Source organism: Sceloporus occidentalis, unplaced genomic scaffold, assembly GCF_023333645.1.
Source record: "Sceloporus occidentalis isolate IW3139 unplaced genomic scaffold, rSceOcc1.0.p SCAF_33, whole genome shotgun sequence".
Classification (NCBI taxonomy): Eukaryota; Metazoa; Chordata; class Lepidosauria; order Squamata; family Phrynosomatidae; genus Sceloporus; species Sceloporus occidentalis.
In genome coordinates, this window is record NW_028317013.1 from 2,729,456 (window position 1) to 2,801,544 (window position 72,089).

Below are 72,089 nucleotides of genomic sequence, written 5' to 3' on the forward strand. Positions count from 1 at the left end.
GCTTTTTTTTGTAGGCTAAAATAGCATGCCTGGCTCATTTAACCCCTTAAGGACAACCGGTTGTCCTTAAACCCATTAATGACAACGCATTGTGAGCCCGTACATGTCGTACATAGGCTTTGTCGTGAAGGGGTTAATATGACCTGCAATCAGAAGTTGTGCTGGTGAAATCTCTGCTTGAGCACAGGTGACTCTGCAAAAATAATAATGTATCGGTTTGAGCCTTGAATTTATGCACAGCAAGACATTGTAGGTGTTACACAAATAAAAAATTTGTGATGGACTGTTGAAGGTCTAGCTTATTCACAAAGGTCTTGTGTGAGTATAATGCCTCGCATACGGAAAAAAATACACGTTTTCATTTGAGCAGGGCCCTCCTCACCTGTTGTCTCTGTATGTCAATTTGTTATGTTACATACTACTTGTTATGTCCTGTCTACCCATTGTACAGCGCTACAGAATTTGATGGCGCTATATAAAACAATAAATAATAATAACATGCAGTTGGTTCCGGTGAATATGTATTGTACGGGGATGACTAACGTGGCTTCTGATGGCCTAGGTTGAATATTGGGTGGTCAGGCTCCCTGTGGCTCCGAAGCTGAGTGAGTCGATCATTGATCTTCCCGGCCCATTAACACCATGGAGGGCTATGAAAAGTCATGCCCTGACGGCCAGCAGTAAGGACAGCGGCACGGAGGGTGCAGTTGGGTTAGACCTAGGGCAAAGCCAAAAAGGTAAAGGCCGCTGCTTTATAGGCCACACCAAGTACATTTTTGCCGTTATTAGGGATACATCCACAAATTTGAGCTTAAGTTTCTTCTAATATGAAATTTCATCTTTGACAACCTAGATGAATTCCAAAATATTAGCAAACAGAAAAAGTTTTAATGCACGCTTTTAAAATGGCAAAAATATTTGCACAAAATTAAATTTAGTATTAAAATATATGCACTATTTTTGTGAAACTGTGAGCTCAGAGGCAGTTGAAACTATTTACAAAGGCAACCAGAAACAAAATGAATAGGGGAACAGAAGTAAACAAAAGGGGAGCTATAGGGGAGGAATAATCATGCAGATCCTACGAACAATAAGTTAAAATGGCTTCTCTTGTGCTATACACATAAGAAGGGGTTCCAGTAAACATGGCCTAAGCAGCTTTTGAAGTGTTTGTGTACTAAACATCGTAGTTTTTTCATAAAAGTATCAGATTCATTGTCAAAGTACTGGAGTACAGGAAGGAAGTTTGTTTCAAAGGAAGAGAAATGTTAGAACAAGTGGCCCTAATCCCAGACAGGAGGGTCAGAGGTTTAGATGTAATGTAAGGAAGTTTTACTTTACCAGGAGGGTGGTAGATAAATGGAACAACCTCGCGGCAGAAGTGGTAGAGGCTAATACAGTAAGGGGATTTAAACATGCATGGAATCGGCATTTGACTAATAAATCTAAGTCAAGAACAAGGACTGAGTAAGGTCTAAGTCTTTAGATCAGAAAAAATGGGCCAAATGGTTCTTATTCGCAGTCAAATTCTATGTTTCAAAGTCAGCTTTAACCCTTTAACCTTGAGCGTTGCTCTTCTATTCGCATTGTATTACTTGCTTTGCAGGCCATATTCACACATTTTATAAAGTGTGTATTTTTGCACATTGCCTGTATTGTATACATCGGACCCAATAAATTGTTAACAACAGGGAAAGAAAGAAATACTAGACATGAAAAGCTGAAGTGTGTTATGGAATTGAAAGGGTGTTTTTTTTTAATTAGATCATTTGCAAAATAATGCTCCTCTACAATGACCAGGAAAGGTGAATACGTACGAGTTCCAAACCAGGGGAAGAAGTTTTAAATTGCTTCGCCCCAATTCATGGACTTGATTTACACTCTGTATGTAAATCTGCTGATTTCCATTGTATTAGTCCATTAAACTCACAAAGAGGATGTGTTTATATCACGATGCATGCGTGTCGCCTTGAAATTTACTTTTTTCCCCCATGTATTGGGCATTTGCCAGTTTCGGTGCACCCCAGCTGCATTGCAGGAGATGCATTCCGTTCATATCTCCTGCGCAGTATTGTACAAGGCCCCCAGGAATCAGCGTAGCTAAATGGACAGGGAGCATGTATGTGTGTGGGTTAGTGCATGCTTTGGGCATGTGCGTGTTTGATTGGGGTAGAGGGGCGGGAGACCCTAGGTTATATAAGGTGCCCTCTGGGTGACCCCGGTCACTGTCCTTTTACAGACACGGCCAACAGACTTACCTTAGCTGTAAGTCTGTACATAATGGAGGGACGGTAGCTTACAAAGTACTTTAATAAGGATTTTTCATTGGTTGAGGCTGCTTGGGACACTAAAGACATTCATCCACCTCATTTTTACTTTGTGACTTACTGCTATAACTTAATGCCTTCACCACAATAGGTATGTCCTATACAGCTGCAGTACCCTGTTACCCAAAGTGAGATAAACAAGGGCCGATCTTAGTATCAGGCGACCAAGGCAGATGACTGGGGCACCTCAATCAGGGGGGTACCTGCCGCTGGTGGAGCAGGGCTGGTTGGGGAGATCATCTCCCTTTAACCCACCATTAAGGCATTGCAAGGTCTGTTCATACAGATCTCTGCTTCAATGATCCCTCGCACTGTGTGCTGGCGATTGATGGCGAGCACCGGGATATGATTGACTGCGAGGGAGCGGTGAAACAGATTTCTGTAGACCTCGCACTCCTACCACCGAAATCAAGAAAAGTGAAAATGAGAGGGAGAAAGGTAAGAGATAGGAGAAAAGGGAGAGATGATAGTGAGAAAGAAGATAAGTGGGGAAAATGAAGGGAGATAATGAGAAATGGGAGAGAAAGGGAGAAATAATGAGAAATAATGAAGAGATAATGAGATAGGACTATACTAAGCTTGTGTTGTGAAAGTTTGTATGCTAGGGCAAGTGTGTCTAAGGACAAGTAAGTATATGGATGCAGAGCAAGTGTAAGCCAGGATGTTTTGCAAGAACAATGTGTATTTTGACAATCTATCCATAACCATTGCTATTTTGGGCCTAAAGGGAAGAGACTGATTCACTCGAACACATGTGCACTATTTGTATTAAAAAAAAACCAGATAATGTCCTTTGCTGAGTCCAGCAACTGTGAACCATGAACCATGTCCTGTCAGTATACAGGGTATAATACACATATGGACAAAAGTATTGGGACACCTGACCATTACACCAACAGGGACTTTGTGTATTACACCAGCAGACATTAATGTGTAGTTGGACCCCCTTTGCAGCTATAACAGCTTCCACTCTTCTGGAAAGGCTTTCCACAAGATTTTGGAGAATTTCTGTCTGCATTTTTGCCCATTCAGTAAGAAGAGAATTTATGAGGCCAGGCACTGATGTTGGACGAGAAGACCTGGCTCACACAATCTCCGTTCCGTTTGTCCCAAAGGTGTTCAAGGTCAGGGCTCTGTGTGGGCCAGTCAAGTTCTTTCACACCAAACATATTCAACCATGTCTTTATGAACCTTGCTTTGTGCACTGGGGCACAGTCATGCCAATGTCTTGGTATGCCCACTTGCTGATGATTAATTAATCAAGCGTATTTGATTAATAGCACCTGCCAGCTACTTAGCATCCTAATTCCTATTGAAGCAGTAAGGGTGAACTTAGTTTTTTTTTACACATGGCTTCTCCATTTTGGGTTTATTTTTGTTGAATAAATCATGATACGGTGTAATATGTCATGTGTTGTTCTTCTGAGGTTGTATGTACCTAATTTTTAGAGCTGCTAAGGAACACATGATTGATATTATGCCCTGATATGTAAAACCATAGAAGAGGGTATACTTTCTTTTTCACATGACTGTACACTATATGGACAAAAGTATTGGAACACCAGACATTACACCAACAGGGACTTTGATAATAATGCATTCTAAATACATAGACATTAATATAAAATTGCAGCTTTAACAGCTTCCACTCTTTTGGAAAGAGTTTTCCACAAGATTTTTGAGTGTTCCATATTTTTGCCCATTCATCCAGTAGAGCAACTGTGAGGTCAGACACTGATGTTGGACGAGAAGGTCTGGTTTGCAGTCTATGCTCCTGTTCATCCCATAGGTGTTTGACAATATAAAAAGGACACTGACCATTATCTTATATCTGGGGTAGCTGCCCCATTGCCCTGCTTCAGTGGTAAAATCAATAAAGGCCTGTGCTGTTAAAGCACAGACCTCTGCTGCAGCTCCCACATGGCCATCTCGGGTAAGGTGGGCAGATGGCCCATCATCACCTCCAGCCCTGCCCACTTCCAGGGCATCCATGGCCATTTCTGGTGCTGACCCTGCACACCCCAATACAGTTATCCCAATTCAGACACTTGAAATGTTGGGTGAGATGGAAGTGCAGCCATGTGCTCATGTATTTTATGTGTATCGTAAGGTGGCTTAGAATTGCAAAACTGTTCATCTGAGGCCAACAAAGCATGTAAAAGAAGGCAGTCAGAGAAAATGTTGTTGTAGTTTTCTGTTACGTACAAGGCTCAGATCTTGCATGGTGTGCATAGTGTTGTGTATTCGCCTAGGGCTAGAGTGGCAGGTCCAGGGGAGCAGCACAGCCTCCATAGTACCTTGTACCCAGCGCCGCTCATCCTCTTCTGTTGGAGTGCTGAGATTTGATGGCAAATAAACTGTAAGCTTGCTAGAATAGGGCCCTCTTCTCCTGCACAAGTATGCCTTATGTGTTCATCATACTGTTCATTTTGTATATTGTCAATGTTGATGTTGTTTTTAATGTTATATTTCCTCTATTGTAATAGTTCTACATAATCTACTGGTATTCTATAAATAAAGTGTAGTATACATGCAACTCAGAAGAAAGAATGGTGGCTAGCGGTAACTCATTGTGTTTGTGTCGTTTATTTGAGCTTGTAGTATGTATATGTGTGTAGAATGTGACAGTAGTGTCTATATTGGGATTTTCTCTCTACTCCATGGTAATGCAAATCATAAAATAATAATCATGAAAAATAGTGTGGTGTCTGTATGAGTGCATGTCATGGATTAGACTGGTATGTGTGTTTGGTTCTGCTTTAGTTTAGCCGAGGGTTTTCATTGTGTTTGTGCTTTGGATCAGTGCCATGAAGCATGGTGAGTATAAGTGTAATACAATTTAATTTCATTGGATTTTACACTTTTGCTTTTTCAATTACTTTGATAGTTCTTTGTTGGGGGATATGATGGATGAGCTGGACACAAAACACTACTGGTGTTGGAACCTTACAAATATGTGCTGTGTGCACTTTAATGATACAATGTCATATGGGGCCAATGTTGAATTATTTACAGGGATGGGTTTTATTCATAGTCCAACCCTGCCTGTAGGCATCTGTCTGTGTCAATGGGACATTAACCTGCTGAACAGGCTACAGAACCATTAAGTTCAAAGGGTTAGAGCCCAATGGCTTTGCAAAGTGTTTTACACAAACACAGTCTACAGAACATGTGGAGAATAGGATGGGGGGCATACATATTCTTTCAAGACAGTAATATGTAGGCCTTAACTGTAACGGCTCCAAGGACAAACACCCAGGATGGGCAATATTTACCAATGACTGGTCTTCAGCATCTAGAATGTAACCAGTATGTCTGCCATACAAGGGGCAGTTCAAGTTCAGTGTAAGACAATTTTACTGGATGTTGTACAATACTAAAAGTTATATTTAAAGTTGGACTGTCACGTTCAGAATGCTATTCTTTTTCTGGGGCCATTCGAATCATTGTGACACTTCAAAGTGTTAATAGAAATTAGACCATCCCAAATGAGCCATGATGTCTAGACATAAATCTTATTAGCTTACCAAAAATGAACCATGCAGTTTCATTGCATTCACGGTTGTAAACAGGTGAATCACTCAAATCAATGAAACAAAGGAGACACGTTTAAAGGAATACTTGCTTTCAAAAACATCACACAGTCTTCAAGGATTGATGTGCTGTTCTGTGCCATTTCACTTTTCATTACAAGAAATTACACAATTTCCGATGGGATTGGTCATATACCCACTGGGTTGATCCTAGGGTATTAACATCAGTTACCATATACAAGCTTGCCCATCAATGTTAAGATATACTTGATATTCTCTGTCCTTTATGACAAAGTAATTTAATTCACTGAATGGTCCAAAGACATGTTGGCTGAGGAAATACAGTACATGGCTGACAATTTTAGCTCAGCTGTGGGGAGAACATCTCTTAAAGAGTTTTTAAAGGTAAATAGATCAACATGTGTTGTTCTATTCTAGATCTTTGAAGCTTTAGTAAAGTTAGCTGTACGACTTGTATTTGTTGTGAGGTCTGCACTGCAGCTGAAACGCATCATAAATATTTCAGTGGTCTTTCTTTCCAGGCAGAATCATGCGTCATTGTTCTTTCACCAACTTTGTGTCACCCCTCACAGATTACACCACCTTCTAAACTATAACACACATGGTTTTAATTGTAAATAGTTTTGTATAGACCTCACTCTGTTGCAGACAACTCATTAAACATAATATTTATTTTCCTTTATATGAGCATTGCGTACACAACTCTACATATTATCCAGATACTTTCCAGAAACTTCAACTGATGCTAGGAAGATTTTCATGAAACACAATTTAGGAGGTTTTATCGTCCACAAGCTCAAATAATAAGCACGTTTCTTGGTTATTTGGCTTAATCCACCTTAAGTAACCGTGGGATATCTATGAAACCAAGTTTGAAGCTACACTCAATATCTATCTACAACCACCTTTCCTACATAATATTTAATTGCTAGTTATGATAACAATTTTGCAGTATGCAGTCATATTTTTGAAGGTATCCTGTACACACACACACACCGCCATGTGCTTCAGTAATGTTTTCTAGTGTTTACATGTCAACACTAACTTCCGCTCTTACCCATTGCCTAGAATGTGTTCAGGACATCTGTGATCTGGAGGTTCTGTGATTTAAAATTAGAACATGACAAACCATCACAGGTAAATGTGACACGTGATTTGCCAAGCCCTTGCCACCTTTACCTACCACTCACATCAAGTATCTTTTCATATAGTTGTTTCCCTTTTTCAGGTTTATAGAAATTATATAATTAATATATTATATTTCCAACGACTGATAGCGCTTGCCCATTAATAAATGTTTAGATCTGTAATTCATACAGAAAAAAACCCACCTTTTTGGCAGTTTTGCCTGGGATTTTACAGGTTAAGTGCCACTGTTTTAAAAAAATCCTATTTAGTTACAGGTTTTTTTATTTTATATTTCTAGCGGGAGAGGTTCAAGGTGTTTAGCCATTTTTTATATATATTTTTTTATTTTATAGATCTCAGGTTCACTGTTGTAATTGGGCATCACCTCATCCTTATGATGTCAAAGTGATGTCACTAGGAAGAAGAGCTCTATTTCCCAGCATTCCTGATTACAGTACCTGCGATCAGCCAGCAGTGTCATCAGAGATCCTGGTAGGGTCTAGACTTCTGGGTCTCAACTCATCTCCTCTTTGCTTCTGACGGTATCAGCACTGAATTGGAGTTCAGATTATGAAGCTGAATTTAGTCAGCAGGGAAGACCTGATGGCATTCAATAATAATCTCCTGTGTATGCAAAATCCATAGGGCACACTTTGCAATCCTAGTGGCCATTTGGGCCACTTCTATTGGGATGCAATAGTATGTCCTGTGGTCTTTAAGGGGTTAACTATCGACTCTATTTGCTCAGCTCAACTACTTACTGTACATTATCTGGTATTAAAATAGAAACATGAGTTAATTCACTGACTCGCTGCGTATGTTGGCCGACTCTGTAACCACAAAGTTTCACTCGAATACAAATAGCCCAGCCTCAGACTTTAATAAGCTACAGCATTTTATAGACATACAGGATATTACATGTAGGTCATACTCCCCTCTTATCAAGGGAAACAGTTTTAGTATTCAATGCCACACACATCCAGGAATAGCCACATGGTGGGAGCTTAAAAAACTGTAAAATGACTGCCCTTCTTATTCAGGAACAGGCATAACAAAACCACTGTATATAATTAAATGCTGACGTGCATCTTACGCTAAGTTGCTTTAGAAACATCCTAGCGTGCAAACAAAGCATACATTTCTAGTAAAGAGGCCTACCTTTCCTTGAATTATTCTATAACCCTTACATTTAATGAATAAGTCTATTAGTTTTACCCTTTTTTACTTTTATATATTAATCCCAAGGTACAGTGCTTCCTGTGAGGAACGTGAGGTGGGACGTCACGTAACTGGTCTACCCCTCGCAAAATCAAAACCGCAGAATGCACCCAGGCAGTATCTCCCTGGGAGTCTAATCTTAAGGCCAGGACAAAATCTTTTTCACCCTTTAATTATAAAGCTTTGCAGATATTTTTTTTCTATGGGCAATTTTTTTTTTTATTATTTTTTTTACGAAGGAAGCTTACCTTGTGATGAGTCTGCACTTGTGACTTTTTGTTGTTGACTTGTACTGTTACAGAGGACAACTCTCTATTTGCATATAAAATCAACCATACTATGTAGACACAAAAAGTGAAATATTCTTCTGTATGAATAATAGCACAATTTTCTATAGTTTTTTTTAATGGAATGTCCCTCTGTAGAACCTCTTCATGCATTTACAAAATGGACAACACGAAAATCGGTGCCAAATTACCCCATTAAAGTTATGCAATATCCTGAATAGCAAAACTACCTCTTTTTCCACGACCTTTAAAAATCTAGCAAAAACAACTTTGTTAAAACAGCAGTAATATAAAAGGGTAAACCACTCTGGCCACTAATTGTCCTTTTCCTTTTCTCCATGTAGAACAATCTATAAGTATTTAAACTTTGTATTACACTGGTTTTAGACTATATTCGCTATCAGTGCGTTATGCCAAATACATGATGTCACCTCACGTGTACATTTAACTCTTCCATGACATTCTCCATATGCAAATGCTGTGACAAAACCAAAGAACCAAGACATCACACCTTCCCCTTTGGCAAGGGAAGAGTCTGAGTTTCAAAATCATTGTACTATACCAATGCGTGCTGTCACACTAGATATCAGCTGACTTACAAAAACAGAAGATTTGTTTAAGCAGCAAACATTTTATAAGGGAAATTCCCTCTGATACTATTAGGCCTGTGCCTCATATGATCATGACACTAAAGTTATGTATTTTCTACATAGGAATGTGACGCCATTGAATATGACAATATTTTCATTATTTTTGGTGGCAACCACTTAATTATGAGACTTCCTATGTTAGACATCCCTTGAATGCTATTAGTACACATGGAGCATTGGGTGATATGTATAAGGAGTAACTCAGGCACAACATTTAATATGCTGACTAAATTAATTTTAGTACTTTTTGTAGATATGATCCCGTTTAAGAACTTATGGTCTTGCGTAAAAAATACATATTTCATGTGATGAAACAGAGACTTTCTGCAATGTTACTGTGGTAGAGAAAGATCTCAGTATAAGGTAATAGTTTAAACCTAAATGATATCTGTTACAAGGTACAACATCTTTACCATCTCTTCCCAATTACATATATATATTGATTGCTGCTGTATGCCTTACCCAGGCCATTTCCCCATGCTAACCACCCTATTGACACTATCCTTACTGATGACCTCAGCACATGACATCATATCCTGGTGTTTAGCATGCTGTGGAGGCTATGGATGAGAATAGCGTAAATAGGATGTTTGGGAAGATCAGGGACCTTCCTTATAATTGGATCATTGAGTAGCATTGCATCGGAAAGCTTGATCTACCAATAGGGCAATGTGCCACCGATTTGGCTGCCCTTTCCCAGACATGTCACTTTAAGTGTAGTTGTGGTAGGCCTGAATACACTGCTGCTAACATATAATGCCTAGAAATTAATTGCTTTAAAAGTTAATGATAAGGCATTATATGTGTATCAAACTATTCTCTCAATATCTAAACATCTTCAAGTACTTTCAAAGTCATTTAATGGTGATGACACATTTATTGTCTGTTAAAGCGTTTTCATGTGCATCGTAAATAGTTTACAATTAGAGTTACAGCATTACTAATCTCATTATGTCACCGGCAGAAGTAGTCTAGCTTTTATAGACTTGCACTAATCAAAGGGTGATCATACATGGAAGATGAAAAAAAAATAGAAATTATAATGCATGAACTAGGTAATAGAGCCAACTGAGAAAGTATGAGAAAAAATGTTGTAGTGACTCACTAATGGTGGTTACACTAAAGATAAAGTCGAAGATAGGCCATGCGTGTCTCCAAGAATATACCATGAGTGTCTCCATGTATGATCATCACTCACACACTAGTCTTAAAAGTTTTTAAAATTAAATTTTTTAAAGCCTTAATCTCCCCAATCATTGGTGGATTTTATTGTTCTTTCCCAGGTGATTCATTTTTAATATTTTTTTTAAACTATGAAATTATTGCTTTGTCATTTCTGAATGATGGGGTATGATCTAATAACAGTAAAGGAACGGAAATGAGAAGTCTCCATGAGCATGCAAAAGATTTATTTTGGCATCAAACACAATATGCTGTTCGTGGGCTCATTTATTTGGCTCATAAACAAACTGAATGGGAAACTAAAATTGCAAGTAAGCGGTCAGTAATACTTGTGTTACAAAACAATGTGTTATTTTTGGCTTGTGCTTTTTCCAGAATTTTCCTCTGTCAATTGACGGAAGACGCTAATGTTTATTGTGTAATAACTCAATGTCTTGCATAGTGTTAGCATGAACGCAATATATGTGCAGTTTTAACTAGAGTTAAAAAAATGTCTATATATATATATATATATATATATATATATATATATATATATATATATATATATATATATATACTGTTGATATTTTTATTAAATCCACCTGCAGTTTCAAGGGTATTTTTGATATTACATAATATCATCAGCTATAAACAAGTTACAAAGATGGCAGCTAGTTAGGTATACATCAGGTGCATGCTATTAAGTATATTACTACAGCACTAAAAAAGAAATATAAAGAAAATGCTATAAAACTTAAGCAAACACTTTAAGTAACCGTTTCTGTAAAGTTTCTGTAAAGAATGTGTTTGCCCACTGGCTAATAAGCCTAATAATCAGCAACTTCTCTGAGACTATGCAAAAGTTATTTTTTTAAAAATTCAATTGCTGGCTTATGGCAGCGATCGTGTCCATGGTACAGACAGCCTAATATGGCTGATTGCTTCCCTGGTAAACAATGTTGTTGTACAAAAGCTAAGGGTGTGCCAGGAAGAGGTGGGCAGATACAGCGGAGTCCAGAATGCAGGACACAGGAATCAGAACAAAGCAAGGTCCAGTACCGGAGCCCAGGGTCACTAGCCAAGGTCGGTACATGGAAAGCAGAGATAAGGAGCTGTTTAGTAGCTGAGGTCAAGTTCAAGGAGGTAGCGGAGTCCAGAGTTAATAGCCGGGGTCGGTACACAGGAATCAAGAGAGCCGTTTAGTCGCCATGGTCAGGGGCACAAGAGGTCAGCAAAGTCCAAGGAATAGCCAATAGTTCTGTACACAGGAAGCAAGATATATATTTACATAGCAACTTCACAATAGGAACCGTATGGAGGCACAATAATTGAGCAATGCTCAGTGCTCGGTTTTAAACTTGACACTCGGTGGGTATCCCGCCTCTGTGGGTGACGTCACCCGAGCGTGTTCCCCACCGTTTCCACTCGGGGACGCATAAAGTTGTGTGAGGGCGCGCACCCAGGATGCAAAGGAGGAGAAGGCTGGAGACGCGACACTGGACCCGGTACCCGCGAGTAGCGGGTACTCAGGTGAGTCGATGCGTTGGGGTCTGGTACACGGACCCTGACAGGGTGACACGTCTGGTAACTTTCGCTAAGTAGCAATTGCTGATGTCATATATATATAAATAATACATATGTCACTTGAGTGAACTTTAAATGATTTGCTTACAGACAGCACAATAGACAATCTAAATCCTTAGTGACAGATGATGCTCCTTGTTCAGTATCGACTTCTGACTTTTTATAGAAAGCCTTAGGCTCCTAAAGGCAGCACATGTTCATATGTAAAAAATAGCCAGGTTATGGCATGTTTATGGGTTTTGGTTTGTGTGGGAGGGTCTCTTGTGTACTGATGCTAGAGATCAGATGGAAATATTTGAGATATTTTCTACTACAAGGCAACTTGTAGTTAAATTTAATTTAACATATGTGCGGTAGTATGAATTGCAAATTTGGTATTAGTGCAGCTAGTTAGGACTTGTAATGCAGTTTGCCATAGGATACACTTCTGTACTAGCAGGAAGAATTTTCACATTGTTGACAAAACATTCAAAGGTGCTGTTCCACCTACTTTGCCAAACATAACAATTTTATAACTAAATGCGGCATTAGAAACATCATTCTTAGCACTGATTAATTTCCAATTTGAAATACATTTTAAATATATTTTAATCATGAACATTTTGTTTCATTGGTGATTTTAAACCTTTAAACTTGTCATGGGATAACAAAACCAAGCACTGATAGGTTGTTGCCATAAAGACTGACAAAGTTTCTAAAAGTTTTTGTCTTGTTTTTATGTGACTAACTAGTCGAAAGTTAAAAAAGACAGTTCTGATACTGTTAATTGAACGTATATGTGCAAAGTATGGTTTGTTATTTTTCAGCCAATGGGGGAAATTCCCAAAATATAGTCATTAACTTTTTAACTATATTTTTTGATCGTCATAGGAAAAATTTCAAGTTGCATACTACCTTTTTTTCAAACATCACTTTCTTTAAATATGGCATTTTGGCCCTCTAACTCAGGGGCGTCCAACCTGCGGCCCTCCAGCTGTTGCAGGACTACATCTCCCATCCTCCTCAGCCTGCCCCTTAGCTGAAAGAGCATTATGGGAGATGTAGTCCTGCAGCAGCTGGAGGGCCGCATGTTGGACACCCCTGCTCTAACTGATATTAAAACCACCCATAAAACTATACAATGTGGAAAAGCAGACAACCCAGGTTTTTTCACAAGGACCATTTTGAGGCTTGGAACCATTTGGAACAGTTTAGCAGTTCCCCAATTCAAATTATCCCCATATATTATATTAAGGTCTATGTTTACAAAGAGTAGAGAACCCAGGGTATTCAACTAGGGTCATGTTGACACTTTTTTGGCAACCATTTCATCACAAGTGTCTGCCAAAGTGTCTGCAGGAACTTTTTTTGCACCCTGTTATGTTACTCAGTTTCTATAGTGCCATTTCGTCCCTACACAGCTTCTCAGGGCCATCTTTGCCCCCAAACCGCTTGCCAGTGCTATTTTGTGCCTAAACCAGTTGTCAGTGACATCTTTTCCCCAGTATTACACTGAATGTGTCAGCAACATCCTGACTTTGAAGTAGCCGATGAGCGAGAAGGGCAAAGCCATAGCTAACTCCTTTTGCGCCTGAGGCAAGAACAGAAAATTGTGCCCCCACTATATCTTTAAAGAGGTTATTTTGAGGAACATAGATAAATAAATAACAAGGAAATTGATGATATTATTTAAAGAAATAATAATAGTAAAAAAATGATCATACCCAGTGGTTTATTCAGAGTGGTACAGCATAACTCCCATCAATATATACTGTGCCAGACATTGACTGTGATATACCATAACTCCCATCACTATATACTGAGCCAGACTCACTATCTATATCCCTCCCTTTCTCACTATCTACCTCTCCTCCTTTTTCACTATCAACCTCTTCCCCTCTTTCTCACTATCTATCCCCCTTCTCTTATTCACTTGCCTTGCTGAAGTCCTGCAGTGGGAGCGCAAGGCCTCTGTCTTTCTGCTCCATCGCGGTGCCCACAGCTTCATTGCTGAGCACCAGGATATGCTGTCATATTCCAGTGCACAACTTTAAGCGCTGGCATCGCCACCGAGACAGAGGAGGGCGAAAGGAAGAAGCCATCAAATTGTTAATGGAATGAACTTTGCCCAAATTATCACATCTAAACTGGTCCTTTTTGTTGGCTAAATGATTACCCAAAACCTTCATTGCCATCTATGAGAAATAACTCTGAAAGGGTCATGTTCTTAGTAAGATCCACCATGCCCTAACTAGCTGGCCATACTCCAGCACAACAACTCCTGTGGGAAAAGGCACTTAAATAGAACTGGCAGCATCTTTCAGAACTTAATGTCCCCATTAGCCACCACAGGGTCCATCAACATGGACCTGCCATTTTACTTTTGGACAAAGTAAGCCCAAACCCGCAAATTCAGGACACTGAACCATGGCCCTCGCCATAGACATGTGCTGCCCATAGGCATGATGTGACATGCAAAGTTGAGCTTCCTCACTGTCAGGGTTTCGCCCTACCTGCACTGGCTTTCCTCCTCATGGCTCTCTGTTTGTTAGGCCGCGCCCCCTTCCTCTTCCAACTTTATGTCCAAGTTAACCCCTCCTCTTCCTGCAGGCTGTGACTATATTAACCAGCTAGTTCAGTTGCTGGTTGCCCTTTTGTGGTTCTGGACCTGTGAGTGCGTGCCTCCTTCCAGTGTTTGATTCTTGTGTATGACCTGGCCTGTCTGACTCCCATTCTGGTGCTGACTCCTGCCTGCTTTTGAACTACGTGGATTTCTGGACTCCTGACCTTGGCTCGTATGACTACCCGTTCTGGCTCCTGACCTTGGCTTGTTCTGCGACCACCCGCTTGTCTTATGTTTTGGATTCTTGTTATTATTTTATTTTAATAAACATTTTGACCAGTACCTTTTTGCCTCCGTCCTGATTCACTGGTACCCTGACACTCACCAACGATTGCAACTGCTTCAATGACAACTTTTTGGAAACTAAGAAACTCGACACCAAAAAACATGAATCCATAACCTTATCCTATAAGATGCAACCTAATGCCTCAGAATCAATTTATACCTAAAGAACTTAAACATGCACACTGGCCAATTGACTTATCCAGGGCCAACAGGGTCCAAAACTCACCAAAAACTGACATAATGCAGCTAGTATTGTTGCACACTGTCCTGAACCGGTAAGACCAACTCAAAAGAAATCATCAAGGTAATAAATAAATGACTTGAGCCCTGACACCTGTTTCACCATCCACTCCAGGAATGAACTAAAAGTCTTGAAGTAGGAGCAAGAATTTTCTTCCCAGTATTGTTCATATACCCCCAACAGCTCTGAGCAATGCTCTGGCTTCTTCTGGCTCATCACACTGCCCAGGATAGGGCTATATCTAAACTATACTTCTCAAAAGAGAGTGGTAGATAAATGGAACAGCCTCTCATACAGTACTGGTTCTTATCTGATATTAAATTCTATTTTTTAATGCTTTTTTTGCACCATAACCAACAAACACATAGTCATAGTAAGTTCAGTATGCATTTTTCTTTTAAACCTTAATTCTTGGCTTGCTTGGTGGTGTGGCATCTTTTTTTTTTGCCGTCATATTTGAGTGCACAACATCAAGCGCTGGCATCACAACTTAGACAGAGGAAGAGGAAAGGAAGAAGGCATCAAATTGTTAATGACATGAACCTTGCCCAAATGGTTCATTGTGTTCCCCCAAATGAGTGGACGGCAGGATCAAAATCTGCTACATATGAAGACAAGTGGTAGTCCATGTTCAATAAGGGAACTCTTAGAGGAGCCACAAGAACTATGCACTTTAGGAGGGCAAAGTTTGATCAACTAAGAGAAGCCCTTAACACTGTAAATTGGGAAAATGTCCTCAAAAACAGACGCTCAATGGGAGATTTTTAAGAATATCTTAAATTCTCACTGTGAAAGGTACATACCGTATGGGAATAAAAGAGTCAGGAACAAGAGAAAACCAATGTGGATAAATAAAAATGTAAAGGGGGCAATAAATGGCAAAAAAAAGGCATTTAAGCTACTAAAACAGGAAGGCAGTGAGGAAGCACTAAAAAGCTATCGGGAAAAAAATAAAATATGTAAAAATCAGATAAAAGCAGCAAAATTGGAGACAGAAAGACTCATTGCCAAAGAGAGTAAAACAAACCCCAAAATGTTCTTTAACTATATAAATAGTAAAAAGGTTAACAATGAAAGCGTTGGCCCCTTAAAAAGTAATGAGGGAGAAGTTATAGACTGTTTGAGGGTTTCCTAAGAGATGCTATTTTGGAGTATCTCAATGAAAATAAGTGTATGACTCCATATCAGCATGGGTTTACAAGGGATCGGTCCTGTCAAACTAACCTGATCAGCTTTTATGAGGAGGTGAGCTCAAGACTGGATCGGGGTGAATCGCTGGATGTCGTATATCTTGATTTTTCCAAAGCATTTGATACGGTGCCACATAAAAGGCTCGTACATAAAATGAGAATGCTTGGGCTGGGGGAGAATGTGTGTATGTGGGTAAGTAACTGGCTCAGTGATAGGAAACAGAGGGTGGTTATTAATGGTACATACTCTGAGTGGGTGACTGTTGCTAGTGGGGTACCACAGGGGTCAGTTTTGGGTCCTATTCTTTTTAATATATTTATTAATGACCTTGTAGAGGGATTGCATAGTAAAGTATCAATCTTTGCAGACGATACTAAGCTCTGTAACGTGGTTAACACAATAGAGGACAGCGCACGATTACAAATGGATCTGCATAGGTTGGAGGCTTGGGCTGGGATGTGGCAGATGAGGTTCAACACAGATAAATGTAAGGTTATGCACATGGGGAAGAAAAATCCAGGCTGGGAATATGTATTAAATGGGAAAACACTGGGGACGACTGACATGGAAAAGGACTTAGGAGTTTTAGTTAACAGTAAATTTACCTGTAGCGACCAGTGTCAGGCAGCTGCTGCTAAGGCAAATAAAATCATGGGGTGCATCAAAAGGGGCATAGATGCCCACGACAAGGAAATAATTCTACCCCTGTACAAGTCACTAGTCAGACCACACATGGAATACTGTGTACAGTACTGGGCACCAGTGTACAAGAAAGATATAGTGGAGCTGGAGAGGGTTCAAAGACGGGCAACCAGAGTAATAAGGGGAATGGGAGGACTACAGTACCCAGAAAGATTATCAGAATTGGGGTTATTTAGTTTGGAAAAAAGACGGCTTAGGGGGGACTTAATAACTATGTATAAATATATAAGGGGACAGTACAGAGATCACTCCCAGGACCTATTCATACCCAGGACTGTATCTATAACAAGGGGACATCCTCTACGGCTGGAGGAAAGAAGGTTTCTACACCAGCACAGACGGGGGTTCTTTACAGTAAGAGCGGTGAGATTATGGAACTCTCTGCCAGAGGAAGTGGTGATGGTAAACTCAATAAAAGAGTTCAAAAGGAGCCTGGACGTGTTTCTTGAAAGCAATAATATTACAAGTTATGGATATTAGATTAATAGGGACAGAACGTTGATCCAGGGATTTATTCTGATTGCCATATTTGGAGTCGGGAAGGAATTTTCCCCCTGGTATGGGGCAATTGGCATCTGCTTCATAAGGGTTTTTTGCCTTCCTCTGGATCAACACAGTAGGGACACAATATGTATATAGGTTGAACTTGATGGACTTTGGTCTTTTTTCAACCTTATGAACTATGTTACTATGTCACCAGCGCAATCTACATAATTGAAGACCCCATGCTTTGATGAAATAAAATGTTTATTTATGGAATGTGTTCTTGAAAGTCAGGAGTTTTATGGCACAATAGGAAATAGTTCTCAATGGGTAACAACACAATCAAATTATACATTTCCGTGTTTACAGATTGAGCAATAGCTGATTATTGTAAACACGGCAGAATGCCAATTAGAAAAAAATAAGCAATGACTAACATCCCCACAAACACATTTAATAACAGATATTAAAAATCTACAGTATTAATGTCACTATTGAATGTATTGAATATTAAAGATCTGATTGCAAAGATTCTGTCTTTTTTAACAATTTCTTGGGACAGATGATAATATTACCTCGGATTATGTTTCATTTATATTGTGCCAGTAAATTCCCTAGTGCCATTACAAAACTGGATAATACAAAATTACCTATTGTATTAAAATTAACAATATACAAAGTAAACAAAAAAAATGAACATACGACATACTGGTACATAAGGAGAAGAGGGACCTCTTTTGAAGAGTTTACAATATATGACGAAGTTGAAGATAATAAGACAGGTGTTGCTTGAGCTTGGATCAGTCGATTGTAGTGAAGTTTATATGTTGAGGTCACGGGTCTGGAGAACTCATGTAAAATGTAGAACGTGGAGTATTAACAGGTTTGATTGTATGTACATACTTCCCAACTTCTGGAGAATCGGGATGCCGATTCCAGCGGGTGTAGCTTGGGAGGTAGTGGTAGGTCTGCGCATATGCAGTATGCATTCTCCAATATCTGGGAGATAAGGACCACAGGACTACAGTCCTGAATCCCGGTGCCCTACTGAGCTCTACCTATGTCCTGTTAAGTGTGATAGAGGTAGAGCTCAGGGGGACTGCAGCACAGAGTGGCAAAATCAGGACTTTCTCTTGCAAAGTGGATCAGATTGGAGGCATGTATGTATGTATGATGCTGAGGGGTGGTCTGGACGATTAATCAAAAAAAAAAGATTTGAATGGTGGAAGGTGAGAGAAGGGGAGGCCAGTTGGTGTGGAGTTGCAATAACACACCCAGAAAATCAAAAGGGAATGAATTTGTGTTTTAGTTTTGATGTGTGTGAGTAAAAGACAAATTCAAGAAACATTTTGCAGGTGAAACCATCTGGATTTGGTGAATGACTGGATCTGATGTTAGCTAGGGAGCTTATTAATATTTTGACTTCAACAATGAATTAGAATGAACCATACCATATATCAGGGGTGTCCAACGTGTGGCCCTCCAGCTGCTGCAGGACTACATCTCCCATAATGCTCTTACAGCTAAGGGGCTGGCTGAGGAGTATGGGACATGTAGTCCTGCAGCAGCTGGAGGGCCGCACGTTGGACGCCCCTGCCATATATGTTTCTACTGCACATAGGCCTGGGCTACCTCTATAATGCAGTGTGACAGATGTGGGACTCCACACATTAAACTATGCTTCACGCAGGGGCAACTCACCTACTCTTCCAGTAGATATTAACCGGGTTTGCTCCTTAACAGGACACTCTAGCTCCTAGGCTTAAAGGGTTTCACCTCAAATGCTAGGCTTGCAGATTCTTCTAAAGATAAATGTTTTCTTGCAGATATTACAAGGCTCTTGAATACACATTTTTGTTGGTGGCTGAGTACGGGCCATTAAACTGTCCTCTTAATAACTTATGATCAAGTTATTTCTATAACTGATCTGTAAACTCCCAGTTTACTGAATAAACCATACTAAGACATGTATTCAATATCCACTGGCAGTATAAACAGTGCCCTAAGCCCTATTATACTTAGGTGCCAACAAATTCTATTTTAATGGTGATGGGCAGTGGTATTCCCAAGGATCATTCTACATCATCATGACTATTGTAACCCTGTTGAAGACTTTGAAGAATCTCTTGTCACGTGTAGATAAAATAGTTTGGGTGTGGATGTGGGAAACTTGGTTGCAAGAAACGTGTTGGAACAGCAATTACAATTTTAGTTTGAATATAAGCAACAGTTGACCTCAAAGAAGAAAAAGGAAATGATATATATATATATATAATAAATGGGGTGTGGCAATGAGAAAAGAAGTACACACCTAGCTTAAAATCCTATGACAAATCCTCCCATTGCACTTATCCTTTATGTGCATGAGCCGACATGCTGAAAACACTAAGGTAGAGTATAATTATACCAACAGCAGGGAAACCATTCAAACCATTCTTTATTTAAGAATTCCAGAATGTATTTTATCATGCGTAGTTCAATTCAGAATTTGGACTTGCCGTAAGCTATGGCTCCTACATTTGACACCTAACAGTTTTATGAACATTTATCACTAAAATTTGGCTGGCCATATATTCATAATCTGCTTTTCTCAGTGGGCATTAGGAGTTCAACATGGTTTTAGGCTGTTGCTTACTCATAGGGAAAACAGGACTTTTAGGGTTATGTAAAATACAAAGTATATGGTAAGAAGGGATATAATGTCACAGTTAGCTGAAATTTGATTGTGGGTTGTACTGGTCTTACCCAGGGAAGATAAGCCAAAGCAAGAACCATTTGACACATTACCTTCCCATATCAATATTGTTGGTCGGCCTCACAGTTTTGTACCCTTCCGGTACATATGCTAACCATACAAGGTTCATACATGGTTTATTACCATGAGAGAAAACATATAATTGCCTGCTTACAGTACGTCAACTAATCTCAGTGCAGTTTCAGCAGCTGCTGTCAAGAGATGTTGGAAGTACACTAGTAGGTAGCATTCAATAGTTTAAAACCACCAAAGAGAAGGTTATTATTGAGTCATTTCCTCCCTTCCATATTAGCCAAACTGACCTTTACATACCATTTACTGGTGCGTACATTCTATGTCTGTTTGAAGTCTGTTGCTTGACCCTGTATCCTATTCTACTGTAACAGGCTCCACATTTAGCTCTCAGGAGAAGTTATATGGAAGTAAAAACAAAGGAGTGTCTGAGCAAGAGGGGAAGAACATTTTAAGAAATTTACGTGACACATTCAATGTATTGATAAAGAAAAAATAATAGCCAACAAAGGCTATGTATTTCTTGAATTAGACCCTCCCCATATTATTCTAGGGTGCCTTCATAATTCTAGTTAAAACTAGAAAGGCTAACTAACAAATGTAAATACACAAGAGAAAGTCTACGATGTGAAAAAGGATATATATATTTAAATAACTATAATTGTTGAAAGAACATAGTGTAATATGTTGAATATGAAGTGGCCATTACAGTCTCCTGACCATAGTATCATCGAGATCCTAAACGTGCGGTTCATGCAAGACGACCAAAGACTTTGCCATGATGAATGGACACCTGCAAGAATTAGGTGCCTCATAGACAATTATTACAAAAGACTCAACGCTGTCATTGATGCTAAAGGGGGCAATACACAGTATAAGAACTTAAGGTATGCAGACTTTTGAACAGAGGTCAATTATTTTTTTTTGCTTGGTTGCCATTCTGTTACAGTTGAATTTGAACCCCGTATGAAATTTAAAAAAATTTATTTTGCCTGCTCACTCATGTTTTCTTTAAAAATGGTACATATATCACCAATTCTCCCAGGGTATGCAAACGTTTGATCAAAACTTTATAAATTAAGCACAGGCTGGCAGCAACTTTGGCCTGGGGTGTCGCAACCATGTGCTCAAGCTAGGAGATCATAGTGGCAAGGGGTGTCTGCATGACATAGTTGCCTGTTGGGAGATCTATGAAGCATGTATAGAAAAAAGTCAGGTGGTGAAAAGGAATCTTCTGCCAGTACAGCCCTTTACATCAGCGCTCAAATGCTCAATGTGCAGGCTGGTGATGCCAAGTGCCAGAATATGACAAGCACAGAATGAATCTTGATCAGTCTGAGTGATGTCTACAGTACAGTTCAGAGTTGTTTGTATCTTTTATCATTCACAATATTAAGGATTTACTTAAGAGGATTTTTTTTTTTAAGATAACATGCTTAGAAGAACCACCCATCCTTGTCCAGGGAGCCTTTCTTGTTAGCGGGCCTAGGAAAAATAGGAAAAAATACTCTTGTGGGAATTCAAGTTATGAATCATTTTATTACTTGATTAAAATGAATCTTTATTAAGTCAGCAGTGATGTGGTTTCTTTATTAGATAGACAACACTAACTATACAGAAAAACTGGATCACTGAGTGTCAGTGAGAATTGTGTATCTGGACTGGAGTCAACCTGTTGTGTGTATCTGTGTATACACGCCAGTTAGCATGTTCATCAGCAATTAGATTAGGAAATCACTCAAGTCTGCATTTTTCCTTCTTATTCTGCTGTTTTCAGCGCTTGGAGAATGAGGTTCAGCTCATAGCACCATGTCTCATATCTGTACGCCATCCTGATCTGGGCCACATTTGTTTTGCGAATGTCATTCCCTTGAGGTCCTTCCTTGTGGTAATCTGCACCAAGGAAACGTACTTTTTCCTACAAATCAAACAGATCACAAAGATTAATTTACCAACATTAAGATGAAAAACATAAATTCCAATAGTTTTTCTGACTTTGCATAGTTTTTCTCAAAACAAGTTTGAGGTATATGCAACCATACATAACATTTCCACCAACAGTAGCGTGATTTTGAATGTGTTAAAGGCTCTTATAATACCAGAATGTGACTTCTTCCAAAATTATAGTTTTGAAACTTTTCAAAATGTATGAACAAAGAACAAAACTGCTTTAAAGGTCAAGCTGTATGTTAGAAATGTGTTTACAGGGAAGGCGATTTTTTTTTCTTCATATTCAGTTTCCACTTTTCTCCCCTAGCCCTTGTATTTACAGGAAAGCTGCCATTTCAGCTTACATACCATACTTTATTATGCACAAAAAAAAATCAGACATGATGATGAAATGAGTACACAATAAAGTCTCCAGAAGGAATAATACAATACAGAGGTGCAAGAATGATGGGATTTATCCTGAAAATGATCCCTAATATAAGATTATAACTGCTTACTGCTCAGCAGGATATATATTATTTATCATAAGATTTTTTTTCAGGATTGAACTAATCTTTAATAGAGTAGGGATCTCTGATCATTCAATAAACATGGTGTTACAAAAGATTTAAATATATTTTGACTTTCTTTTTGGAATTATAAAGATCTATAGCTTGGCATTGTATAGTTTTTTATTTGTTTAATGTATTTTTTTACAATTTAAAAATATATATATATATATTTATACACATGAGGATTCACATAAACTTTGAATTCATTGCATTTTATTTATATTTAGGTGATTATACAAATCTCCATACATAAACAAGTGTATGGTCTAGGCTGCCCAACCTGTCTGGGTTGATCCTTCTTAGAAAAAAGTCCTGTGCTGATGCACGTTTTAATTACAGAAGAAACTTTGCCTTAAATATCACTCATCTACCATAACACCTCCTGTAATTTTGTTGTAACTGTATTAGCAACTACTGAAGGGGTGTAGGTGTGTTCTGTTGGCTGGCATCTCATGCAGCCCCGGTAGTACCACTGCCAGGAAAACAACAAATGACCCATTGCCTGTGGGTTTATTTCACTAAGTCATAAACCTGCACTTGGAATTTTCCTGTTTACAACAGGTACATTCATTACTAGGAGATGAACCTCAAAGGATTCTTGGGGTTAGTCTGTGGGCTACATCAAATAATATTCTTGCTTTTCCATGACGTGCAGTGAATGACTACTTTGGTCTGATGATGGGATGCCCCATAATATGAAATACTTCCTCAAATTTGTATGCACCTGGAAATTAATAAACTGATTTGCAGTAAGTTTAGTAAAGGGTAAGTTGATCATCAGTTTTTATGATGAATAAATTGGGGCGAAAAAGTAAGGATTATATTAAAGCAGGCAGTCAAGGATTAAAACATCATGACATGTTGTGCCATGCTTATACAATCGAACACAACACATTTTAATTTACTGATTGCAAAACTAAAATTTGTGTGGGGTTTGCTTGCCTCTGTGGAATTATTATCAGATTGAATAATGTACCTCCATTTGAGTCCAAACTTGACACAGGTCTTTGACCCAAGACCGAAACTTTTTTTTTGACAATAGAAGACCTACTAAAACAACTAATAAATGCATAGCAATGAATATCTGATCTGTAAATGTAAAGGTATTCTGGCTGCAATTGAGCTTACTCAATGTCGGGAGCCATCGGGTTGTGATAATGGAGAGTGTTATTCTAAAACCTTTGTACAAACCTCATGAGAAAGACTACACTGCAGAACACTGTTTCTTGCAATCTCACACATGTCACAAGTGCTTAGCTTGAAGACTTGAGCAGCAATGGCATATTCTTCCATGAGAGGTTCCTGCAGAAGACATTCAGAGTAGACCATTATAAAAATACCTTTGCATGCCAACTACCTTCATCTTTCACTATACCCCAAACAAAGAACCTGACACTTACCTTAGTATAATGGAACTGCATCGGGTCATCAGTAGACAATGATATAATCAGGCCTTTGGCATGGAAATCCAGTAAAGGGTTCTTGGCATATTCCAGGAACAAGCTGTTATTGCTTAATGGTGACATAGCAATGGGCAGTTTTGTTAAAAAGTACAGGTATTGTAGGACTGGACTCTGAAAAATAGAAGGAATACTGTGCAAAGATCTTCCAGAGATTAATATGCATCATCCATTAAAATAGATAAATCATTTAAAGTGTGCTTATATAAATATGTATTATTACGTACTTAGCGCTTTACAGTTTACAGTATATTAGGTATAAGAGGTAAAATAAGTGCAGTCATATAACAAGTACAGTAGTGAAACAGATATTATGAATGTGATACAATAAGTATGAATACACTAGGAAAAGAGCTTATATTAAATTATATATAATATTATAGTGAAATAGGAAATCTATTAAATTTATGGCTTTTCTATCTAGTTTGTGAAAGTTTTTGGATATAGCACATTGAGAGTGTTTTGGCAGCTATATTGCTTGGCTGGACTTGCCCACTGGACTGAGTTGTGAGAGTATTTCCCTCATTGTGAAGGTTTGTTTTGTGTCATCCATAGCTTCTCCATCACCCTCCACTAGCTCCGGAAGTGGAAAGGGTTATAACAAGAGAATAGACAAGGAATGTTGTGTGACTGGCATCCTTCCAGGTAGGCTTTGTTGGTTTTGTCCGCACCATTCCAAAACAGCTGAAGCAAGGTATCTCAAAAATATATATTTCTATATATAACCTTATGTTAACCCCATCTATAATAAGATAAAGGGGAATGGACAATGCAATGCTAGGAGCCTTCGGAGTAGTGATGGAGGCCTTTTGTTAAACTCATTTGGCAGCAGTGGGGTTTTTCCTTGGTTTTTTTTTCAGTAGGAAGTGCACTTAAATTGTTTTTATGCCTAATTTATCATATCATTCTATGAATGAATTTGTGAAATGTAATGAAAGAAGCCCCTATCACAATACCTGGATTTCTGTACAAGGTAGACATCTTTCTGGTATATCAAAGCTTATAGGGAAGAAGATAATGGAACATTGAACGTTCCATGAAAAAAGCAGAATTCGAACTTTCTTATGAAACATGTAGGACAATTTTACCTTTTTTAGGTTCAACCCATGAGAAATGTTGTCTGCTGTCATGAAAGCGGCTAATAGATGAGTGATTGCTCCTGCCTCACCACAGTGAGGGCGAAAGAGGAAAGTGTTCATTCCACGTTCCCTATAAAACAGAAAATCAACCAATGCCTTTTCACTAATAGGCTAATTCCTTTAATGACGTTAACCTGCCAGTTGTTAAAGAATAATTTGCAATGTGCAAAATGACAAATTAGCAATGTGCATTCCCTTTAATGCACAGACGGGAAAATTAAAAATAAATATTCATTTTTGGTGAAATATTAAAAAAGTTTCTAAAATCTTAATAATTTAGTAACATGTAATTAAACTTTAAGATGAAGCGATTACTTATAAATCCTAAAAGAAGTTTATTTTTTTTTGTTACGTGTCTTAAGGGCTGACAATGCATAATTATCTAGACATAAGTCTTGTTGGTTAAGAATACATGAACAATCATGGGAGGTTGAATCTTGAGATTGGGTTGAAATAAATTACACACCAATGACGTGACAGATGTAATAATGAAGTTATGACATGGTGATAAATCTGATGTTTAAAGCTATTATTGCTGAACAGCTTTTTCTTATGGGGTGGAGTGTTTGAATTCATTGTGCTACTTGGCAAGTGTCAGCCAAAATACTTTTGTCTAGTCCTGAAACAGTCTGGGATGATATTAAAACAGTACCAGAAGTATAAGTCGAGGTGAAAGAGGGTTTGTGAAGTACAAGAAGCCTATGAATTTTGAAGCACATGGTGGGTGAGCATCAATATGGCAGGGTAATTTGGCATGCTGACCATTTTTTTATACCCCACATACTGCAGGGGACAGCACTTTGTATGTGAAGTGAAATATACGGTATGTGTATCCCTAAAAAAGGCCGTCATTTCAACTAAAAAATGGGACAAAAAATAGTTCATACTTTATACAACTATTAACATAGCTCCAACCACAAGGAAGGCTACATAAAGGAGACTGTGGTCATATTTCAATTGATTCAGAGGAAGACCCTTTTCTTAAAAGTTGAGACAGTCATATTGGGTTGGCTTTGAACAAGACTGACAATAGCTTTTGTTTATTATATAATAACTGATCAAAAAATCACAGTGCTTTCTCTAATGTACTATACAATCCACTTCTATTATACATTTTCTGTTAAGATTTCTAAATTGTTGAAAATTTAAAGAATGATGTAAACCAAATAGAAATATTGACTGACAGTATAGCTTGTGTGGGTCTCTATCCTTCTATTTATCAGCTCATCGTTTTACTTCATCCAGATGAATAAGCACTCATAATTTAATTGAAATACATCCAGTGGTGCATTCTTGCCTTGGCCAATTAGGCATGGGGTGGCGATTACAGGGGGACGGCAGACCCTCCTGCTGCATTACCTAGGGCAGATCGCTCTATTGGAAGGTCAGCCTCGCTGCATACCATTTTTCTTTGGCCAACAGGGATCTCCCTTGTAACATTATTATATATGCTATGGAGTACTGTGCCTAACTGTCAGCGCCGCCATAGTGACCTTACTTCGCGCTGCACATGCATCAGCTCAGCATGAGAGATGGTGGTCACAGAGGTAAGTAGTAGTGGAGGCAGTGCCCAGCCAATATACATCTTTGAATATATCCTTTCATATTTATTAATGTTTTAATATAGAAGTGCTGCATAAATTGTTGGTGCTATATAAATAAAACATAATAATAAGAAGAAGAATAAAAGCAATCCACAACCTAAAAGATACCTGCAAACATTTTTTTACTTCAGGAGACCCCTCCTGGCCATAGCATGGAATAACACCACTTACAGAAAAAGGATGTGGGGACTTGCATAGAGATCACAGTGTGATCGGTGCAGGGGGATCGCAGGGAGGAGAGTGAGAAACCATGTTTCTCACTCTCCTCACATGCTGAAAGACAAATCAGCAAAAAAAATTGTTAGTGATTTAAAAAAAATCACTAAAATACTACAATTAATAATAATTTTAAAAAAAAACTATAAAGTGGCATTAATAACATGTTCAAGAGGTCCCTAAGAGGACCTCTAACCATACTGCACTGATAACAGTGCATTAAAAAAAAAATACAAAAAATAAAATAATTAAATTACTGTATTTCCCCATGTATAAGACACTGCCATGCATAAGACGCACCTTAATTTTAGGGCCCGAAAATTAAAATTAGTGTGATGTTAGCTGTGCTGGAATCTGGGTATCCCTGGGCATGATAGGAGTGTTATTGCTGTTAGCACTCATGAATATTTAATATAGCAATCACACTCCTATCATGCACAAGCAGCCAACACATGTACATCACTTCCAGCCTTCCTGCCCCCCCCTACTTAAACATCCATGCTATCACACACACATATTCATTCATTCCCTCATTCACACATACTCATACACCCTCTCCCACCCTTACCAGAACTACAGATCTTCCGGTGCTGCTCGCAGACTTCGTTTCCCTCTGCGTTGCTTGAACTCTGAGTTAATTTTGTCTTGTGCTGCCCAGGGGAGCAGGAACGGAGCGGAGTCATGTGATGTGATGTACATTCACGTGACTCCACTGGATTCCTGTGTCTCCTCGACGGAACAAGAGACGCTGCTGCGCAACACAGAGGTAAGCCAAAAAAAAATCTACCACCGCTTATACATGGAGAAATATGGTAGTTTTTGTTTTCTAATTTTCGCTAGTTTTTACTAAATTTCTCATCCTAAATTTTCAGCTAATCATCTGATTATCAAAAGAAAAGCTCTATCTCTCCTTGAAAAAACAATATATAGTTTACATGGGTACACTATTCGCAAGAAAGGAGAATAATCGCTAAACTGACATACCACAAAAATAGCAAAATTGCTCCTGGCTTTGAGGTACCAAAAACCCCTGGGACTGAAGGGGTTAATAGTAAGAGTACTTATATATTAATAAATGACACATGTGTACCATTCATGTATGATCACACAGGAGCCCAACCCATAACTTACTTCCTCAAGTTGTTCAGCACTCTGATATTTGCATACATGTAGTAGATATAGTATGTGTATGATGGGTTCTTCTCAATAGACCAGTCTTGGGGTAATGGGCTTTTATAGGAGAACATGTGACCACTGTGTTTAGACTCATCATCCACGCTGTCAAAGCCAGTTATCTGTCAAACAAAAATGAAGTTCTACTTTTACTAGTGAAAGTAGATGGGGTTATTGCACATATTTGAAGGGTAATTGTCATGTTTTGCTTTAGAGGTTTCATTTATTACACAAATTATGTATATGGATAAGGAGGGCTTTCTTTTAATGCTATACACTAGGCATTCTCTTGTATTTAGTCCCTATAGCATCTACCGGAGCTGTTTAGGGAAGTTCTATGCCATTACAATTATACATATGTACCACTACTTACACAGCTGCATAGAACATCAGTTAACATGAACGGGTTGAAATGGAATCTTTTCCTTTTTTTTTTTTTTACAGATTAAAAAAAATAATAAACAAAAAGTTATCAGCGTCAACTAAATACTCCATCAAATGGCAAAGAACATATACATTTTGGGTTTTTCTTTATTAATTCTTATGTTGTCCTCTTGGGCAATAGGTTCTACAACATATAAAAAGCTCCTCAAAATCACATCAGCTTTAGCTAAATATAAGTTAAAGTGTTTAACAAAACAAAGAGACTACATTTTTTAGATCTCTATTTAGATTTGTTTCCAGATGTAGGGTCTATCCTATCATCAAACTATCCCTTTAATAGACTACTGTGAAACTTACATGTCTGAGGAACACGCTGAGCTCCTTGTTAGCATTTGGGTTTACTGTGGCTTCAAACACGGGCATGAAAATGTTCTCCAACATTTTTCCAAAGTGAGGCACAAACTTTTGAGCCCTAAATATATCACTGGAAAGAAAAACAAATATTTTACAGTGAAATTTAGAGGATTTTTTTAAAATAAAACTATGCATTTATATCTGTAAAAGATTTACATATAAATATAAGTTACTTAATTATACATGTTACCTACAGTGATTTACATTTCTAAGATTAGCTCAGATTTCCCTAACAAACACATCATCTATAAGATTACACTATAAGGACCACCTGGGCCTTTAAGAATCAAACTAGAAACCACATATTTGCCCAAACAGCTTGTCTGTGCCATCTTGGCCTCCAAACAGTATGTCTGTGCCATCCTATCCCCCAAACAGCCTGTCTGTGTCATCTTTTGCCTCCAGTATTTTCGGTCCTCTGGAAGGGGACTTGTATTTGGTAATGCTTGCTCACTAGGTTCTACTTTTCCCACGTACTCTTCACCCACTTCCCTCCCCTTTAATATTTAACTAGTGTTAGTCTCAGCTCCATGTGGCTAGCCCTTCTCCCTGATCATTGCCAACCGCCATATGAGAAGGGAAGGTCTGGGCAGCTAACCAAGGGAAATCCCCAGGTATGCACATTGGGTATCAATAAGCAGAGGGGATGCAAATCTGATAACCCAAATAAAGTTAATTGTATCCTTAGTTTTAGTTTTTCATTTTGACTAGGATTAATTAGCTGTCACTTTCTAAAAACATAGTTTCTGATTTTCATCATTCTCAATATATATCATATTTCACCTGTAAGAAACAACTGCTGTTAAAAAAAAGATATAAAAGGGATGTTCCAGGCAAGTTCCTGCAATATTCCTATGTCTTCCTTTTAAAGTTACTTTTTGCCACTCTTGCAAATGCATGGGGCAATTCTGCAAAATCAGCAAACAACACAAAAAACGCATATGCATTTTAAGGAATGCGTATAGGAAAATTCACAAAGTACTTTAAAATGCATTCTTTGACGTCTTTGGTGAGGACATCTGGAATATTAAACTGCTGGTGCAGAAACTGTGAAATTACTTTTTTTTATGTGGGCTTAAAAATCCTCTTCATTTTACAATGGGTCAAATGCTTAGAATTGCACAATTAGGAAATGATTAATATGGCCAATGTTAAGAATAGGATGTACAGCTTTACCATGCAGAGCATTTAATAATATAAGCATGCACAGAAGAACTGGTTTAACTTGGTTCATCTTCTCTTGAAGAATAAAGATACGATTGGCAACGCATAATGGGGAGGAAGGGGCATTTTACACACCTCCTCTAGGTATTTTGATGGCACCTCCTGTCTCCACTCCCCAAATAATAACCCTTCCCATACCCACCCTGATTCTTTTGTTCTTATGGCAGGAAAGCAGCTGGCCTATTTAGCAGTGCATATGGCAGATGATGTCAAACGCATAGTCACGTTATCCACACAGCATTGAGCTGTACCACTAACTTACTGAAATATGTAATTGTTTCTATCATCTGCTTGTGAAATTCAGCCGATTGCTGAAAAACTGGTAGCTTTTCTGAAAAGTGGAAACTCAGAGGTTCACTGGAAACTTAAAGTGACAGTAATTTTTTCTACTTTCGCTTAAGAAAACGATTAAGCAAACTTACTTATGTTATGAGTAAAGTTTGAACAATTTTCCTCTTTTAGAAATGTAGTGCCCCCTGCCAAGCCAGTCTTTAACAGTATAGGACTGGTGTGCTGATGGATATTATATGTCAAGTGAGGAACCTCACAGCAGTTTATGGTCTAAAGCATGCTAAGGATCACACATGAATACCTACAGTACTTTGGTCGCAAGTAAAAGTTACTGAAGTCTTGAATGCCCAAACCCTGACTATAAATAATTTTCTTCCAGTTGTGCCTCAAAAAGGGGATAGGACTGACAGGTACATGTAAGTAGTTTTTATCATAGGTGTAGTTTTCTTTAGAATAAAAGCAAGCATGTGCTAGCAAGTCTCATTCTGTCTGTCAATATGTCTATTTATGTTTTGTGTGACTAAACCACTCATCATTAGTGTCCCACTGTCACCTTTTGATAGCTTGGTCACCCAACATCTGCCATTCTGCATTTTGTGTATCAATGTGAGTGAACAAAGTGTCTCTTGCATGTACATAACTATATCTATCTTGATGACGGTAATTTAGAAGGCTCCAGTAGAGTCAATGGGGGTTATGAATTAATCTGTGTTACATTTTGTCAGCGATTAGCACATCTATGTTTAGAATTACAGGTTTTGCGTGACGACGACTTATGTTAAATAAATCGCCTGTGGCCTTTTAAAACCCAAATTCTGGCTGTTGAGTCTTTATTATTTAAGGTACATCTGTCATACGACACCTAACACAGTACGACAGGTTATGGAAACACTGTGCTTCAAAGCCTATGTACTGTACTTACTAGATTCTTGGTACTTGGATCATAAACTTCATATTGGGAGAATAAACCTCATGCTTGTTGAACCATTGCGCCAGCTTTGTCCATTCCTGTGGAGATCGTCCATAAATTGAAAGACGAGGTTCTGCATACTGGTATTTCGCATCTTCCAAGTCTGAGCTCACTTCCTAATGTAAAAAAAAACAGATATTCTTGTTTTGATATAAATTTTGCTAAAAGGAATTAATCATCCAGTTTATCTATATATTTTAGTCATATATGTTTTAAAGTACTTAACTACTATATAATTCGTAATTATAACATGTATAAGTCCATTTCAAATATTTATTGGTCTATAATACCTGCTTGTAGAGATACATACATAAGCAATGAGTTGTCCTTCTCTCACTAAAATAATGAATCTTACTAGGATTTTTTTTTATTGGAGCTTTGAGACCATGTAAAAAAGATGACACAATTATGAAATAACAAAGATCTATGTTTATGATAGATATATTTTGTCACATTTAAAGCAAATTGCCACTTCTGGGTAATAGCAGTTAATAATGTGAGCTTACAGAGAAGGAAGTAGAAAAAATGAAACAGCTTCCTATCAGTGGTAGAGGTTAATACAATTAGGGGACATGCATGTGACAGGCATAAAGCTATCCTGAATCTAAGGTAAGAATGGCAGGACTGATTATGGTCTGAGTCTATACATCAGAAGAAATGGGCAGACTAGATGAGCTGAATGGTTATCTGCTGTCAAATTTTATGCTTCTATGTTTAACCCAATCATGTATTCTGGCCTAGGACGACTAGGCTTAGGCCTAGGATGGCAGTTCTGAGGGGCGGGGGGCAGTCTCCCTGCTGCAAAACTGTGGGGTGGGGTAGATAGCCTTCTTGAGTGATCACGTCCCCTAGTGTGCTCCTGCACAATGGGCTGGTTACATGGGCTGGCACATTTACACTATGGAGGCTATGCTGACCTGGCACAGTCTCCATAGACTGCATTTAAAGGCGCTGTAACAATTTAAGACACGGAGTGTCGGGATGTGATGTTGTATCCCCAGTGCCTTGCAGTGAAGATGGCGGCTGGCTGCAGGGGGATGAGGGAACGCTTCCCTGGGTCAGGCCTAGTTCAACACCAAAGATAAACACAGTGCTAGTTTAATCATTGAGAGATGGTTGTCCTGCCACATTAAAGCAGAGGTACTATTGGGTGGTTTTAGAATGATCTATTGTTACACGATACCCTACAAAACTAACATTGATAATATGGGCCTTTGATTGTTCTCAGTAACGGTCTAGTGGGAACAGGAATGGGACTAGAAAGGTGAGCTTCACTTTAGCATATATGGGTTTGTTATTGTATACATGTGCACACCACCGTCTTACCAATCTCTTTGTTCTTGTCTAATAAAGCTCTAGGTATAAATACCAGCATGCACTTGTTGAAGTTACAAGTGGTCTTTCCTCCTGAATATCTTTTAACATTGTGTGTAACACGCTTCAAATGTAGCATTTTTATTTAGTTTTTACTGTAAGATATACGTCTGCTTCATTTGTGGGTGAATAATCTACTTGCCTTAATGATAGTTGCAAAGTATTCCCCATCAATAGAATTATCAGTTTTCAAGTACAAGTCTCGCAGTTCACTTGCGCCAACTGGGTTATATTTGGCATTGAATTTGTCAAAGCGTTGGAAAGTTTGCCTTCCCTGTTGGAAAGAATTAACATCATTACCAGCAATGTAAATATTTGTTAATAGCTTTGTATTTTATATATGATTACATTATATCACACATGCCGATTTAAAGTTTTTCCATCTAGAGCTAATTAAACTGACAAATACTTACAGCATGTACATCAAGGGAGTCTACTGTGAGGTCATAGGGATGCAGGTGTAGCTTTTCAAACACTTGCTTCAATGTCAGCTTCTCTCCCTTTGCGTTATATACCACCCTTTCGGAATCCACCCTATAGGACTTTTTGATGAAGCGCAGAAGATGCTTCTGGTTCATGCAGGCCGCAGCATGGATGTGAGTGTCCACCTTATAAAAAACAGATCCCAAATGTTACTAAGTGATAATATTGCAGAAACAAAGAGACAATGGGAAGGGGTGAAGTAAAAGGAGATAATGAAGGGGTATGTAAATGAGAGAGGGAATCAAGTGGCGTTAAAACTATCTACCCTTTAAAAAGTGTTTGAGAACGCACAAAACTTATGGTGTTCAAAACTAATATAACCAATATGATTGTGCATTTTTTAGTTACAAATATTTTTATTAACTTGTTTTCAAATGTGTCAAGGTTTGTACATTCATACAGAAACAAAGAGATTGGAGGATAATATAAAAAAAAAACTAAGTTAATAATAAAATATATAATATTCTGTGCCCTCTAGTGGCAGATGACTATTACTACATTGTATATTTTCTTTGTTACACAAAACTTTAAATTAAACACCTCTCATATGACCACACACAGAAAATTTCTTATGATCCATATGCAAAAGCTTCCCAGGGGTGATTGCAAGAAACAATGTTAGCATAATTACGGGTTGTCGCTCAGTATTGTGTAGATTAATGCTCTTCAAGACTACTGGGTGGCGAAGGAAGGCAAAGGAAATGGGGCATATCATATGGTGAGAAAGTAATTTTATGGAAGTGAAAAAAACATCCGAGTTGAAAGCAAAATAAAACGATGCATTAGAAAGAAAAAAAAAACACAATTGACCAATAAAGTTGTGCAATGAGCCACATAGCAGATAAACCAATGCTGATAATGTGGAAAAATGTAGCTCGTTTATTCACATGTTTGTATGGCAGAAGAAGGTATAGTTGTGATGACCAGAGGGCCATTTCAGAAAGGCTGAAAACACAGCCTTTGACAGAATTGTATCTGATGTGTGCCCCATGTCAGTGCATTTATTTCACCCCATCATTGCCACTGTTAGATGCCTCGCCTACGTCCTCCCTCCTCTTTCTCATGGAGACCTAGAAAAAAGTGTTATGTATAAAAAGTGGTTCTTATTACCACAATCAATGGAAAGTGCCAGTAATAGCTGGGCCTTTACAGTGATTGCTACGGTATAAATACTAGACTTGGGCACCAGGGGGCTCTTCGTGTTCGTCTTCGTGCTCGTCTTCGGCAAAAAAAAAACTTCGTATTCCGCGAATATTCGCCTGGTCCTGTCTTCTCTTCGGGCGAATATTCGCGGACATTCTTCGTGCTCGGGTTTTCTTCGTTTTCCCCGGTTAAGGGGTTAAAACGGGGTTAAAGCCGCTCTGGCGCCAGGAGTTTAAATGTCCGTATGAGCAACTCTATTGGTCGTCAGCAGGGGGCTCGTCTGCCATTGGTTGATGGCAGACGAGCCCCCTGCTGGCAACCAATAGGGTCGCTCGTACAGACTGTTATACTCCTGGTGCCGTAATTGTCCGGCAGATCCCGCTGGTCTCCCTGTTCTATAATTTATTAACTGATAGAACAGGGAGACCAGTGGGATCTGCCGGGTAAGTTACAGCATTGGGGTTTTAAAAGTCTGCACGAGCGACTCTGTTGGTCGCTCGTGCAGACTTTTAAAACCCCAATGCTACAACTTACCCGGCACATCCCACTGGTCTCCCTCCCTGTTCAATTAATTAAATGTCCGTACGAGCGAACAATAAAGTCGCTCGTACGGACATTTAACTCTGTACAGGGAGGGAGACCAGTGGCATCGGCAGGGTAAGTTGCAGCATTGGGGTTTTAAAACCCCAATGCTGCAACTTGCCCTGCCGATGCCACTGGTCTTTAACTAATTGAACAGGGAGGGAGACCGATGCCACTGGTCTCCCTCCCTGTTCAATTAGTTAGTCCGTGCCGGGTTAAATGTCCGTACGAGCGACCAATAAAGTCGCTCGTACGGACATTTAACTCTGTACAGGGAGGGAGACCAGTGGCATCGGCAGGGTAAGTTGCAGCATTGGGGTTTTAAAACCCCAATGCTGCAACTTGCCCTGCCGATGCCACTGGTCTTTAACTAATTGAACAGGGAGGGAGACCGATGCCACTGGTCTCCCTCCCTGTTCAATTAGTTAGTCTGTGCCGGGTTAAATGTCCGTACGAGCGACCAATAAAGTCGCTCGTACGGACATTTAACTAATTGAACAGGGAGGGAGACCAGTGGCATCGGCACTGCCGATGCCACTGGTCTCCATCCCTGTTCAATTAGTTAGGGGTTAACTTTTTTTTAAAGGGTTAAGGGGCCGTGCAAGTGAGCCTATTGGTCGCTTGCACGGCCCTTTAACCTATGGATTTCTGCTCCCGTTAACCCCTTCGATGCTGTGTTAACGCAGCATCGAAGGGGTTAACGGGAGCGGAAATCCATAGGTTCGCTGTCAGGGGCTACAAAGACCGTGCGAGTGAGCCTATTGGTCACCTGCAGGGTCTTTCTCTGGCATCAACCAATTGGTTGATGCCAGAGGAGGTCCCTGTAGGCGACCAATAGGCTCATTCGCACTGCCCTGTAACCCGTGACGGCGAACCTGCGGATTTCCACTTCCGGGAACTGCCGCGAAGCCGCGAAGACAAGACAAGGTAAGATGAAGGGGGGGAATGGTAGACGAAGACGAAGACAATCACGAAGATCTTCGTGGTGTGTGTCTTCGTCTTCGCCTACGTTTTACCGCCGCCGTCTTCTCTTCGGCGTGTCTTCGGAACGAACACGAAAACGCACTCTTCGTGTTCGTTTCCATGTTCGCCCGAAGACGAATGCACAAGTCTAATAAATACCATTTTCATTTTTCATCCACCTCTATGAACCTTCAACCATCAGTCGAGTCAGTGGTTTATTTAGTTACTTAGTAATGTCGTTTTCTGAGTGGCTATATATCTGTGGACAGATAAGAGTAGTTTGGAACTGGACCTTTGGATTATTAGCAAAGATTCACACAAAGCAGACTTCTAACACCCACTGGTAACTGCACATCAACTCACATATTACCTTCCTGCAGTTGTAGAAATCACGATGTGGGTTATTTTTTAACTCTTTCAGCTCTTCCATCTCATTCAACATTTCATGGACCTGGTACTTTGATGACAAGAACTTAAGACGGCGGTGGCTATATGTTTTACTGCAGAAAGGAAAATAAAATTTCACTTAGAATATATTTAAATATACCTATTTTCGGTATGCATACATCCAAGAGGCAAAGGAAAAATGGAATTAGCCCAATGAACCGTGAATGGAACCAATTGTAAATCACCTATATATTAGCCAAAAAAACATTTTGATTAAAAACCTTCAGAAAATATTTTTATAATAGAGCTCATAACACTTCTATTGCCATTAATTAAAGTGTAACCAAATAATATAAAACATCAGATTTAAAACCAGAGATAGCAAAGCTGCAGGACAGAAACATTTTGGTGATAGAACCCTATTAAAATATTATTTATAAGAGCAAATATGCTTTACGGTGTTGGCCACAAAAGTCATATCATTTCCTGTTAGACAACAACGCATGAGGCAGGTGCTGTTTTTTAGACTTGGGCACCAGGGGGCTCTTCGTGTTCGTCTTCGTACTCGTCTTCGGAGAAAAAAAAACCTTCGTATTCCGCGAATATTCGCCCGTTGCTGTCTTCTTTTCCGGCGAATATTCGTGGCCATTCTTCCAAACAACTGTCAGTCCTAGACGTTTGGCAGCGGACTTCCAGAGCTCAGACACTAAGCCCTAGCGTAAACTGGCTACACCGGTGGAGGTAGCAGGCGTTGCCACACCGCAAACAGACGCAGCCAGGGGGGAGAAACTACCCTTACCATTAGGGACATTTTTGGCATGACTCTAGCCAGAAAGGGAACAGGCATTAAAGAGACGCTGGCACCACCACCAGCAGCAGCAGCATTGGGAAAGGCGAATGAGTGGGCAATTGGCGACCCGCTCACCTGTTTCACCCCAGAGCAAAGCATCCAAACACTGTCAGTCCTTGGCGTTTGGGAGCGGACTTCCAGAGCTCAGACACTAGGCCCTAGCGTAAGCTGGCTACTCCGGCGGAGGTAGCAGGCGTTGCCACACCGCAAACAGACGCAGCCAGGGGGGAGAAACTACCCTTACCATTAGGGATATTTTGGGCATGACTCTAGCCAGAAAGGGAACTGGCATTAAAGAGACACTGGCACCACCGCCAGCAGCAGCAGCATTGGGAAAGGCGAATGAGTGGGCAATTGGCGACCCGCTCACCTGTTTCACCCCAGGGCAAAGCATCCAAACAACTGTCAGTCCTAGACGTTTGGCAGCAGACTTCCAGAGCTCAGACACAAGGCCCTAGCGTAAGCTGGCTACACCGGGTCGGAGGTAGCAGGCGTTGCCACACCGCAAACAGACGCAGCCAGGGGGGAGAAACTGCCCTTACCATTAGGGACATTTTGGGCATGACTCTAGCCAGGAAGCGAACTTGCATTGAAGAGACGCTGGCACCACCACCACCAGCAGCAGCAGCATTGGGAAAGGCGAATGAGTGGGCAATTGGCGACCCGCTCACCTGTTTCACCCCAGAGCAAAGCATCTAAACACTGTCAGTCCTAGACGTTTGGCAGCGGACTTCCAGAGCTCAGACACAAGGCCCTAGCGTAAATTGGCTACACCGGCGGAGGTAGCAGGCGTTGCCACACCGCAAACACGTGCAACCAGGGGTAGAAACTACCTTGAACATTTTGGACATTTGAGGCATGACACTAGCCAGGAAGCGAACTGGCAGAGTAGAGACGCTGGCACCACCAGCAGCAGCAGCATTGGGAAAGGCGAATGAGTGGGCAATTGATGACCCGCTCACCTGTTCCACCCCAGAGCAAAGCATCCAAAGACTGTCAGTCCTAGACGTTTGGGAGCGGACTTCCAGAGCTCAGACACAAGGCCCTAGCGTAAATTGGCTACACCGGCGGAGGTAGCAGGCGTTGCCACACCGCAAACACGTGCAACCAGGGGGAGAAACTACCTTGAACATTTTGGACATTTGAGGCACGACACTAGCCAGGAAGCGAACTGGCATTGAAGAGACGCTGGCACCACCACCAGCAGCAGCAGCATTGGGAAAGGCGAATGAGTGGGCAATTGGCGACCCACTCACCTGTTTCACCCCAGGGCAAAGCATCCAAACACTGTCAGTCCTTGGCGTTTGGGAGCGGACTTACAGAACTCAGACACAAGGCCCTAGCGTAAACTGGCTACACCGGCAGGGGTAGCAGGCGTTGCCACACCGCAAACAGACGCAGCCAGGGGGGAGAAACTACCCTTACCATTAGGGACATTTTGGGCATGACTCTAGCCAGAAAGGGAACTGGCATTAAAGAGACGCTGGCACCACCGCCAGCAGCAGCAGCATTGGGAAAGGCGAATGAGTGGGCAATTGGCGACCCGCTCACCTGTTTCACCCCAGGGCAAAGCATCCAAACAACTGTCAGTCCTAGACGTTTGGCAGCGGACTTCCAGAGCTCAGACACAAGGCCCTAGCGTAAGCTGGCTACACCGGGTCGGAGGTAGCAGGCGTTGCCACACCGCAAACAGACGCAGCCAGGGGGGAGAAACTGCCCTTACCATTAGGGACATTTTGGGCATGACTCTAGCCAGGAAGCGAACTGGCAAAGAAGAGACGCTGGCACCACCACCAGCAGCATTGAAAAATGGAAAAGGCGAATGAGTGGGCAATTGGCGACCCACTCACCTGTTTCACCCCAGGGCAAAGCATCCAAACAACTGTCAGTCCTAGACATTTGGCAGCGGACTTCCAGAGCTGAGACACAAGGCCCTAGCGTAAACTGGCTACACCGGCGGAGGTAGCAGGCGTTGCCACACCGCAAACAGACGCAGCCAGGGGGGAGAAACTGCCCTTACCATTAGGGACATTTTGGGCATGACTCTAGCCAGGAAGCGAACTTGCATTGAAGAGACGCTGGCACCACCACCACCAGCAGCAGCAGCATTGGGAAAGGCGAATGAGTGGGCAATTGGCGACCCGCTCACCTGTTTCACCCCAGGGCAAAGCATCCAAACACTGTCAGTCCTTGGCGTTTGGGAGCGGACTTACAGAACTCAGACACAAGGCCCTAGGGTAAACTGGCTACACCGGCAGGGGTAGCAGGTGTTGCCACACCGCAAACAGACGCAGCCAGGGGGGAGAAACTACCCTTACCATTAGGGACATTTTGGGCATGACTCTAGCAAGGAAGGGAACTGGCATTGAAGAGACGCTGGCACCACCACCAGCAGCAGCAGCATTGGGAAAGGCGAATGAGTGGGCAATTGGCGACCCACTCACCTGTTTCACCCCAGGGCAAAGCAACCAAACAACTGTCAGTCCTAGACGTTTGGCAGCGGACTTCCAGAGCTCAGACACAAGGCCCTAGCGTAAACTGGCTACTCCGGCGGAGGTAGCAGGCGTTGCCACACCGCAAACAGACGCAGCCATGGGGGAGAAACTACCCTTACCATTAGGGACATTTTGGGCATGACTCTAGCCAGGAAGCGAACTGGCAAAGAAGAGACGCTGGCACCACCACCAGCAGCATTGAAAAATGGAAAAGGCGAATGAGTGGGCAATTGGCGACCCACTCACCAGTTTCACCCCAGGGCAAAGCATCCAAACAACTGTCAGTCCTAGATGTTTGGTAGCGGACTTCCAGAGCTCAGACACAAGGCCCTAGCGTAAGCTGGCTACACCGGCGGAGGTAGCAGGCGTTGCTACACCGCAAACAGACGCAGCCAGGGGGGAGAAACTGCCCTTACCATTAGGGACATTTTGGGCATGACTCTAGCCAGGAAGCGAACTGGCATTGAAGAGACGCTGGCACCACCACCAGCAGCAGCAGCATTGGGAAAGGCAAATGAGTGGGCAATTGGCGACCCGCTCACCTGTTTCACCCCAGAGCAAAGCATCTAAACACTGTCAGTCCTAGACGTTTGGCAGCGGACTTCCAGAGCTCAGACACAAGGCCCTAGCGTAAATTGGCTACACCGGCGGAGGTAGCAGGCGTTGCCACACCGCAAACACGTGCAACCAGGGGGAGAAACTACCTTGAACATTTTGGACATTTGAGGCATGACACTAGCCAGGAAGCGAACTGGCAGAGAAGAGACGCTGGCACCACCACAACCAGCAGCAGCAGCATTGGGAAAGGCGAATGTGTGAGCAATTGACGACCTGGTCACCTGTTTCACCCCAGGGCAAAGCATCAAAGTCTGTCAGTCCATGGCGTTTGGGAGCGGACTTCCAGAACTCAGACACTAGGCCCTAACGTAAATTGGCTACACCGGCGGAGGTAACAGACGTTGCCACACCACAAACACGTGCAACTAGGGGGAGAAACTACCTTAAACATTAGAGAAAAAAAAAATTAACTTTCCAAGCTAAGAGCTGGGTAACCCAACTTGGGCAGATTGAATTTAAGAAAGGCAATCTGCTCCATCAGATGAGGTGCCATGCGTGAGCGCTGTGGACTGAACAGTGGTTGGCGGACATGATAGAAGCTGCTGCGCAACCCATGAGAGTGCAGGCCACACACTCTTCTTTTCATCCCAGTAGCTAAGAGGATCAACATTAGGTGCAGAAGGAACTTCACAGAGGTAAAGTTTTACCATTTCAGCAGCACTACTCTCCTTTCTGCTGCTAGCTCTGTCAGATGGTCCAACTATACTCCCAAGTGCCTCTTCCCAAAACGCAGCTGCTCCACTCAGCTGTGTTGTTGTGATGCTTGTGGCACTGCTGCTGATGCTGCTGCTAGGAGTAGCAGACCACATCATCTCTTCCTCCTCCTGCACCTCTCCCTTCTCGGACAGCATTCCCATTTTACGCTGACAGTCACGCACCTTGTTGACCAATTGCTCCCGGTAGCTACTGAGAACATTGAATTTCAACGCTAGTTTTCCCTTAATTCTTGGATCGCAAAGGCACGCTAGCATCATTCCATGCATTTACGAAGGTGTACTTTTAGCAGATCGTTCAGCTTCCTGACTATGGCTGCTACGTCAGGATGTAGCGTGCCACCTTGAACAGCCTCACGGTTTTCAAGGAACACATCCATCCTGCTGCCTAGATGGGAGAACACTGGGATTACCTGGGCCAGACTGGCAGTGTTTGAGCTTAAATTTTCTGTGGCATCCCTGAATGGTTTAAGGACTGCCACTAGCTGGGCGATCACTGTCCAATCCTCCCTATTCAATGGAGATGTAATCCCAATATTGTGCTCTGAGGCAAGATTATGGATTGCCCTCTTCTGCTCCAAAATCCTCTCCAGCATGTCTAACATGGAGTTCCACCGTGTACTGACATCCTGACATAGGCAGTGTACGGGAAGACCTGACCTCTCTTGCTCTTCCCTCAAAAGTTGGCTAGCCTTAACACTTTGGTGAAAGTGCCCAGAGATCTTTCTGCAGCGGGACAGAACTACTGCTGCCACATTAGTTCCTTCTGACATTGCTGCCTTCACTACAAGATGGATGATGTGGGCTGCACAGCGCACACCAACAATATGACCATTTTGCAGCGCTTTCACCATATTGGCACCTCCATCAGTTACCACAAAACCAACTTCAACATTGGTGCCTGCCTCTGCTCCCACCCAAAGGCTAAACATTTTCCTCATCGCATGCAGAATATTTTGGGAAGTGTGCTTTTCATCCATCACTTCTGCATGGAGAAGGAATGATCGGTAGCCTGCTGCAGCAGCTTCCTTGGGCACACCGGGCTGCCACCAGTGTGCTGTCAAAGAAAGAAAGGCATGCTGCCCGCTAGGTGCACTTCACAAATCTGTTGTGAAATGAACAGACTGACCAGCAGCCTTGGAAAGCTCCTCTTTCACTGCTGGAACACAGGACCGATACAATGAGGGGACAATGTTCCTGCTGAAAGTGGAACTGTATATTGTGGAGCCACAGCCGCCATCAATTGTTTGAAAGGCTCCCCTTCGATCATAGAGAAGGATGCCCTTCCAACAGCAATGAACTGACCAATAAGTCGGGTTACTTTATTGGCCTGCTGTTTGGGCATTGACCTTTTGGATTGGAATGCCACAAATTGTTCCAGGGTGGGCTGGACATGCAGTGCGCCAACCTGCCTTGGTCTCTGGCTGCCAGCACTAGCTGCTGATGCTGCTGCTATTGGCTCAGAAGCAGCTGTTGGGGTTTTTCCACGGCCACCAGCTATGCTGCCTGCACTAAGTTTTACTTCTGCATCTTTCCCCAATAGCACAGCGTTGTGTTGAGTGCTGAGGTGATGCTTCATGCTAACACTGGTAAAATGGCTAGACACTTTCCCTCTGCTTATTAGCTTCCCACAATGTTTGCACTTTCCATAGCGCCCTTCTTCAACATTTTGAAAGTGCTCCCAAATTGGGGCGCGCATAGCCTTGGAGTGTGCCTTGGGTGCTGCTCCTACTGCTCGGGGTGGATGAACAGAGGCAGAACTAGTGGTGGTGGTGGGACTAGTGGTAACAGTACTGGCCATAGTGGGACTGCTAATTGCTTTAACTTTAGATTTGCTAGGTTTTGCTGCTGCTGGAGGTGGTGATGGTGATGATCATAGCGGAGAAGGTGGAGGCTCAGGGGAAAATTGTGCACTAGTCATTTGGACACTGCTCCCTGAGGAATCTGATTCCTGACCACTCATCTCCTCTACTTCCTCTGGCTCATAGTCTAGTTCTTCATTAGCCAGATTGAATGGAATTCCTGCTAGGCTGGAGCTAAGACTGATATCGTCGTGAGACTCGTGACTAGTAGTAGTGCGAGCAAGAACAGACTCTGCACTTGGCCTCTAAGTCTCAGGCTCCTCTACTACCTCGCTAGTTCGAGTTCCACTATGTGTAGCCCTCTCTCTAACTGTCTTCACAAAAATATTGTAAGGGCTTGCTAGAGGTACTAGGAGGACATGGTGAGGCGGTACCGGTGGGAACAGTAGGCGTAGCACTAGTGGTGGTAGAGGCGGTATAGGTGGGGGTGGTGGTGGTTTTCCCTACAAAGGAATGAGATTGCTTTGGTTTGGGACCCCTCTGAGTCTTGCTGCTAATTTGGCTCTGCTTGGTACCTTGCATGCTGCTCGTGGATGGGGAAGATGCTCCTTGGGGCAAAAGGCACTTCTTTTTACTCACTGGGCTAGTAGAAGTACTAGTTGTGCTACCCTTTAACTTTGAACGTGCTTCTGGTGCTTTAGGCTTTCCGTAAAAAACCATAGAGCTTGTGGGCCTAGCCGCACTACTACTGCCTGCTTTTGGTGCCTTTCCTTTACTTGATGATCCTTCAAGCAATGCTTCCCCAAATGATAAGCGAGAGCTTGGCCTACTTGGTCGACTAGACTGACGCAAAGGCTGCATCTTAGAACTGGTGGTGGTGCTGCTGCTGGTGGTGGTGGTGGTAGATGGAGCTTGTCCCTCTTTAGTCCCAAAAGGAGGATCCATTTAAAATTTTGTGTTGTGTGTGTAGTGTAGTGTTTAAAAAAACTTGGGGATAAAAAAATTAAAGACTTTGAATTTACACGGGCCTAAGAGCCTATCCTACTACTATGCTAAACCTAAAGCTATATTAGTATTCTAGTCTAACTCTAGGCAGACGCTCTCAAGCACACTAAGCTAAAGTGAGGTTAAGTTATATATAATATTATATTATTAATAGATTCGAATTACTTATATTTTGGATTATAGATAGAATATAGATTATGAATTAGAAAGAATTACTTATATATTATAGATTATGAATTAGAATTTATATTATATAATATATTATAGATTAAGAAGATTAAAGATTAGAATTATTTTAGTACTACAGCTAGTAGCTTGAAGCTTTGCTTAGTACAGTTGTTGTCTTCACACAGTCAATTTTTCTTGAAAAGAAATTAGAAATAAAATAAAATGTCACAGCAAAACAGTTAGCTTCACTGCTTGCTGAAACACACAGCACTTATGCGGCTGCACTCACTAGCCCAACAAGTTCACTTCACTGATGGACTGAGGTGAGCAAAACACTAAGGGTACTTTTTAATAAAATTAAAATAAAATGTAAAATAAATGAGAAAATCTTTGCAAAACAGTTAGCGTCACTGCTTGCTGATCAAAAAAGAACACAGCACTTATGCGGCTGCACTCACTAGCCCAACAAGTTCACTTCACTGATGGACTGAGGTGAGCAAAACAAATGAAATAAAATGAAATATTATTAATTAAGAAAAATTGACTTGGTTTCTTGCTGTTGCTAAAACAAAGCACAAACTATAGAGCTGCAGCACCAGTACTAATAGATTAGCTGAACTATAAGTTAGTAGTAATTATTAATTATATTTTTTATAGCTAATTTAATTAACTATTAAGATAAGAATTATAGAATTATTGATATTAATGATTTTAGATTAGACACTAGTAGATGTCTTGAATGTCTACAGTATACTCTACACTAGTATACTATTACTAACGTAACTATAGTATGTATAACTGACAAATATATATAATTTTATAATGTATTCAATTATTATTAATATTACTGATTTTAGATTAGACACTAGTAGATGTCTTGAATGTCTACAGTACACTCTACACTAGTATACTATTACTAATACTATACTAACTATAGTATATATAACTGACAAATATATATATAATTTTATATGTATTCAATTATTAATAATATATTCTATTAACTTATTTATAAATTCTATTATTTAATTTATTTAAGCAGGGCAGGCAGTAGGCACTAGTGCCAGCCCAGGGCAAGGGCACCCCAGTGCCAGTGAGGCACTGAGTGAACTGTCAACTCAACAGCACTACACAGTTGATGACAAATTAAATAAAAAAAATATTAAATTAATCAAATTATTATTATTAAATATTAATTCAGTAGAACTGAAGTGAGGATGAAGTACACTGTGAGAAATGGCAGGCTAAGGCTTACCAGTCTCACACAGAACAATCTCTCTGTAACGCTCGGATGCAGCACAGCAGTGTTGCCAAAGCAGTCACAGCGAAAAATGAATGGATCTCACAGGCAAGGTCTGGTCTTATAAAGGCGCTTTCAGACTTCAAAAAACAGCAGCACAGGCATTGGACGAGACCCTTAGCGTGACGTCACAAGAGTGAGCTGATTGGAGAGACGAGGATCAGCTCACTCCTGTTTGAAATTTTGGCGGCTGCGCGGCAAAAACGAAGACGATCGAAAAAACGGCCTCTTCGTGCTCGTTTCCATGTTCGCCCGAAGACGAATGCGCAAGTCTACTGTTTTTGAGGGCCTCTGACAGGTTCGCAGTATCTCCTCCGCACAGTCAGTTCAATTAGTCCATCAATTTCACTAATCCCTCTTTGCTAAATCATGATCAGTCTTGGCATTTGTGATTTCATCTTGAAAATCTTTACCATGTAATACTAGATGTAGGAACTTTATTGAAGCTGAGATGTGTGTCAGCTTTATCCAACCCCTCAGGACCAGGGATTTTCCATAAAAGGTCCTAAAGTCCAGTGTTCCACAATTTTTACGAGTACGTCCTTAGAGGTGTGAATGGGTTAATGCCATTTCTCTTCCCACCCACCTTTACAAATCCTTCCTCAAGGAATCAACAGCAATGATGAACGTAAGAGTATGGGGTAAATGACTTATTTGGCAGGAATAATTATGTAGGTACTAACAAACTGAGGCCTAAGATGCCCAATACCATGGTTTACAACGGGTATATATTGCTTACTTAAATCTGTAAACTACTATATGTGCTATATATGAAAATATATGTCTATATGCAGGTTTGTGTGTAAGTATGAGTATATAGTATGTAAATGTGTAAGTAGTCAGTTAGTAGTAATACGTGGAATAATTTAAAGAGGATGCTTTAATTAAAAAGAAATCATCTGGCAGGTTCATCCTATGACCTATTTTTCCCTAAAACAATAAATATGTATCAATTTACTGGATTCACAATCCTATAGGGATGTTGTACTTAACACTGTACTTAGACATGAACATAATAGCTTAACACTTTGACTACATACTTAGCACTCGCTAATTAAAATTGTCCATCCATAACTCCAGTGGAATGCTCTTGCTGAGTATACTCCAGTCTCTACTTTCAAATATACAAGATATTTTACCTAATTGCATCTCAGACACAAATCATTTGCTTTGTACGTTAGGAATATCATTGAGCCTTTAAGCTGTAACAACATTTTAATATATCTTAAATACATAAAAACTAACTGCAGATAAAAATATCTTTGTCTTAGCTGGGGTTTCGTCTCAACCAGGGATAGACAGCAAAAGAGTCAATTGCAGACACTTTAATTAATATTTCAGGTAACCATGGACATTAATAACCCTTGTCTTAGATTAGGTATCCTAGTCCAAACACTTCTGTAGAAGATCACAAACACTTTTGCAGGACTTATCATCAATAGACAAGAAGTGGTTTAGGTTGAAAGCATATGTAGATCACCAGGAAATGCTTAACATGACACTTTATAATGCAAAACAATGCAGTGAATTGTGGAAAACCAAACTCAATCAGAGCCCTGGATATAACAACATAAATCAGATTGACATATTAATAGATGTGTGGGGGTGTGTGCTCAGAGTACAAACAGCAAACCAATATGATCAAAACCAAGCCTGCGCGGAATTAGAAACATTAAAAAAATTCCAACACATTTCTCGAATTCTAGGCGCAGACATGGAGAACAGTACACAAGGTACACCATAACTCCATTCCTAAACCGCTGTTTGATGGACTCTTTTGTTTGCATGTTGTATATTCCTACATGCAGATGTTTCAATCTTGTTATCTATAGATAATAGTGAGCAGCAAAGTGACTAAATTCACCCACGAGACATACATTCTTAAAATTAATTACAAACTATGCACTAATCTGAGCAGTTTTTAGACATGTCATTTATCCTTTTTTGCTTTTTGTACTCTGTGGGGCTTTTTTTTACCTTTTTCTCACCACAGGCATTCACATACAGAGAGAAAGAACTAGTCCACAGTTAGTTATATATATATTTATGGTACTTACACAGGCCCCTGGGCAATAAGGGTAATTAAAAAATTCATATCATCCACAAATGTATGAAGATTTGGATAGTTGAGATCTTTTGGTTGATTCTTAGCAACTGCTTCTTCGTCTGGATAGACATATATAACTCCATTTTTCATTTGCAGATGGTAGCCAACATCGGCAGGCAAGTTGTCACTACTAAAAGGATCTTCTCCCTTCTTTGGTGGTGGGGTGAAGTCTTTAATAAAACAGAAGGCAAAGGCGTTTTAAAAATGTATTATGTTCATGTTTGAGATTCAGTTTTCTTAATTGTGTATATTTTCTATGCAATTTCACAAAAACACACAACTTCCAAATTGTATTTCTATCTCAACCAATTTCTGTTCCTTATATCCTATTTTTTTTCTTCTTTCATTCTCTTTGTCATCACTTTTCATTATTTCACAAACTATCCCCCTTTTGTCTCACCAAAAAAATAAGCAAATACAGCACACCATTAATCAAGTTCCTTTGAGCGTGATATTTACCCAGAGTTATCAAGTTGCAGCCATCATTCGTGTGAGAACACCTTCATCAACTTTATGTTTAGTAGAGTAACCAAGCGTAAAAGCGCAGAAAAAGAAACGACAAATCTATAGCTACAGGTGAACTAATAGGTCAAACTTCCCAAATCAGCAATAAGGTAACACTTCCATCCACACACCCATACTGCTCAACCCTTACCTGGATAAATCTCATCTTCTTCTTTCCAGACTCCTCCTTCAATGTCACGCAGATACTGAGCTACAGTTCTTGGAAATCTCTGAATTGAATGGCGCATATATTTTTCCCTGATAGCCAGCGCCCTATACAGACCCTTTCCAGCAAGGTCAAAGTCATCAACGGTGACCTGCAATGGAATTTTAGTTTAGCAAATCCCCAGTTACTAATTTTAAATAAAAGTTTCTCGTGTAGCCAGATCTGATATTTAAGTAATATTGTGGTTCTGGCCTTATTGACTCTGTTTATGGACTCCATAAAAATAGAGTATTACTTTACGTTACAATGGAGAAGGCAGTTTACCTTAAAGATACTGAGATCTGTATCTCAAAATGACAGAATTTTCTGTCGTGAGGTGCTCGCTATTCTTCTTACCTCATACCTTACTAGTAATTAACAAGAATCACAAATTTAACAACGTGGAAGGTAATGAAGAGAAATAACCTACAAACTTGGAGATGAGATGCTTCATCTGAATAGTGTATACATGAGGTTGGTTTCTAATACATATACTTTGTTATTTTAGTCTGTAATCACATAGATTTATTTAGGGTATAGAACTGTGAAAGGTAGAATATAACAAAAGTGACAAATCTGTTTAGCATATCCCAGTATTAAGTGGTAGCTAACTACCATGTATTTTGGACAAATGGGTATTTTTTCCTATATACTATCCAAAGGCATTTTTCATTAACTCCAATGCATTTTAATGCATGTAAATTGATGTGTTATCTTACTGTGAAAATTTTTGTCTGATTTTCCACTACCCATCTGTTTCCCCTAAAACAAGAAAGTGAACTAAAGTATGCTTCCCACATAGATGCTGTGACATGCAATTATGCAGATTGAATTAACAATGATTTAAATCACAGCACTATAGTGTGTGTGTGTGTGTGCAGAAAGCATACTTTAATATGCTTCCTGGTTTAAGTAGAAGCAAACAGAGAGATGAGGACAATGAGACAGAAGTCTACTAAAATAGAATACATGCACTGATGTATAATGTATTGGAGTCAATGTAAAATACCAATATGAATAAAAAATTGACAGCTTTACAACTAGTTTACATCAAAGAGGAAGTTTGGTAGGGTCTTCAGGGGAGTTGTGGTTTCAACTTGACTATACATTATGAAGGTCCAACACAAGTGTGAGCTGGTCCTGCAGAATGCATAGTAAAAATGTTCCTCAAAAACTCTTGACACATTGAGTTATGGGCAAATGTTACCCAGAGATTTTGTTGCAGAACAATTGCCATGATTCCATCATTTCATCTCTTTTACGTAAGGGACTGGTTGTATTAATATAAAATATAAAGTGTTCATTTTCAGTGGATGATAAATATGCTGAAGAAGACTCAACATAATAAAATAAAAATCACTGTTAATTTTTTACATAATATTCATAGAATGATTGATTTGCATGTCTTTCCTCAACACTCAAAATATGATCATACGATGTAACCATGTCCCGTATTTTAGAAATTGGTAAAATCTGACAGTAAATTTATGCTACTGGGTTTTTTTAACATAAGAATATCCTTATGAATATTCCTCTGAAGTATACAAGAAGGATAGTGTAAAGGGCAAACTATCTGATTTATTCAAATATTTTAAAGAAGGCAGTTAAATTTAGAAATAGTTAAATGTCGCTGCTAGACTGTTTGTTCTAGGTGGTGTTGACTGATACTGAAAATGTCCAGAAGCTTCCAGCTCCATTACAAGTACATTAGCAAAATAACAAGATCATTTTCAGGCTGATATTCAATCCAACTGCTGACACCACACTGGAAGATCATAAGTTGTGAAGAAGACTTCACTTGGCATGCCAATCGTTTCAAGAGGAGAGCTTGCATAGTAAATAAGCTGTTCCTAGGTCTGTTGGTTTTCTGAGGAGCAGCTTGGAGCACCCTAGGAAACCTTTATAAAAGTTGACTATATAATACTGTATGTTGTGCTGGGATAATTTCACTCTGTGGTACAGAGAAATGTGTGTCTTTGTGACAGAATACAGTACAAATTAAAACATACAATGCCAGAATATGTTTATGTGTTGCGTCACTTTAAAAGTATGGTAGCATGGGTTAATGTGCTACCATGTTCCTCACCCTTTGCAACTACTATATTCCTTCTTCTCTAAATTAAATAAGGGATGGGAGAAATTTAGTCCACTGACTGTGTTACTATTAAGTACTGAATTTTATATAAATTAAAATTTGTTTTAACTCTGACTCACTACTCAAGTGCAGCTTGGGACCATTTAGGTAGCTTCCTGTTTATTTTACCTTGGTATGGCTGACCATTAAACCAGCCAAGTGGGACATAGATACTTGATTTCCTAATAGACAGCACTCTGTGTAAACTGTTTAAATTACATTCATTACAATATGTTTTATATTACATGAACACATCGAGCCTTGTATTCTAACCCCTGATGCATAGTCTCCTGTGATCTGCACTTTCTGAAAATCTGGAACTGTCAGGTACAATGGAGTGGAGTCATCGGAATCGTGGACAATCGTGAGTTCCTTCTCCACCTCAGGAACTTTAATAGCAATTGTTTTTAGACGCTGCAGTCGCTTCTTCCTACAGTGCAGAAATTAAAATAAGCATATATTTTAAACAATAATCCATGGCTTCACGTAGGCAAGACAAAAAAATAATTTGGATCATCTGTGGTACCCATAATGTATTACAAAACCTGCATCGTTGCTCTGTCTTTTGTAATATTGATGAGTTGGCCGTAGTCTAAAACTGAGAGGTCAGAAGTTTAGATGTAATGAAAGGAAGTTTTACTTTACTGAGAGATTACTAGAGGCCAATACAGTGAGGGAATTTAAACATGCATGGGGAAGGCATAAAACAATCCTGAATCTAAAGATAAGACCAAGGACTGGTTACTTCTTTTACATCTGGAGAAAAAGGACAGACTAGATGGATATAATTACCTTATTGGCAATGCAACTTTATAGCATAACACACATTGCAAAAGTTTAGACTTCTTACCTTTTTTCCTGAGCTTCCCTATTCTCCCTCAAAGCCAAATGATCTGCCAATTCATGATGGGCAATGGGACAGTTCTCCAAAACATCAAAAGGGGATATGTCTTCTTTACTTTCCACATCGCGAACTTCTGTTGCAAACACTTTCTCGGCCAAGCTGCGTAGATGCTCACTGTGTTCTTGAGGGGGAAAGATATTTTTTAAAGCTTTGCTTATTATTATTATTATTAATATTTTTATTATTATTATTATCCTTTATTGACATAGTACCAACAGACTCTATAAGCCTATAATAAATACAGGCATTTCCCGCTTTAAGGACACTTGCTAGTTAGGGTATAGTTGCGTATTGTGGCTTCACGGGAGCGGACACATAACAGCATTGACACCAGCACATCATTTCGTCTTTCAAGTGTCTTTTGAGCATTTTGTGTTTTGTGGTGGGAATGACCTGACGATTTTCATTTCATATACTTACTCTTGACCCCATTGTGTGCGTATTTTGTTATTAACAGTAGTAACATAGAAGCTTTTATTACAACTCTTGTGGAAAGACTCCTTAAGTTTGCAAATTGAGAATCAGGAGGAAGTGGTTGTAGGGTGGGGCGGACAAGCCCCATTCACAATACATGCTTAGAAAATACTAGAAAGCTTTGCAATAAATATAATATATTTGCAATATTGAAAAGATGGGTAAGGGCATGATATTAATTAAAGTAATCAGGACTCATTTTCAACAAATTTCATATAAATGAAGGCAATTTAAGGGCAATGAGTCTGAATTAATTTTTATGATGCAATCCTAATCAATCTGAGTTCAGTTAAGTTCACTTCCAACAAAATGGGGTAGGCGTATAAACAGCAACTAGATTCTTTATTTCTAATTCACTGGACGCTTGTCGCTTTATCATATGTATGACTGACTTATATTGTGTACCATATGACAAGGGGATCTATCACTGAAAATAAATAAAGATAAATACTCACTGGCCACTTTATTAGGTATGCCTGTTCAATTGCTTATTAACACAAATATCTATCTAGTCAATCACATGGCAGACACTCAATGCATTTAGGCATGTAGACATGGTCAAGACAACTTGCTGAAGTTCAAACCGAGCATCAGAATGGGGAAGAAAGGGGATTGAAGTGACTTTGAATGTGGCATGGTTGTTGGTGCCAGACGGGCTGGTCCCATATTTAGAGGAGGGCACATGGGGGGACAGGGAAAAAAGTAGGGGGGTTTCAGGGTCCGCGGAACAGACCCCACCGCAGCAACTCACCTGATTACCCACTTCTCATGGGTACTGTATCAAGTTGAGCGTCCGGTCTTCTCCTCACAACTTTATTGTTCCCCAACATGTGCCGGCGGGAACACGCTTCAGTGACGTCTAGTATTACTTTGTTCATTGTGTCTGCTATTTTGATTCCCATGTACCAGACCTGGTTTATCCTGACTACCTCCTCTCCTGTACCTGACCTTGGCATCTAACTGGCTTCGCTGACTCCTCTGTGTACCTGACCTTGGCTAGCTTTTGGACTTCGTCTCCCTCCTGTGTACCGAATCTTGGCTTTCTCTACCACACTGATTTTTGGGTCTTATCAACTAAACGCTGCGCTCCGGTTCCTGTTCCTGCATTCTGGACTCTGCTATTATCCTCTTCTCCCCAACTACCCTGACAGGGGGGCAATTATAAAATGCTACATATACACCCCTCACATTTTTGTAAATATTTTATTATATCTTTTCATGTGACAACAAGAGCTCAGATGTGAATGGGGAGCAGGTGTGTTAAATTTGGTGTTATCGCTCTCACATTCTCTCATACTGGTCACTGGAAGTTCAACATGGCACCTCATGGCAAAGAACTCTCTGAGAATCTGAAAAAAATAATTGTTGCTCTACATAAAGATGGCCTAGGCTAAAAGAAGATTGCCAAGACCCTGAAACTGAGCAGCAGCACGGTGGACAAGACCATACAGCGGTTTCACAGGACAGGTTCCACTCAAAACAGGCCTCGCCATGGTCAACCAAATAAGTTGAGTGCAACGTGCACAGTGTCATATCCAGAGGTTGTCTTTGGAAAATTGACATATGAGTGCTGCCAGCATTGCTGCAGAGGTTGAAGGGGTCAGCCTGTCAGTGCTCAGACCATGTGCCGCACACTGCATCAAATTGGTCTACAGAAGGAAGCCTCTTCTAAAGATGATGCACAAGAAAGCCCGCAAACAGTTTGCTGAAGACAAGCATACTAAGGACATGGATTACTGGAACCATGTCCTTCGGTCCGATGAGACCAAGATGAACTTATTTGGTTCAGATGGTGTCAAGCGTGTGTGGCAGCAACCAGTGCAAAGAGTGCAAAGACAAGTGTGTCTTGGCTACAGTCAAACATGCTGGTCAGGGCCTACATGAGTGCTGCCGGCACTGGGGAGCTATAGTTCATCGAGGGAACCATGAATACCAACATGTACTGTGACATACTGAAGCAGAGCATGATCCCCTCCCTTCGGAGACTAGGCCGCAGTCGACCCCAAACACACCTCCAAGACGACCACTGCCTTGGTAAAGAAGCTGAGGGTAAAGGTGATGGACTGGCCAAGCATGTCTCCAGACCAAAACCCTATTGAGCGTCTGTGGGGCATCCTCAAAAGTAAGGTGGGGGAGCGCAAGGACTCTAACATCCACCAGCTCCGTGATGTGGTCATGGAGGAGTGAAAGAGGACTCTAGTGCCAACCTGTGAAGCTCTGAAACCCAAGAGGGTTAAGGCAGTGCTGGAAAATAATGGTGGCCACACAAAATATTGATACTTTGGGCCCAATTTGGACATTTCCACTTAGGGATGTACCCACTTTTGTTGCCAAGGCTTAGACATTAATGGCTTTGTGCAATGTTCCCTCTAATTTTTCTTAGGTGGTATGCGCAGAAAATTTCTCTTGTGCAAAAATTTTCCCAGAGCCAAAATTTTGTGTGCACAATATGCTTCTGCAAATGTAACATTTAAATTGTTATTCTATATTTTTGGTACAGCTCGCTCATGGTTAATAACACTACATTATAGTGTGATAATATAGTATTAGTTACACAACAGTATTACTTACTGTAATGTCTGACAGACAAGCCTCTCTCGTAATGTACATTTTGCTCTGTCACACAGTCCATATAAAGCAAAGTTGGTGGAGCTGAAAAAAATTCACATTGCAAGGGGGTGGAGCAATATATTTCCACCACTTTTGACTCCACTTCCATGGTCTATTTTAAACGTGAAATTCTCACTGCGTAAGTAAATTATGAGCGAATCACGAGCAGAGGCTCCACACAAAAAAATTTACAAAAAATGTATCGGGAAAAACTGTTGTGAGCAAGGGCGTACCTAGAGTATTTAGCACCTGGGCCGGATACTGTACTGTACTTATGTGGCACCCCCCCACACACACACTTTAAAACTGCATAGCTACTATCGTTAGGCAAACATTGACAGGGGTACAACATAACTGTTATCATTATATACTAAGGCAGACATTGACGGTGGTACAGCATAACTGCTATCATTATATACTGAGGCAAACATTGACGCTTCTACAGCATAACTATCATTATATACTGAGGCAAACATTGACGGTGGTACAGCATAACTGCTATCATTATATACTGAGTCACCAGAATGAGGAATCTGCACACACACCAAAGGAACTCAGGTGCTTAACTGTGCCAGGAAGGGTCAGCTCCCCAGTAGATCAAAATAAATAAAGGCTCCAGGCACTCAAGGGTTCCAGCTCAGGCAGATTTATTAAAGGAAGACAGCAACAACGTTTCGACCTCACAATGAGGTCTTTATCAATCATTATATACTGAGGCAAACATTAATGGGGTACAGCATAACACCTATCACTATATACTGAGCCACACCTCTCTTTTACTCCCTGCAGTTCAGGTATAGATCAAATAAACAACAGATGTAAATAGCATGTGCATGTATAGATCAACAGAATAAGACATAAAAACTCTGCATGTGCAAGTATACAATAACATTGCAGGTATAGATCAACAGAACACACAAACCCAGCATTGCAGGGATAGAACTACTGGAAATCACATGTAAACTGAGAACTGAGCATATAGATCATTTAAACAACACATGGAAACAGTACTGCAGGTATTAATCAACTGAATAAGACTTACAAACCCTATATTTGCAAGTATATATAAAAACTGTATGGACACATAGCAGATGTAGATCAACAGAATAACACAAAAACCCAGCTTTGCAGGTATAGATCAATTGGAATTCGCATAAAAACTCAGGATTAAAGGTATAGATAAAACCCCCTAAATTACCGGCATAGATCACAGGTTGCACACAGGTTGCACACCCCAAAGGCCAGCCCTGGCATCCACATTGCCAAAACAGAACCTGACCAGCACCCAAATTACACACATAGGATGTGCCATATTTGTCCCCAAACAGCCCAGCATAGTCAACTTTGTCCCCAAACAGCCCGCCCTGTGCCATCTTTGTCCCATAAACATGCTACCTGTGCCATCTTTGTCCCATAAATCAAAATATGATGTAATATTCCGGTGCTCAGCATGAAATGCCGGCACCATGACCAAGACAGAGGCCTCGCAGAGGACAGTGAGAGGCACAGAGCGGTTGCTGAAAACGTATTCTTCAGCGACCACTTTACGCCTCTCTCCGTGTCAATCATGGCTGCACAAAAAAAGACGGCGTTTCAATTGGGTCACACGGGTAGGCACCTGCCGACGCCACTGGACTGGTTTGAGATGACAGAATAGCAACAGTAACTCAAATAACCACTTGTTACAATCAAGGAATGCAGAATACAATCTCTGAACACACAACACCTCAAACCTTGAAGCGGCAGAAGACCACATTTCATGTCATTTCAAGAACAGGAAACTGAGGCTACAGTTCTCACAGATTCACATTTCCATTCCCATACTGCAGGGCAGCAATTTCCCTGGGTTGGTGAAATCAATACACAAGGGGGCAGCTGGGGCCATTACATAAATCAATACTAAAGGGAGGGGAAGGCTGGGGGCCAGGGACTAGAGAGATTAGCCAGGAGATAATTCCGGGTTTTTTCTCTAAACTAATAGGCTAGCCTAGTATATATATATATGAAGTTGAACAAAACAGAGATTCTTCATGTTGTGCATCTTCCTATACGTTTATCCGCCGCCATATTTGTTTATTCTGTATTCGGTTTGAACAAATAAAATGTAACATGAATGTTTGTTTTCATGTTCTCCCGAATACGAACACATAAGTCTAATGAAAATAGGGCTAGAGTGCTCCCTTAACAATAACGCTTACCCTAGCATTCCAGGTGAAACATTGCATTTTTCACATGGATGATGCTATGGCCACTTTTTTGGAAAAAACATTGTCAATATTGTGGAGGTCAAATTTCCTAAATGCGATGCTCATAGGTGCTTTGAGTAGTGCTTATAGGAAGTATGAACCTTCTAGGCAGTACTGATCTGTCCCTAAATGCTGTGTTCTGAGAACATATTAGGTAAGGTAATTAAAAATCTAGTGCAGGCTGCCCTTTGCAACCTACATCTACAGCCATCTTAAATGAGTTTATTCAATAACTGAGCATACATTACATACAAGTGAAACTCCGACGCAGCACGGATCACAAACATCAGCAGCATAACCAAGTACATGCATACAGTTATAGCATTTGTGTACTGTCAAACAGTACACCTGACAACATAAAAGATACAAAAAGAAGAGGAACTTCCTTTCTACAGAGTCTATGGGATTAGTCCAATCCATCTCTTTTGTGGCATCAGTGAATCCTGGAATATGCTCAATTATGTCCTTGGCTCTGAAGAGCTTATAGATCCCTCTAAGGAGTTGGTTTAACTACGGTTAGCATTACCTCACAAACTTGACAACATCCAGGTAAAACCAGGGTATATTCCAGTTGCAATGGATGGAGCTGTCTCACGTGTCCCATTTAAGGTTTCTCCAGAGGGAAGATAAGTTAAAGCGAGTCCTCCGCAAAACAGTTAAACACAAATGAGACTATCTGCCTAAAGTCGATATGTTGGGCACACCATTTCCACCCTTGAAAGGGTTCTTGTACATGACTATGAGCTTTACTATGTTAATTTTAGAGCACATGGAGGAAAGGTAGCTAAAGACTGACACTCAGTAAATCCGAGTAGAGAAAAGTCCACTAAGGGGCTCCAGAAGCTGCTCTAGGACAGTAGAGGTGGAGCTTTAGATGTTCCTCCCTGGACAGCATCACCTGCCTTTATTTTTCTTCAGCTGCCTAAACTTAGACCTAAATAAAGAAGCAAAGGCTCAGCACTCAAATGATAAGGTGAGTTTATTTCACACAGGCAACGTTTCGACGCACAGGTCTTTCTGTGCGTCGAAACGTTGCCTGTGTGAAATAAACTCACCTTATCATTTGAGTGCTGAGCCTTTGCTTCTTTATTTTGGATTTATTGGGGGACTTGGTGGTACCCTGGCTCGTGCACCATTTTACTGCTGAGTGCTGCATTCCAACCTTTCTTTTTGTGTAAACTTAGACCTAGACTTAGCCTAGACTTCTTGTCTGAGGGCGTGTTTTAACTTTTTATTTATTGACTTATGTAATGTCATTTCCGCAACACAGTACCATGGGTAAGACATAGCAAAGTAGTGGGAATCAGGGTCTGTTCCCCAGGACTGGCGCATAGCAAATGTTGGGCCAATATTCAAAAAGGGGGCAAAAAGTACCCGGGGAATTATAGGCCTGTTAGTTTAACTTCTGTTGTGTGTAAACTGTTTGAGGGTTTCCTAAGAGATGCTATTTTGGAGTATCTCAATGAAAATAAGTGTATGACTCCATATCAGCATGGGTTTACAAGGGATCGGTCCTGTCAAACTAACCTGATCAGCTTTTATGAGGAGGTGAGCTCAAGACTGGATCGGGGTGAATCGCTGGATGTCGTATATCTTGATTTTTCCAAAGCATTTGATACGGTGCCACATAAAAGGCTTGTACATAAAATGAGAATGCTTGGGCTGGGGGAGAATGTGTGTATGTGGGTAAGTAACTGGCTCAGTGATAGGAAACAGAGGGTGGTTATTAATGGTACATACTCTGAGTGGGTGAGACTGTTGCTAGTGGGGTACCACAGGGGTCAGTTTTGGGTCCTATTCTTTTTAATATATTTATTAATGACCTTGTAGAGGGATTGTATAGTAAAGTATCAATCTTTGCAGACGATACTAAGCTCTGTAACGTGGTTAACACAATAGAGGACAGTGCACGATTACAAATGGATCTGCATAGGTTGGAGGCTTGGGCTGGGATGTGGCAGATGAGGTTCAATACAGATAAATGTAAGGTTATGCACATGGGGAAGAAAAATCCAGGCTGGGAATATGTATTAAATGGGAAAACACTGGGGACGACTGACATGGAAAAGGACTTTAGTTAACAGTAAATTTACCTGTAGCGACCAGTGTCAGGCAGCTGCTGCTAAGGCAAATAAAATCATGGGGTGCATCAAAAGGGGCATAGATGCCCACGACAAGGAAATAATTCTACCATTGTACAAGTCACTAGTCAGACCACACATGGAATACTGTGTACAGTACTGGGCACCAGTGTACAAGAAAGATATAGTGGAGCTGGAGAGGGTTCAAAGACGGGCAACCAGAGTAATAAGGGGAATGGGAGGACTACAGTACCCAGAAAGATTATCAGAATTAGGGTTATTTAATTCGGAAAAAAGACGGCTTGGGGGGACTTAATAACTATGTATAAATATATAAGGGGGCAGTACAGAGATCACTCCCAGGACCTATTTATACCCAGGACTGTATCTATAACAAGGGGACATCCTCTACGGCTGGAGGAAAGAAGGTTTCTACACCAGCACAGACGGGGGTTCTTTACAGTAAGAGCGGTGAGATTATGGAACTCTCTGCCAGAGGAAGTGGTAATGGTAAACTCAATAAAAGAGTTCAAAAGGAGCCTGGACCTGTTTCTTGAAAGCAATAATATTACAAGTTATGGATATTAGATCAATAGGGACAGAACGTTGATCCGGGGATTTATTTTCCATATTTGGAGTCGGGAAGGAATTTTCCCCCTGGTATGGGGCAATTGGCATCTGCTTCATAAGGGTTTTTTTGCCTTCCTCTGGATCAACACAGTAGGGACACAATATGTATATAGGTTGAACTTGATGGACTTTGGTCTTTTTTCAACCTTATGAACTATGTTACTATGTTACTATGTTACTAGTGCATCACATAACAATTTGGACTTACATAACAAAAAGGTGAGGAATGCCTTGCTTAAACAAGCTTCCAGTCTAAACTTAAAATCTAAAACTTCATTCCAGATCCTCGTATTTTAGCCATCTAACCAAACAAGAGCTCAAAGTCTCTGAATTCACTGATGGTGATTCAACTTCACATTTATGTACCTTGCAATGTATATTACGCCATTTTTGACCTCATGTTAACTCTCCTATGCTGCTTCTATTCCTGTTCGCTCTTTGATCACATCCTCTGATAAAGCCATGGTAACAAATTGACGTGCATGTGCATCAAAAACCTATTAATATAATATAATAAAATGGTAATAAAAATGCAAGGGGATATGAGTCCGATGCAAATTAGAGATGGAAAGGACATACAAAAAAACATCATTGCAGCCGGTAGAGAGCAAGTGTATGTACAGTAGGTTACAAAAGTGAGTTCACCCCTCACATTTTTGTAAATATTTTATTATCTTTTTATGTGACAAACTCTGCTACGATGTAAAGTAATGCGTGTACAGCCTGTATAACAGTGTCTTAACCTTGGCAACAAAAGTGAGTTCACCCCTAAGTGGAAATGTCCAAATTGGGTCCAGTTAGCCATTTTGTCTCCACGGTGTCATGTGACTCGTTAGTGTTACAAGCTCTCAGGTGTGAATGGGGAGCAGGTGTGTTAAATTTGCCGTTATCGCTCTTACACTCTCTCATACTGGTCACTGGAAGTTCAACATGGCACCTCATGGCAAAGAACTCTCTGAGGATCTGAAAAAAAGAATTTTTGCTCTACATTCTTTTGGCCTAGGCTATAAGAAGATTGCCAAGACCCTGAAACTGAGCAGCAGCACGGTGGGCAAGACCATACAGCGGTTTCACAGGACAGGTTCCACTCAGAACAGGCCTCGCCATGGTCAACCAAAGAAGTTGAGTGCACTTACTCAGCATCATATCCAGAGCTTGTCTTTGGGAAATAGACGTATGAGTGCTGCCAGCATTGCTGCAGAGGTTGAAGGGGTGGGGGGTCAGCCTGTCAGTTCTCAGACCATACGCCGCACACTGCATCAAATTGGACTGCATGGCTGTCGTCCCAGAAGGAAGCCTCTTCTAAAGATGATGCACAAGAAAGCCTGCAAGCAGTTTGCTGAAGACAAGCAGACTAAGGACATGGATTACCGGAACCATGAGAGTTATATCTTTTTCATGTGACAACACTGAAGAAATGACACTCTGCTACAATGTAAAGTAGTGAGTGTACAGTCTGTATAGCAGTGTTAATTTGCTGTCCCCCCCCCCAAAATAACTCACATGAAAAAATATAATAAAATATTTACAAGTATGTGAGGGGTGTACTCACTTTTGTGAGATACTGTATATAAGCAATTTGGTTGATATGTATCTATTGAAGCCACACTCACAGAGGCTAAACCCCCATTGATGAATCACAAATATAAAATACGTTCTTTCTGTAGGACCGCTAAGAGTCTCACACTGGAAGTTGGAGCAAGTAAAGCAAGTAAAAAGCGGAACTGTGTAGGGTCGTGGTACTCTTTCAGACACAGTACTTCGTCTGGTTTCATGATAAGGCCTGCAAAGGATGAGTACTTTCATATTGTGTTGACTTACAGGTTGACCTCTTGTATTTAGTACTGATACTGGATTCCAAGATGAATTCTCAGTTGATATATATTTAACAGGGGTAAAATCAGTCAGACAAAGTCTGTACACAGCAGTTAAATAGCTGGCATTCCTTACATTGAAGCAAGGGTGATCCTAGCATCAACGCCCAGTGCAGAGTTTTTTGGGAACCATGACAGTTAAGAATATCGTAATTAAGACATACCATACTAATAATATTATGTGGTTATGAGGACTTAATTTTTTTTTGATCTGACCTGTTGTGAGCTATTTATGTAACTTGGTAAGGCATTTAGAAGACAAATGTATTTTATTTACACATTTCTGCTGTTGCTATAGACATTTCGTACATTTTGGTGTTTTTAGGATCACTGTGGTACGCTCTCCTTAGAGGAGTAATGAGTGACAGAGAGCCCGCAATCACAATCACCAAGAAAACACGTTCATTCAGGAATGGCAATGCACCTCACTCGTACTGTACTTCCAATCATTTTAAGAATCCAAACCCTCCTCGTTTATATGAGATACCAGTGATGCCTAATGTTAGATATTTTCTTGTTGTGCCTTATGTATTGTTGTGTTGCACCCTAAGGTATTTGAAGCAGGTGTTGCAGAAGCAAATACCTTGTATATCTGCACTGGACTGTGGGTAATTGCACCCAAATGAATACCTCTTTAAACTAAAACCATGGTATTTTGCATGGATTTTTCTTTACTTTTGTTCTTATAAATGGGCCAATTACAAGAAGTAGTTATATTGCGTAAAGAGTATAAAAGTTGCAGTTGCCCCACAAAGGTAACTCCTACTGTACTTTTGTATCCTTTCAGTATTGTCCTATGATTGCAAGGAATATGTATGTAATATTTGTAGCAAAAAGCCTCAAATAGTACCGTCATAATTTCTTCCTATGTTTCACCTGAGTAGTCACCTAGCAATTATCCCCTGTTATATCTGAAAAGGTTGTTTTTGCGACCTGGAAGCCTCTTGGCACAGAATGTGTTAGACGCCGCATACAACGTAATACCATAAATATTTGGGGCACAAATGGTGTCAAGCATCCTTACACAAACCACCTATTGTCACAAAAAGTGCACTTTACTTGTGACAATAGCTTCACGTACAGCTCTTCTTATGTCAGTTACATTACCCCTTAGTGTCCAAACTACGGCTAGAAAAGGTGCAACTCAACTGTAGCAAATACTGGATTTACTGCATATAAACCACACTGGGAAAACTAATGGAGACCCATGCAAATACTCTATATTTTGATCACTTACTATTTGTTTTTGACATATTGAAGAAGATTCCTGACAGCTCAGCAGAGGAGTAAGTGTACAGAGACCCCGGTACAGTGCAGGACTGTGAAACTGCTGGTGGGGTATCCAGCCTCTTGGTGCCGTAATGTGATATTCAAACTTTAAAAGGATAGGAAGCTATTTCCAGCATAGGGTTAGAAGTGGTTGCCAGTTGAGCAGATGCAACACAACCCTTTCACTGCCAGCAGGTCTTGTAACACAGTGGTGGGTTGTGTTACCTGTGATAAATTCAACTTTAATGTAATATTTAGCATATAGCAAGTTAATCAATTACTAATTTCCTTTACCTTTTCTGGATAATAAAATGAAAACTGGTTTATTAAACAGATTGGGACATTAAAGCTTTAGAAACATCAGAGGAAACTGCAATGTATTCTGGCCAAGGCTGACTATGCATAGCGTGGCATCTTTTGGGGGGGGGGGGGGGGACAGTCACTGGGCTGGGTTACTGGAGACACATTACCTCTTTACTGCACCGCAGCTCAATGGAGTGGCTCTAGAGGCACTATGAGATTGATGCCTAGAGGCTGTAGAATCTTTATTTAAAGTGCTGCACCAGGACATCATCTCCGGACACTCAGCACAGAGAAATTGGTCAGCCTCGGGCAGCAAGCCCTGTAAATACACAAGTGATTTCAGGTTCTTACAGACATAGAATATATTATGCACATACCAATTTACTATGTAAAGGAAATTGATAACACGGCTGAAAAACAACAACAGAGCAGACCTAGGTGTAATAAATGAAATAAACCAGCTGGGATTACCCTTCCCACTGATGGTGTAAAAGGTTTGTTCTCACATTGGTCCAAAACTGGAAAAACAGACAAAAGCTGGGGGGGGGGGGGGGGCCCTTGGATGAAATATCCATCACCCATGAAATATCTCTTGAACTTTTATCATACGAGACACTAACAAAATAATAATCCATTACTTTATTATATCATGTCTGTCTGGATTATTGCAACTCTCTACTAATCAGCTTTCCTCTCTCCTATACTGCTTCATTCAAATTCATCCTGGAACCACAATACTAATTTTCGTATCCTGTCACTGTTCAGCTGTTCCCCCACTGTTAGTCACTCGAATAGCTTCCTATACCACCATCCAGAATTAAACCCATGGCCTTGACCTAAAGAGCTATTAACACCATGCACCCCATTTAGCTCCCCAAATGCTCGCTTAAATCCACCTAACAAAAAAAGTCTACAACCCTCAAACATTTCTCCACTAATCAGCCCAACCTTCATCTTGAAAAAAACACCTGTTCTTTCCACCTTTGAAATCGCCACATTATCCTAACATAAAATCACCTTCACCCAAGCAGTCACTCTCCTTCCATCTCATTGCCCCTCAACCTTATAACAGATTGTAACTTGTCATGTATAATGCAATAGTGCTACAGAGCCTGTTGGTGCTCTATAAATAAACGCAACCTTAGGTTAGAAGGATATAAAACTAGAAAAGCGTACACACCATCCAACCCAGGGGAATATATCAAGCATACATATCATACCATATACACTTACTGCTGGCTATATATAGATATACAACGGACACATAAGTGAAAGTATATGTATATATAATACTGTTAGTGTGATTATATATTATATGGATTGGATGTTCACATTACACATTTTCTGTAAAATGCAATCAATGCTCAAATATAATGGGGCAAGCCTTGAAATTCTCATTTGATTGATTGTAGGAGTGCACAGTATATATATATACAAACTACATTCAGGAAGCTAGAACTATTTTTGTAAGATAAAAAAATAGATTTTATGGGCTACACACTTTCTACTTTTCTAGCTAGCATTTCTCATTTACAAGAGTCTGCTGGTAGAACTGTGTGGGCTTTTTATAAACAGGAATGCACCTATAACCCCTTTGGGTAAAGTTACATCCTATTCAGCAGCTCAAACAGAAGCTTGTCAGATGGTGGCAAGTAACATTGTATAGCTGCTTGGGATACAATCATAATTAGCACAAAAATGATAATTTAAGTTGAAATAAAAAAAAAAGGACATGTTTATTCAGCTAATCGCTGTTATGGTCTTATAAAGTGCCATCATATTCCGTAGTGCTGTACATTGGGTAAATAAGACATAACAGATAGCGTATAACAATTCGGCTTACAAAAACAAGAGGCGAGGAGGACCCTGCTCAACCAAGCTTTCAACCTAGAACAAATTAGAGTGTATTGCACAAGAGGTAAAGGTGCCATTGTTAGGGATGTACCAGCCACAGTTATCATCCAAAAGCAGGATAGGCAGTAGGAAAGGTGATCTAAAAGAAAGATGGGAGGAAGGGTGTTAATACATAGGTTTGCAGGTGTCCTTAAAGTGGGTTTTAAGCTATTTTTAATGGACTGAAAGCAAGGGAAAAGATGGATAGGACAGGAAGGCACTTCAGAGGATAGGTCAGCCCTTAAGAAATCTTGCAAGCATACATGAGAACCAGAAATCAGAGCAGAGGACAGACGAGGATAATCAGATGGGCAGAGGGAAGGAGTGTACTTGGAGATGAATGAGCTTAATCGCTAAGATGGCCCTGAAACACATCTGATATGACTAGACACCATGCAACCCAAGCAGGGGAAGCTCATTATGAAATGTGTAAAAAAATAAACTGAAGCCCTTATTGTAATCCGTAAGGGTATATGTGACTATTATTTTAAGCTGTAACATATTTCATAAGCTTTGTTAGAAATAAACCATGCATACCTCCCCCCCCCCACAAAAAAGCAGTTCTAGTGAGTGCTGCTAAAAACAAAACAAACATTAAAACAAGACACTTGCAAAAAAATGCAAATTTGACATTAGTTTATTGCATATGAGCCTCAAAAGTTTGTTTCCCCCCCCCCACACAACATGGCATACATTTGTTGCAGAGAAATTAAACAGCTCTGTTCACAGGGCTTTGGTACAATAAAAGTTTGGTGTTTATTTTTTAAACCAGGACATTGAGATCTCAAGCCACACCATTGATTTGGAATAAGCTACAAAAAGGTACCTACAGATATGTTTCCCACATCTGTTAAGATCAGATGAGCTTGGTCATTAAATGTGCATTCGACCAGGCAGCTGAACCATGTAAATGCAAGTGAGTGAAAAATCCTTCTTGCATTTAGCCACTCAGCATTTAATGTGTTTCTGTATATCTATTTTTTTTGAGCATGTGTTTGCCATCAAACTGATGTAGCTTGAATACAAACCTAATTCAATAGACTAACTGGCAATGATCACAAAATAAACTAAAAATTGTATGATCACACATATACATGGTTACCTAAATGTACTTTGTTTAGGTAATCATGGCAATGTAACAGTAACTACAATGTGTGCGGTAGTCCTCTGCCAATGCAGAACCCAATAAAACACAAGTACATTCTTATTTTTGTTTCCTTGATTCCAAATCCTTAATATTGAACCAGAAATGTGTGTTGATATTAGAGACTTACAGTTCAAAAATGTAATGTTTTACAGTGTGGAAATTATATTCTGCTAATATACAATTAGATTTACTGCATGTTTAGTGACTTGTCTATGTCATATGGTTGCATTTCTTTATATGTATGAAGACACACATCTGCCATCTCTATCCAATGTGTGTGTCATAACTGATCTCACAAACTTGTCAAATAGGGACATAAGGATGAGAACACTGCAAATAAGTAACAAAGAATGGTGATACCACTTTTGTTGACAATACTTATTTTGGCATATAGGGTTCATCTACAACACTATTATTTGTTCTAACATTATGTTTGAGGGTCACAAAACTGTGGTTGAGCCAATCTGTAGTATAGGACGGTACAAATTATAGATAGACATCTATCCCAAGGAAGGACTCCCAAGGGCAATATGGCAATATGGTACAATGTCATATTCTATGTTAAACTGTACATTCTTGGGACATGGAGACTTCAACTGGAAAATCAAATTAATCTGTTGTACATTTGAGTTTAGAAATCCTGACTGATTTCAATAAACTTTATCTTTGACCTCTTTATGATCAATGCATTTTATATAATAATCTATCTGCGCTACTGCAAACAGAATTTCCCCAACAATTCAAGTTGTTGCAATAATTGAGGTCTACAGAGAAAGGGCTTTTTAGTATATAAAAATTGTTTGAGAACCCCTGATGTGAAAGCAGCAGCTTGGATGATCATTAAAGCGTCACATTAAAAAGATCAAGCCCTGTTATTTAGCCATACATAAAAATACCACTACATCCATAAACCAATAACAGCACCTCCATTCATTTTAATTGTAATTCTGTTGGTGTGGTCTGTGATAAGTAAATGCCCACCAAAAGTAATACAGTCACGCATCCCATACAGTATGCAAAGTTTACATACACCAGGCACATTGGAAAGTGGCTGTGCTTTGATTTGCTCTGTCTTTTTGTCATATTGGTCCACAGTACTTAACTAGCTGCAAAACGCTTACCAAAATGTGCAACCCAAGTGATTGAAAGGGTTAATACAGCACTTCAGAGTAATAATTGCACATAAGAAAAGACCCCTTGTTACGTAAAATATTATACAGAAATCCAGCGACCTGTGTTAATTTCCTATAGGGGTTGAACTTGTATCCAACATTTAGGAGACAAGATGATATGAAATGGATATGTATGCAAAACTTCCATATATAAACAGTCAAAAGATAAGCAACAATTTTAGACGTTGTCCCCGGCCAATTCACAGGGTAGGTTTAAAAAGCAGGTAACACGCAGTTCATATTTCTTTTTCTGTAACTGTGGTTGTGCAAAAGATTGGTTTACGATAAACAAGAAGGAATTCTAGGAATCATCCTTGTATTTCAGATATATAAGCACACATGCTACATCACCTTTTAAATCACAAATCAAAAATACTGATTTCATTCAACACCAAGACGACTGTACTATTGCATAGTAAGAAAAAAAAAAAGGTAATAAAATGTTTTGAACATTAAAATGAGTAAGGCAGTTTGCGATTTACATAACTGGAAATCTGAAGCCACTTAATTACTCAGATCTTGCCTCTTGTTTTGTTTTTGTAATATATAAAAAAATCAGGTCTTCTGTATGCCACAAACAAGAATTTGAAAGGCGACTTTCCATAAAAAAAAAATTCCTTTAAATATTCTGCATGAAATAGGAAACATGCATCCATTTGCGTGTATGTATATATACACACACACACACACACACATTACATATATACATACACACACACTGAAAGTGTAACGCCTGGATTCCAGTCCAAAGGACATCAATCACATTAGAAATACATAGGAGTCCTTTTCCAAATTACCCCAAAAGATATAGTAATATAGGCAACTTTATCAAATGCCTTTTGAAAAACATGTCCAGCAGAATATATTAGTCAGTGAGGTCATTAAAATCCTTGAGACGAATATTGATGGCAAGTCATCGAAAACAAAAAAATCACGTCTGTCCTTTTCAGTCAGCCACTTAGTAAGTTTAACATCTGTGTGTTCTTTTTTTTGAGCCTGGGTGTTGCCAAGAGGTTGCAATCCACATAGCAGTGGCTCGGTAATACCACCATGTTACAGGCACAGGAAATGCTCAACGGTCTGACCATCAATCAACGAGGTAAAATGTTTTTCTGATGCAGTTTGTGTGGTTGGCGTTGCATCTTGTGCGAGTGGTTTCTTTAGTTTTGATATCCGGTGTAAGGTTCCATATTTTGTTAACTCTGACTCCTGTGAGGATAAGAGAAAACAATAAATACTCATCTTATACACAACCACAACTCTCTGCTCCAAGTCACAGAATTGAACCGAAGGCACCATACTGAAAAGCACTAGGAACAGCGGCAGTATCATTTGGGTAAGCATAAGTTTTTATATATAAATTTGCTAACAATTTCTCTAGCACACTGTACTGATAATGAGAAAGCACCATTTCCATGCATGCATTTCTGTGACATTTACACTGAGACACTGGAGTTTCCCCATACATCATTTCCAATAGGTTTTCTTTTTTTGGGTGGTATAAGTGCAGTCAGTGATCTCATGTGGATCTAGCATCGGGAAGTAAATAGTCCCACAAAGGACCATTTGGCATTTTGAAAGCCCTGAGAAAGGGTTTTTCTGAGCATAAACCAAGTTTGAAACGACTGCACAAAGAGACTTCCCCAAGTTCCAGCATACCAACCCTATGAGCTTTTCAACGTTTGTCATAGAGGCTCAACCTATTAATAAAAACATAGAATCTAAGAGCAGATAAGGACTATTTGGCTTCTTTATTCGGCTCATTTTCCCCAATGTTATAACCGTAATTGGTCCTTGGTCTTGTCTTATATTCAGGATAGCCACACGCCTTTAAGACAATGCTTACGTATAACAAAATTACCACAGTATAATGTTAGTCAAGACTTGTTGAAACAAGTTAAGTTATGTCATTACATAACCAGGTATCATTGAGACCGCTAATTCAAATAGTGGTGGGTCATACTAGCAGTCACTTCCTTTAAACACGCCAACATATGCATAAAGTTAAATAGGGTCTTAGGCACACAAAGTAAAAAAAAACAAACCCTTGGCAGATATTTATTTTCTCAGATAGTTTAACCACATAAAATACACACATTTACACGGCTTGTTTTCATACAATTTCTATGAAAAAAATTTCTGTATGTATGTGCCTTTGGCCGCATTTTTAAGCTTTCCATGAAATATAAAAATATTAATGATAGAATTCAAGATTAAATAATCATTTGCGGGAAGGGTTTGTGCATCCTACAGCATTGATGTTCTTAATGCTGCATTTGGTTATAAAAGTGTTAAATTCAGCAGGGAGGGTGGAACAGCACCTTTAAAAACAAATGTGCGTAGCGGGAAGTGTAAAGGAATATGTGTGGGGACAGCTTCCTTTGTCACTTACCAGACTACATTAAACTGCAGGGCATTTTGATACAACCCTGATTGTTATCTTCACTGATGTCCAGTTTCTTCATCCTGTATTGATGGATTTCCCGAACCAATGTGTAAAAGGCATCTTCAACACCCTAAAGAGATAAACACTTTGTTAATTCTCTGCCGGGTTCTTGAAAGGAAAGGTTACAGTCATTTTCTTTTGATGTGCAGAGAGACAAAAATAAATACACCTCAATAGATATATGCTCCCTTGCAAAAGCTTAATCCGATAAGATGTTATCTAATCAATGGTGGCCAGGTCACAGAAGAAAACAATCAAAGACGACAGATGCCACTATTGGTTTTAATCTCCAGTACCTGTCTAGTTTTTGCTGAAGTCTCAATGAATGGGATCCCATAGCTCCTGGCAAGTTCCTGGGCCTGTTTGGTGTCTACAGTTCTTGTTGGTAGATCGCATTTGTTACCCACAAGTACCATGGGTACATCATCAGAGTCTTTCACTCGCTTAATTTGCTCCCTGTGAAGGAAAGTGAATGTGAAACAGACACCAAACATACAGAAAGCAAATGTCATCTATACATTTTTTGCACATGTAGTAAAAAGTTTACTGCCTGGCAATGGATTCTGGGATCCCAAACAGTGTTCGCCTGCATTTTGTGGACTTTGATTGACAGAATGACAAAAACTGAAAACTGGATAAAATATTAGAACCGACCAACAAAGTGTCCCCCTGAAGCCCTTCAATTAAACACACAAGATTCATGCTCCATTTGCAAACGTTTTAAAAGCACAGTAATCGGTTATTACATAGGAAATGTATTGCATACAACATATTCATGTACATTTCATGTGAATTCAAATATTAATATACAATTGTCATTTTCTGGAGAACTGTACGTAAGAGCCATCTTGCAGCCACATCAAATGGTTTAAATTACCGGCTCACACTACAATGCTTGCGCATTTCCTCTGTAAACCTATTATCACAATTGCAAACAATCCCTAGGGCCAAGATATCCTGTACTGTCTGCTAAAACAATGCAGATACAGTCCAGGATACATTTCACGACTTCGTACTGGGAATGGTTTACCCTTTCCCACTACTGTTATTTATTGCTCTTTTACATTAAACAACAAAAGTAAATCACGCTGCTGAGTCAGTCTCTCTCACTTTTTCAATTTTAAACCTGCGGCACACCATATTGTCATCCTGCATTTAGAATACACTACCAAGATAGAAGTTACTCATCTATTAACAATGCGAGGACGCCTGATCATAAGACTCAAGCTGGATTAGCCAGCTCTTACCGGTATATGCTGATATCTGCAAAAGACTTGCTGTTGTTGATGGCAAACACGCACAGGAACCCTTCCCCTGTTCTCATGTACTGGTCACGCATGGCACTGTACTCCTCCTGCCCTGCAGTATCCAAGATATCCAGTAGGCAAGTCTCTCCATCAATCACTACCTGTTTCCTGTACGAGTCCTGAAAATGACATCAGACACTTACACCATAAGCAAACAAGACTCCACGTGAGTTAAAATACGGAGAGCCTAAAACCAGCAAGAAGAATTATTATTGGAAGCATAAATACAAATATTGTGGAGAAGGACAAACGGCACATAATATGTAGCAAAATACACATTCAGTAGGTTTTAGAACAAAAACACGCATTCAACGTTTGTCATCCATTGCTGCATCTGTTAAAAGTGTTTGCGCTACATTGGCCTAGATGACAATAGGAAAGTGAATTTTATATATTTAGGTGAGGTGGTGGAGAGAGGTGATAGAGTATTCTAACAAACTCCATGCGGGTGCCAAGTAAGAGGTGGTAAAACTAGACAATGTGAGAATCGGTTCCTCCTCATCCATATCTCTTCTACCTTAGGGACGGAGTCACGGAGTTTATTTGACATATTTTTCTTGCTGCGTTTCGTAAATGTTTGGTGAGCTGCATTAGGGTAGAAGTCCATCATCCTCTTCAGAATAGAATATCCGGGTCATTTACAAGGGATAAGTGGTGAGGAATATAAAGAGTTGGCATTCCATCTTTGGTGCACCAAACCCTAAATAAAGAACCCTTAAAGAGGTGCATTCCAATAGCTTTCCTAGCCTGTTAAGGGTGAAGGCACAATTCTTGAAATTGACTTGTGGATTGAAATAAAATGCTGCTTCAGCAGAGTGCCAGACCCTTAATAAGTAACCAATGTCTGTTCCAATAGCTTTCCTTGCCTGCCGGGGATGGTCACAATAGGTGGACAGTGAAAAACAGCTTCCACAAACTCGACACACACACACACACAGAGAGAGAGAGAGAGATAGTCCCAACTACTTGGAGATGCAGTGAAGGCGGTCAACCCTTCTGTGACCCTTCAAGGGTCCAAGATTCATGAAATCAGCCCAAACCAACTGCCATACATACACGGTTCGAGAATTAATTTTTAAGTTACATTTTAGACATCATATAATCCTCTATATCATCTAAAACATTTTTGACCTGCAGAAAGAATGTATCTCACCTCTATCGTCGGATCGTACTCATCAACAAAGTGGTTCTGTATGAGCTGGATCGTCAAGGCACTTTTTCCAACACCACCCGCTCCCACCACCACTAATTTATATTCAGTCATTTCTTTAAAGCCGTTTCCGTTGCTACAAAAAAAACCCAAAAAAAGAAAGAAAACAGTTAGCTTTGGAGTAACAAGGT

General features: G+C 40.1%; 2 protein-coding genes across 3 annotated transcripts in view; both read right to left on the reverse strand.

Annotated features, from left to right (window-relative positions):
• Positions 1 to 21,942: 21,942 nt before the first annotated feature.
• On the reverse strand, positions 21,943 to 51,403 carry LOC149298335 (AMP deaminase 1-like). Of its 2 annotated transcripts, none has more exons than XM_089487450.1 (14): positions 51,243 to 51,403; positions 50,666 to 50,822; positions 48,205 to 48,370; positions 47,500 to 47,719; positions 36,475 to 36,604; positions 33,347 to 33,541; positions 33,076 to 33,207; positions 31,512 to 31,675; positions 29,018 to 29,144; positions 28,235 to 28,398; positions 25,233 to 25,353; positions 24,085 to 24,258; positions 23,876 to 23,986; positions 21,943 to 22,101 (listed from the first exon to the last, which is right to left on the reverse strand). In XM_089487450.1, the coding sequence occupies exons 3-14, from the start codon at positions 48,299 to 48,301 to the stop codon at positions 21,943 to 21,945; spliced, it is 1,794 nt and encodes a 597-aa protein (XP_089343576.1). In that variant the 5' UTR covers positions 48,302 to 48,370; positions 50,666 to 50,822; positions 51,243 to 51,403. The 2 variants fall into 2 exon arrangements, with proteins under 2 accessions (XP_089343576.1, XP_089343578.1); XM_089487452.1 differs by having other exon boundaries at positions 50,666 to 50,764; positions 51,236 to 51,394.
• Positions 51,404 to 69,391: 17,988 nt separating this feature from the next.
• LOC149298336 (GTPase NRas) overlaps positions 69,392 to 72,089 on the reverse strand; it is a 7,147-nt gene continuing 4,449 nt past the window's right edge. The window contains exons 2-5 of the mRNA XM_089487586.1: positions 71,902 to 72,014; positions 70,689 to 70,867; positions 69,738 to 69,897; positions 69,392 to 69,511 (exon numbers count right to left, since the gene is read on the reverse strand). Coding sequence (XP_089343712.1) covers positions 69,392 to 69,511; positions 69,738 to 69,897; positions 70,689 to 70,867; positions 71,902 to 72,012 — 570 coding nt within the window. The 5' untranslated portion in view covers positions 72,013 to 72,014. The remainder of the gene's footprint in view (positions 69,512 to 69,737; positions 69,898 to 70,688; positions 70,868 to 71,901; positions 72,015 to 72,089) is intronic.

Bases quoted from the DNA above. Each gene is read 5' to 3' on its own strand.
- LOC149298335 (XM_089487450.1), bottom strand. From the start codon at position 48,301: ATGCGCCATTCAATTCAGAGATTTCCAAGAACTGTAGCTCAGTATCTG. The intron at 47,720-48,204 runs GTAAGGGTTGAG...GTTTTATTAAAG, and splicing joins AGAAGATGAGATTTATCCAG to ACTTCACCCCACCACCAAAG. The intron at 25,354-28,234 runs GTAAGTTATGGG...TCTGTTTTATAG, and splicing joins GTGCTGAACAACTTGAGGAA to GGAACGTGGAATGAACACTT.